The sequence below is a fragment of the Arachis stenosperma genome, chromosome 6 (assembly GCF_014773155.1).
Source record: "Arachis stenosperma cultivar V10309 chromosome 6, arast.V10309.gnm1.PFL2, whole genome shotgun sequence".
Taxonomy (NCBI): domain Eukaryota; kingdom Viridiplantae; phylum Streptophyta; class Magnoliopsida; order Fabales; family Fabaceae; genus Arachis; species Arachis stenosperma.
The window spans coordinates 5,990,349-6,051,296 of NC_080382.1; the positions used below are offsets into that span (position 1 = coordinate 5,990,349).

General features: G+C 30.4%; 2 protein-coding genes and 1 long non-coding RNA gene across 4 annotated transcripts in view; all 3 read right to left on the reverse strand.

Moving 5' to 3' along the window:
* LOC130933541 (uncharacterized) overlaps positions 1-75 on the reverse strand; it is a 1,204-nt gene extending 1,129 nt beyond the window's left edge. The window contains exon 1 of the mRNA XM_057863173.1: positions 1-75. This exon is cut by the window's left edge and continues 424 nt beyond it. Coding sequence (XP_057719156.1) covers positions 1-75 — 75 coding nt within the window.
* A 50,247-nt stretch (positions 76-50,322) lies between these two features.
* On the reverse strand, positions 50,323-50,950 carry LOC130933083 (uncharacterized). 2 transcript variants are annotated; one of them, XM_057862593.1, is made up of 2 exons: positions 50,858-50,950; positions 50,323-50,630 (listed from the first exon to the last, which is right to left on the reverse strand). In XM_057862593.1, the coding sequence occupies exons 1-2, from the start codon at positions 50,940-50,942 to the stop codon at positions 50,338-50,340; spliced, it is 378 nt and encodes a 125-aa protein (XP_057718576.1). In that variant the 5' UTR covers positions 50,943-50,950; the 3' UTR covers positions 50,323-50,337. The 2 variants fall into 2 exon arrangements, with proteins under 2 accessions (XP_057718576.1, XP_057718575.1); XM_057862592.1 differs by having other exon boundaries at positions 50,323-50,633.
* Positions 50,951-56,409: 5,459 nt separating this feature from the next.
* LOC130932796 (uncharacterized) lies at positions 56,410-60,631 on the reverse strand. Its single transcript, XR_009067531.1, has 3 exons — positions 60,561-60,631; positions 59,045-59,395; positions 56,410-56,497 (listed from the first exon to the last, which is right to left on the reverse strand). It is a non-coding gene; the product is annotated as an uncharacterized LOC130932796 (long non-coding RNA).
* Between the last annotated feature and the right edge of the window lie 317 nt (positions 60,632-60,948).

The window sequence follows — 60,948 nt, forward strand, 5'->3', positions numbered from 1 at the left end:
ATTTATCAAGTCATCGCCTTGGTATGCAGGCATAGTCTCAAAATGGACGATAGTTGATGGCTCCTTATGACACATGGCCTCAAACCATATCGGCAAAGCTTCGTACAATACTTTCCAACCTCCAAATATTTTTTCTACTGACTTTTACTTAGCTAACCATGCTTTTCGATAACTGACGGTGTAATTGAATTTGGATTGCACTTCTGCAATAACTGATTTTACCTTTAACGAGGGGTCAGCCTCAACCAATGGCTTTATTGCTTCTGCCATTGTGTTAGAATCCAGCTTTGAATGATCCTGAGATATGGTGGCTCTGGTACAGGTGTGACTACCATTATACCTCCTATTAACCCAACAATACTTTCTGCTGATCATGCTAACTCTGATAAGCCAATCACACCCCTCCCCATACTGTGTACACTTGGCATAAGATGTCAACGGCTCTGACTTATACACCCGATAGTCTACACTTCTTCGGATGGCATACTCTTTCATCGCCCTAATAACAGCTTCCCTTGAACCGAATTCCATCCCCACAGCAAATTCACCATCTGCAACAATAGGTACTTCTGCCACGACGGCAGCCATACAAAAATTTAATAACCGAAATTAAAGGTAAATTAACACTCAATATATTTATGGTCATATTATTAAACTCTACATCAGGTTAATATCTCAATCTTAACAAAAAAATAAATAAAATACATAAATACATAAATAAATATTGATTAACAAATAGTAATTAATATTTAACTACATCAATGACTAACCAAAAATTTTTATTGCCCTACATTTAACTACATAAACACCTGCACAAGTGCTAATTGAATATATTCTCACATGTCACTTAACTATTTTCTCCATCAATAACTAACAAAAAAATATTATGATCATATACTTAACTTATTCAACACATAAACAAATGCTAATTAAATATACTTTCACATGTAACTTAACTATTTGCTCCATCACTCATTATAATTTATTACGGAATTCTAATCCATCTTTCTAAAAATAGGCAATTACGTACCGACACTCATGTAATCTGGAAACTCCGGAGCATGCATGGCTTCCAAAACCAACACTCACATGAAAGATGGCTCCTCGAACGACACTTCATTTGCCAGTGCATTTGCCACGTCTGTCACATTTAGAGCCATGGTGCCATCACCTTAATCTTCATCTCCATTTAGATCCACAACTTCATAATTGCTTTCGAACTCTTCCTCACTGTCACTATTGTAATCTTCTCGTATAATATTTCGGTCGGCCTCAGATTGTTCGAATTCAATGTACAGCTCGATGAACGACACCTGGCCACGAGTTTCAATATACATTGAAAACATATCTTGCATACTCACTTCGTCGGTTATGTATTTGGTTTGATATTGAACGAATCCACCAAATACTGTGATCGGATATCTGTATAAAATACATGATATCTTCCTTGACATCGCCAAATCTATCTTCTCATATATGACACCTTTCAGCTCTTCAAATGAGATTGTGAAGGGAATAACAACATCTAATGGATTTTCACAAATAAATTTTACTCCTTCAGATGTTTCTAATAAAATCTGACTAAAATAATATACCTTTAAAAGAACTCTATCATCCATTTCCCTCAACAACCTAAACAAAAACAGAACCCTCACAACCAATTTATTTTGACCTCATAAGAAAGAAAAACGAACTAGGAAAAGTAGAAAAATGCAGACACGGTGTGAGGAAGAAGACGCTCTCTGCCTAATTTATGAGTTACACATTTTTATATACATATAACCTCACAGATCGGACCCTACAAGTTGTTCAAACTCGTTCAAAATAATCTTATAATAATCAAATCGGATCCTACGAATTGTTTTTCCAATTTATTAAAAAAAAATGGACGGTCCGAATTGCACCATCCAAAATTCAAATTTTCGCTCCTTGCAAATCGGACCATCCGATTTGCACAATATATTTTATTCTTCAACAATTCGGACCATCCGAGTTGCTCCTGCCTAATGTCACAAAAAGCTGCCCCATACTGTGGTTAAGCACTCCCAATACTCCATAATAGATGACTACACACTCATTAGTTCCATAACCATAAAAATCAGCCTTCCAAAACAATCCTTTCAAATAGTTTTATTCTTTTTCAAAATAAACTTAGAAAAATATTCCTAAGCTAAAAGAATATACTTTTTAGGTATGATTGCTAAGTGTGGTAACACAAATAATTTCAACTGCAATCTTATTTTATTCAACATTATAACCAATAAATTCTAAAATATTTTAAGAAACATGAACAAAACACTTAGATTTGCCAAAACTTTTTTTCTTCAAGTATTGTAAAGTATTAGAAGTTCACATTGGAATTTTATAAATGATCCATGTTAACCTTGTGATTGACCAAAACTTGTAAATTTGACTTCATAAATAACTTAGTTTGCATTGGCCGCAAATTCCAAAATGCTGTCTTCATAAGCATTTGCACAAATATTTCTAATTGTTTATGTGAAAAATTTTATATTAAATAGTAGTTCTCCCCTCTCTTCAAACAATACTAAGGCTTGGTTTGGCAAAACTTTTTGAAGAGGTGTTTGTACTTTTAAGCTCCTCATTTTATGTGTACTAAATAAAAAAAATTATGTGCTTGTACTTGCAGATTTTAAAAGATCGTGGTACTTTTGAAAGCAACTAAAGTGGAGCTTTTCAAAGTTGGTTTTTACTTTTCAAAATTTAAAAGTTTAATATAACCTCATATATTAACTAATTTTCAAATTTAACGTTTAAATTTATGTCCTTTATAGTATTTTTAAATTTTAAAAGCTATGTTACCAAAAGTAATTGTTGCTATATGTGTTTAGTAAAAGCGATTTTTAATTTGATTTACCAAACATAAATGCTATACTTTTTAAAAATCTATCTTTTAAAAGTTAGCTTTTATAAGCTACTTTTAAAAAGTAAAAGTTTTACCAAACTAAGCCTAACTCATTTTCTTCTTTATCATTAAAAAATAATCATAAAATATGGTACCTATAAATTAAATTAAATTAAACTAAATCTCGTATGGTCAAAAATAAATATGGGTTCATTTATTTTCAATTTTGTTTAAAAAATTATCTTTTTAAAAGTAATTTATAATTTATTTTTAAAATACTTAGAAAATTTTTATATATATAAATAATTAAATTTGAGATAAACAAACCAAAAATTTTAGGAATTAAAATTTATTAATTTAAAAATAATTATTTAAGAGATTTTTTTAGAATTTTTTAAAGATAGTTTTGAGATATTTTAAATTTTTGGAGAACTATTTTATATTTCATTTTAGGAATTTTTTTTTTGACTCGCACACATAAATATTTAACAATTAAGTGTACGAATTAACGTTTTATGTCAGCAATTATCATTAGTAAATAATAAAAAGAGACTGTATTATCTAATAGAAGTAAACACTAAAAACTGTTTTTTTTTTATTTTAAATTCTAAAAAATTAAAATGTCTAATTTTAAAAGTCTCAAAGATTAATTTAAGTAATTATTCTTTTTTATTCCAAATGCTTATTAATTATTAGGCTGTCATTTTCATCCTTTCTAGCCCTCATCTACCTAAAGAAATATTGAAATTCTTATCTTATTATCTCTTTTGATAAATTAGGGACTTAATAATATTCTCTTTAAGAATTATCCTTGATTTTAAGATTTTAATAATTATACTTTCGAATAAAATAATAAATAACGAAACCACCGAACATTTTCTCATCCTCATGTCTTATTTAAAGGGATGGTAACGGATTATTCCCATAAAACAGAAAGATGCCCTCACCTCGTCCCGTTCCTGTCCCGTCCCCATCACGCATAATAGGGACTATGTATCCGCCAAAAATTTGAATATCCACATATTTTATAAATTAACAATTTTAAGTACAGAATATTAAAAATTGAACAAATCTTAAATTCCCAAATAAAAATTCAATAATAATTGTCCAACCAAAAATAAAATTCAGAAAATTAACTGTTTTACATACAAAAAATTAAAAATTAAACAAATCATGAATTCCCAAATAAAAATTCAATAATAATTACAAAAATAAAGATACAAATTTAGAAGATTAATAATTTCAAATAATTTAAAACATTGAACAAATTCTAAATCCCAAGTGTTAAAAAAAACTCAAATAAAACTAATTAGAGAAAGAGACTTATTGATGCGGGGATGATGAGGCTTCGGGAGACAGCAACGATAAGCGGCGAAGAGACTGTTGGAGGCGACGATAATTGTGCTAGTGGTGATGACGATTCTGCTGGAGGCGACAACGACTAGGAAGACCAATTAGGAGGCTGCAATGATGATGAACGAGCATGGAATAGGAGGCGAAGACGATAAAGCAGCGACAATGAGTGGGAGGGCAGTGATTAGCAATGTGAATGAGGGAGGGAGGCGGTGACCAACGATGAGGCTTGTAAGCGGCGGAGACGCAGAGAATCTTGGAGTGGTTAGCGAGATGACGAGGTGGGAGGAAGACGGCAGCGACACTGTTGTTGGAGAAGAGAAGCAGCAGCTGAAGGTAGAGGAAGAAGTCGGTGACTAGGTGAAGATGAGGGTGAGGGAGAGAGTATCCACTCCCGTCACCCGCGACAGAAAAATGCTTCTCATATCTGTTTTTTGGCGGGTAAATTTTCGCGGATACCCCGCCGAGAGAAATTGTCATTCCTATCTATTTTTCTTATAGTCTCGACAACGATCCACAAAATTAAGTAAAGATAATGAAAAAGAATTCTAGAAAAATAAAAAATCAATACAAGAGAAACTAACACAACTAATTAGTTGATAAGAAACCATAAAAATAAGTTACAAATGAAACTTGAAATTGATGAAAATAACAAATTAACTAAATGGATAAGTGTGAAACCGGGGTGGCCATGGCTCAGTTTAGTCCGAAGACTCAGGCTTAGTTTGGTAAAACTTTTGCTTTTTAAAAGTAGCTTATGAAAGCTGTCTTTTAAAAGACAGTTTTTTAAAAGCTGCAGCACTTACGTTTGAAATTTGTATGTAATCCAATGTTAGTACTGAGTACGTCCATTACCCACCTATGTATATTGGCTCACCTTTACAGATCATAAAAAATGGGACACATATCTCAAATAAACTACTCTTATGATTATATATCTATATTTACATATGTATATACATGTTGTTATTATAATTTGGACTAATGCTCATGCAAAAAAAATTTTATGATTGGTTTTCATCAACCTCTTCCCGTTTCAAAGAACAGAAAAAAACAAACAAAGATAATAGATCTACTGAAAAAATACAAAATTAACGCAAAAAAAATAATATAAATAGATAGAAGTTCATACCTAATATGTGATAGAGATGTATTTGTGTTGAAATTTGTGAAGATTAGGTTGAAAAATAAAAAATATATGAAGATTGTGTTAGATTTTATGAAGGTTAGGAAGAGAAGTTAGAAATATATGAAGATTTTAATGGCAATATAATAGCGGGAAAATGAAAAAAATTTGGTAAGCATAAGCCAGCTTTGAAAAGCTCCCTCCTAGGTGCTTTCAAAAGCACCCCTAACTTTTAAAAGCCGCAAGCACAAGCACTTAAGCTTTTTAATTTACCAAACGCAAAATGACGTGCTTGTGCTTTTTAAAAGCACAAGCACCTCCTGAAAAAGTTTTACCAAACCCAGCCTCAGTCTAGATTCAATTAATTTGGATAAAAAAAATATAGTTTTATTTATATTCGGTCAACCTAAAATCAAATAATTTTACCTGATTAAATCGTGCTAAAATTTGGGTCATCCGATCCAATCAAGTTAAATTATAAATATGAATATATACTTTAATAGTTTGATTTATATTGACATATATTCATTTATTTTGATTATAAATAATTAAATTTTAATTCTAATATAGTATTAAAGTTATTTAATCCAATATTATTTGGTCATCCACTTACTAATATTTACGTTTTAGACAAATTTAAAAACTCGCCAAAATGAAGATGAAAACTTGTTCTCACAAATAAATAAAAACAGAAATAGAAGCATAAGTACTCATCCTATAGGAATTTGTTGAATCTCGCAAATATAACATTATTTAATTATCCTCATTTATATCTACACTTATTAATCATATTATGTTAGATTTTAATTATGTAATTACTTATTATTCACGAGGATTTTAATTATGATATTACGTCAAATTATGCTAAATTGTGTTGCATTATATTAGATTATATTAAATTTAATAGCGTTGAAATTTGTTAGATTATATTATTGTATTGGATTATGTTATTTTTTGTGTTATTTTTTGTTTAAATTTTTAAGAATAATATCCATAAATATTTACAAATATCCATTTTGTCTGCAAGAAATATTAAATAACAGAACTAAGTGAGGAAGAATGGAGCTTTTTTTTAATAGAAATAGAAATAGAAAAGACTATTCGCTTAACGAATACTTATTGTTATCTATACATTCCTACAAGGATTTTGTGAAAATACAAGTGATGGATGTTTTCTTTTTGACAAATTTTAAATATAATGTTTATATGTAATTGATGAAAATAAATTTTGGAAAGAAATAATAATATAATTTTTTTATAAATTTAACAAATAAATCTTAATATAAAACAAACATCATATATCATATATAATAATAATAATATAAATAACAGAGATAGCTAATTATTGGCTACTCCTAATTAATATAACTTGCACTGTTATTAGACTATTAATTAGTTCATTGTCTCCTAGGAATGTTTGTGGGGCATGAACAAGAGTTAGGATGTTTGCGTTAATTATTGGTCTGATTAATATAAGTTGCATGTTAGTAAAAAAAAAATATAAGTTGTATGTTCGTCTCCATGTTTCATCATGGAACTTTTGCCTAAAATTGCATACTTGGATGAGAAAACTTCCCATCAATTTTCAAAATAAAGTCTCAGTTATACTCTCATGGAAGTTTTCTGTTTTTGCAACCTAGTTTTATTCATTTATTAATTTATTTTATTACAATAGAACAATAAAAATCAGTAAAGTTCGATTTTTTTATTAGTTTAATATTAATAATAATTGATTATAGTAAGAGTACATAAAAAATACATAAACTTAATTATAATTTTTTTTTTTTGGATGATGCAACATGAACAAGAGCTAGGGTACTGCCTCTTTCTTTCAAAGTAAGTTCCACCTACCCATCCTTATCCTCCTTGTGAAAATCCTCATTAACACTCTCTCCCAATCTTCTATATCATCGACTGAATCATTAAATACTGTATCCCATTATTACAACCAATTGAATTATCATCATCCCGTCGATGCGTGTGATTTTTAAATTCTACATTTACGAAAGAGTAAATTCACTTTCAAATGTCAATGGAATGAGAACTTTGTGATTTTGTGAATGATATTTCAATTGGCCAAGTATTTCAGGAAACCAACTTGCACGGTCCTTACATTTCATGAACCTGACGAGAAAATTCTAATTGAGCATCAACAGTAAAACACAGAAGATTTGGTATAAATGTAATTAGTTAGAATTCAGTAAGTTACCCGTGTATATTGAAAAAAATAGAATAAATAGATTTTACTATACATACATACATGAGAATTTTATATTTGATTTGGATGAAAAAGAATTTATCTAGATTATTTTTTTATTATTTTAATATTAATGATAATTAATTATAGTAAGAGTACATAAAAAGTACATAAGGTTAACCACAAAATTTGTTTTCTTAAAATAAGAAGAATCAACCTTTCTTACTCTCTCAACTTTTACTCATCAAACTATTAAGATCACAACTTGAGATATTTTATATTATGCGATAAGTATTGAGAGCGACCAAGTTGTGAATCGAATTAAAAAATTATCAATTGCCAATGACGCCATTTTCTTTATTTTCCTTATTTTTCTTGACATTTTCTTTTTTCCTTTTTTACCCTTATTTTCTTTCGACATTTTCTTCTTCCCTTTCTTACCTCTTCCTTCAAACTAACTCATCCGATTGAGTTTGATGAAAGGCTATTTTACAAGATTTTTGGTGAACATAGTTGTTTTGATTAACGAGTTAGAAAGAAGAAGATCTAAATTTTTATTACCATGTGATTCATTGATTTTCAAAATAGCGGACATATTAAACAAATACTCGAGTGGTGGTTTTGATAACTAGAGCAATGTCAATCTCCTGCATCAACTCACAAATCTTTAATCTCAAATTTCGAAGAGCAACACAAGTTCGATTCAAAATCAATCAAACATTTATTTTAGTAGAGGTCCTGAAGCTACAATGACAAGACATGCTCTCATTGTAACAAGTAAGGCCATACAGAAAATGTGTGCTATAAAAAGTATGGTACTCCTCCTATTTTCACCAACGTTAGCAACATAACACCACAATCAATCACGTGATTACGGAGGAGTACGATGATATAATCAATGACAAATAATTTCAATTCAATTGTCTTCAAGAGAACACTGGAACATCAATGACAAACAAATATTCAAAGACAAAAGTGTGCTGCAACAACCTCATAATGCAAACCAAATTTTGACTAATTTCATTCAAATTTTGCAACATTTGGCATCTTAGATTAGGACACATATGCATGCATAAACTGATTTTATTGAAGAAATATTATCTTTTTATAGATTGTATTGCTTCAAAACTTTCTTGTGACTCATGTCATTTTGCAAAATAAAAAAAAATTATCTTTTGATCTTAGTACAACTGAAATAAAAGATTGTTTTGATTTGGTTCATATGGATATCTTGGGTCCTATTTCTATCCTTTCCAATGAAGGACATATGTATTTTTTAACTGTGGTGGATGATAAGAGCAGATTCACTTAGATTTATTTTATGAAAACCAAATTTGAGACATCAGAATTGTTTATTAATTTGTGAATTTTGTTCAGAGTACAATTTAAAAAATAAGTTTATGTGTATAAGGACTGACAATGGGATATAATTCACTCTAAAATTCTTTTTAGCATCAACCGCCATTTTACACACAAACTTTTTGTGTAGAAATAGCAGAGCAAAACATGATTTTAAGGTGAAAACAACATCATATTTTAAGTGTTAATAAAGCACTGTTATTTTAATTAGGAATTTTATATTGTTTTTGGCAATACGCTGTTACTCACGCTATTCACTTAATTAATAGGCTGTCCAACACTAAACTGGATAATGCTAGTCCTTATAAGCTTTTGTATAGTAACTTACCTAACTTTTCATATTTAAGAGTATTTGGTTATCTTGCATATGCCTCCACATTAACAAAATCAAGAACAAAATTAGACCCAAAAACCAGAAAAACAGCTTTCTCAGTTTTAAATTTGGAACAAAGGGTTTTCGACTTATTGATTTAAAATCAAAGAAAATTTTCATATCTAGAAATGTAACTTTCTATGAAACTCATTTTTCATTCTCACATTCCACTATCACGGACATTCCTGCGGCACACACTCGTGCACCACAATGCATTGATCTTTTTCAATATGATACACCATATACACATCATTTGCAATCACCCACACATACCACACTCACATATTCAAATGAATATTTCTCAAGTTTAATGCACTCACTAATTTTCTCACACACCATTGCACCCATTATCACACTACACACTAACAATGTACTTGCATCACAAAACTACGACATTACACATGACTGCATCACTAGAAAATCTGAAAGAGTCAAGAAACCGCCTGCTTATTTGAAGGACTACTATTGTATGATAACCCACGCAGCTCACTCTAGCAACTTTGCCAACTCTAACTCTTTATATCCTATCTCACAACACTTGTCATATGATAAAATAACCTCAAAATATAAGTCCCTTTCTCTAACCATCACCTCAAATCCGGAACCTAGTACTTATAAGGAAGCGACTGCACATGAATGTTGGAAAAATGCAAAACAAGCTGAATTGATAACTCTAGATCAGAACAAAACTTGGTGTCTCACTAAACTCCTAAAAGGCAAAAAGGTTGTGGGTTAAAAATGATTTTTTGGGTAAAATTCAATCCCGATGGCACCATAGAAAGGCATAAAATGAGGCTAGTTACAAAAGAATTTACTCAAGTGCAGGGAGTGGATTATGTTGACACTTTTGGTCCAGTTGTCAAAATGACTACTCTACGAGTAATGTTAGCACTAGCAGCGGCAAAGAAATGCCATTTGAAATAGCTGGATGTCAATACTATCTTCCTTCACAGAGATTTAGACGAGAAAGTTTATATGAGGATACCACTCAGTTTGGTTGTAAGTTTGGTTTGTAAATTGCGAAAGTCTCTATATGGGCTTAAGCAAGCAAACAAACAATGGAACATTAAGCACGCTCAGACTCTTGTTGATGATAGTTATAAGCAGTTTTTTATAATAATTTCTTCTTCATCAAGAAACAATCCAAAAGCTTCACTATCATCCTAGTATATGTTGATGACTTGGTTTTAACCAGGAATGACATTGGTAAAATCAATTTCATCAGGCAAATTTTGGATACAAATTCAAAATAAATGATCTTGGTGATCTCAAATACTTCTTGAGAATGGAAGTAGTACATTCTAACTCTGGTATTCACATTTATCAGCGGAAGTACGCCATAAACCTTCTCAAGTATTTTTGTTATCTAGATTGTAAGCCTTCCTCCGCTCCATTTGATTATAGACAGAAACTATCAAAGGAGTCAGATACCATTTTAACGAACAACACTACTTACAGACCGCTCATTGGCCGACTCCTTTACCTTACAAATACTAGACCTGATATCTCTCATGCTATGGGATATTTTTGAGTCCTTAAAAGCTACTTTTTGCGTACTCTGATATTTAAAAGGCAAATTTACAACTGGTCTATTCTTCTTCTCTACTTCTGATTTATATCTCACTTTGGATTTGTCGATGCTGACTGGGCTACCTGTGCCGATATTTCTCGCTCTGTTTCTAGTTATTGCTTCATGCTTGGAAACTTTCTTTATTTGCTGGAAGAGTAAGAAGCAAACCGCCGTTGCCAAGTCTTCTACAGAAGCTGAATATAGTTCTCTTACTGTTGCCACTTGTGAAGCTAGTTGGATATCTTTCTTAATGAATCTCATTGGTTTGTCGCTTCAAAAGTCCATCACTCTATTCTGTGATAACTAGCCATTCGCATTGCCAATAATCACATCTTTCATGAAAGAACCAAATATATTAAAGTGGACTGCCACATTGTTCGTGAAAACGTTTGTCTGATCTCATTCATTTTATGCCAGTTTTCTCCAAAGACTAACTTGCTGATTTTCTCATCAAAGTTCTGCTATTAGGTCTTTTTCTTACTAATGTTTCTAAGTTAGAATTGTTAGGTTTGTGGATGGTGTTACCTAGATTATTTTTTTATTAGTTTAATGTTGATGATAATTAACTATAGTAGAAGTATATAAGGTTAACCACAAAATATTTTTTTAATTTTCTATTTTTATTCATTTAAAATTTTTAAAATGAAAAGAACCAATTTTTCTCTCTTAACTTTCACTCTTTCTTTTGATTTATCAAACCATTACCATCACAGTTTGAATAGCTTAGGATATACAATTTTTTTCACAATCCAAAAAAATATCAGGAGATTCAAAAACCCCTTAACCAAAAGTGATAGAAGACTCGAATTTTAATATTTAGCAAAAAATATTATATTAAAAGTTTAATTTTCTTGAAATTCCAATATGATGAGCTAAAGATAAATCTCTTATTTTTCATGTGCAAAATTGCACATATTGATCACTTAAATAAAATATCATAAACATGAATAAAAAAATCAATTATGTTACGTTTATATAAAAAAAACAGTTACTAAATCAATGATTTATATAAAATACATTTTAAAATATAATATATATTACAAATAAATAAACAATATATATATTAATAATTGATTTTTTGTATGTATAATTGTATATAGTAATTTTAAAAAAATAGAAAAATAAAAACAAAAATTAAAATCAATCATTCAAACAACAAAACATATAGTCTATTTCAATTTTTGATAATTTAAGAAAACAAAATGTCAAATCGCCAAATAATAAATACATATAGGTGAATTAAGTTTGATTGGTTTAGTAGTTGACTCACTAGTTTGTTTAAATAAGTGTTGGAGATTTGAATCCTACTTTGTGCATGCATCAACCCATTGGCTAGTAAATGGAGCTCTGATCTACGACGGATAGCAATAGTTATTAATGTAAAAGCAGGATCATTATTGAGCATGTAGTTAGTAGGGATGTTCATGACCCGACCCGAAGACCCGGCCCAAAATATTTTTGAGTCCTTAAAAGCTACTTTTTGCGTACTCTGATATTTAAAAGGCAAATTTACAACTGGTCTATTCTTTTTCTCTACTTCTGATTTATATCTCACTCTGGATTTGTCGATGCTGACTGGGCTACCTGTGCCGATATTTCTCGCTCTGTTTCTAGTTATTGCTTCATGCTTGGAAACTTTCTTTATTTGCTGGAAGAGTAAGAAGCAAACCGCCGTTGCCAAGTCTTCTACAGAAGCTGAATATAGTTCTCTTACTGTTGCCACTTGTGAAGCTAGTTGGATATCTTTCTTAATGAATCTCATTGGTTTGTCGCTTCAAAAGTTCATCACTCTATTCTTTGATAACTAGCCATTCGCATTGCCAATAATCACATCTTTCATGAAAGAACCAAATATATTAAAGTGGACTGCCACATTGTTCGTGAAAACGTTTGTCTGATCTCATTCATTTTATACCAGTTTTTTCCAAAGACCAACTTGCTGATTTTCTTATCAAAGTTCTGCTATTAGGTCTTTTTCTTACTAATGTTTCTAAGTTAGAATTGTTAGGTTTGTGGATGGTGTTACCTAGATTATTTTTTTATTAGTTTAATGTTGATGATAATTAACTATAGTAGAAGTATATAAGGTTAACTACAAAATATTTTTTTAATTTTCTATTTTTATTCATTTAAAATTTTTAAAATGAAAAGAACCAATTTTTCTCTCTTAACTTTCACTCTTTCTTCTGATTTATCAAACCATTATCATCACAGTTTGAATAGCTTAGGATATACAATTTTTTTCACAATCCAAAAAAATATTAGGAGATTCAAAAATCCCTTAACCAAAAGTGATAGAAGACTCAAATTTTAATATTTAGCAAAAAATATTATATTGAAAGTTTAATTTTCTTGAAATTTCAATATGATGAGCTAAAGATAAATCTCTTATTTTTCATGTGCCAAAATTGCACATATTGATCACTTAAATAAAATATCATAAACATGAATAAAAAAATCAATTATGTTACGTTTATATAAAAAAAGCAGTTACTAAATCAATGATTTATATAAAATACATTTTAAAATATAATATATATTACAAATAAATTAAATAATATATATATTAATAATTGATTTTTTGTATGTATAATTGTATATAGTAATTTTAAAAAAATAGAAAAATAAAAACAAAAATTAAAATCAATAATTCAAACAACAAAACATATAGTCTATTTCAATTTTTGATAATTTAAGAAAACAAAATGGCAAATCGCCAAATAATAAATACATATAGGTGAATTAAGTTTGATTGGTTTAGTAGTTGACTCACTAGTTTGTTTAAATAAGTGTTGGAGATTTGAATCCTACTTTGTGCATGCATCAACCCATTGGCTAGTAAATGGAGCTCTGATCTACGACGGATAGCAGTAGTTATTAATGTAAAAGCAGGATCATTATTGAGCATGTAGTTAGTAGGGATGTTCATGACCCGACCCGAAGACCCGGCCCAGAATATTTAGGGGCTAATTTGGTGTGATTTCACCGGGTCTAGAGTCGGGTAAGGGTCTAAAAATGGACCCGGTCATTATTTCGGACCGGGTCCGGGTCAAGACGAACCCGGCTTCACACGGTCCATATGCATCCTTAGAAAACTAAAAAAGATATATATTGTTGGATTAAGAAATTAACTAATATCAATTAATGATGACAAACATTATTGGGTTAATCATTCAATTAGCTATTAATTGTGTTTGCTAAAGTGATGCAGGCCAAAGAAATAAAATAGTTACAGTAGCCTAAACAGATAGAAAAATAACCAAGTATCTCAGTGGGCTCTCAAACACTCAAAGTCCAAAAGAATATTGCAAAAATCAACTGGACTGAATTGAAACATATCCAATCCAAGCCCAAGTAGCATTCATCAAGTTGAAGCTTTCCAAATACACCTCACAAGTTTGCTTTGGTCAGAACCTCAGAGAAAAAAAGAGAGAAAGCTTTGTTCTTCCTCTTGCTCATTTCATCAAAAAAGAAAGAAAGAGAAAGGTTAAGCAAAAAGCAAATGTCTAATTGCCAAAATCAAGCCGTGTTAAGCTAAGTCAGAAGATAAATGTGATTTATTTCTATTTGCATGCATGTTAATTTTTTCACTCCTTCTCCAACTTTCTGTGATACCATTTTTGGTTAAATAAAGAAAGAAGTCTTTGATCTCTACTGCTGTAAATCAATGGTTTACAAAATTTCTTGGAGCCAAAGCACACTTTTAATGGTTCAGATCTGAGATTACCATTGAACAAATTTTTTATTGCTTCCCTGAGACCTTCGGTCAAGTAAGAGAGTCAGATTCAAAATTCCTAATTTAGGAATTAATTGAAAAGAGTGAAATGGTATGTTGGTAGCACACAACTCAAGGAGTTGACTTGGAAGAGAGCAACTCAGCAACATATAAGGAGATACAAAAGAAAATTGTTCACTTTTCTGAAGGAAAGGAGAGAGAACTAGGGTTTTGAAGTTCATGTTCTGAGAAGTGTTCTCTGAAAAAGTTCGCCTTTTTGGACAGTGCTTCCTAATCAAAGGAGCATTCTGCCAAAATGAGGAACTAAATCAGAGTCAAGTAAATCTGGTTCATCACATAGCGACAGATACTGTTGAAGCATCAATTTTCTTCATGTTTTATAGATTGTAATTTTATTTTCAATGTATATCTTTCTATAATTTCTTGAGAGGTAAGAGACAGAAAGAGAAAGCTTATGAAAAATCCAAAAAGTGATAAAAGACTGAGTGATACACTTGAGTGAAAAGCCTAGAGTATTTCAGATTTTTTTAGGTTATTTCTATTGTCTTGTATCTAGTACCTGTGAGGTACCCCTTTCTTAGTTGGGTAAGCACTAAGAGTAAAGAGTTAGGTATTAGCATAGCCAAGTCAAGTTAGGTTAGAACTTGAGAGTGAAATAATTGTGTCAATCCTGTAGAATTGGTGTATGTAATACTTTAACTATAGTGAAAATTTCATCACTGTTGTGGTGGAGACTGGATGTGGTTGCATTGCACAAGGCAACTAAACTACGATACATGATGGTGTCAGCTTCTCTCTTCCCTTCTCTGTTCTATTTTCTCATATTCATGAGACAAAATGAAATTGTGTCATAAATTTTCCGCTGCTGAGTTCAAACAGATTCAAACTGAAATCTTGTAAACAAAGGGGTATTCCATTAAAGTAAAAGAAGGTCATAGATTCAACCCCCTTCTCTAAGCCTTCTACAACCTTCAATTGGTAATCAGAGCCAAGGTTTCAAGAATCAAGCTTCACCACTTGGAGCAAAGATCCAATGGCGAACAACTTGGGCACAACCAGAGTTACTTACACTCTAACAGAAGGCCAGTCAAACAACAGGCCTCCCTTCTTCAACGGAAAGAACTTTACCTACTAGAAAGAGAGGATGCGGATCTTCATCCATTGATTACAACATATGGAAGATTGTTGTAAGCGGCCCTAAGATTCTAACAAAGACAAGTGCTGATGGAGTGGTGACTCCAAAAGAAGAAACTGAATGGAACGATGATTACAAAAAGAAAGTGGAGCTGAACGCGAAAGCCATCAACCTTCTTCACTGTGCTATCAGCTTTGAAGAGCAGCGAAAGGTGTCTAGATACAAGACAGCCAAAGAAATCTCAATGAAACTCCAGGTTACACACGAAGGCACTAAACAAGTCAAGGAAATGAGGATTGATATGCTGCGAAAAGAGTACGAGATGTTTAACATGAAAGATGGAGAAACTATTGATAAAATTTTTGAGAGATTCTCAACCATAATCAACAACCTTGATGTTATGGGTAAACCTACTCAGAAGAAACCCTAGTGAGAAAAATCCTTATAAGCCTCACAAAGGAATAGGAAACAATGACCAGTGTTCTAGCCGAAAGCAATAACCCAAGTCCCATAACCTATGATGAGCTGAGGGAGAAAATCCTTGCCTATGAAACCACAAACACAAACCAAGACTCAAAGAAAAATGGAATATCCCTTAAGTCAAGAGTTGAATCAAAAGAAAGCGTGTCTAGTGACAATTTTTTAGATAATGATGAACTTGTGTTTTTTGCTAGGAGACTTAGAAGGCTAATGAGGAACAAAGGTAAGTACAAAGGTTCAAGCTCAAAGGAGTACAAGAATGACATGAGTAAAGTAATTTGTCACTATTGCAAGGAGGCTGGGCATCTCAAGTACAACTGTCCGAAACTCAAAAAGGAGGATAAAGGAAAGAAAGAAAAGAAGAGAATGCTCATGGCATCTTAGGAGGATCTTGAGAGTGATTTGGAAGAGGAAGAAGATTCCAAATGTGAAGCTCAGATTTGTCACATGCCTGGTGAGGATCAACTCGATGAGGTAAATTATTATAACTTGTCCATAGATGATTTACATGTTATCATTGATGATGTCACCCTCAATTCTGAAAAATTATTGAATAGATATAATAAATGCAAATTTGAAAAAGAAATGCTTAAAGCTAAAAATGATTTTTTGAGAGAAAAGGTGAAGGAAACTGAATTTGCTTTGGATATTATAGAAGAAAACAGATTTCTAAAATCTGAACTTGAAAAAGTAAAAGGAAAGCACATTGTGGATCCTTCTCAAGAGTTTATTGCTGAAAATGAAAGATTAAATGAAATGATTAAATGATTGAATGGTGACTTAGCAAAATTTGCTCAAAGTTTTAGCAACTTGGATAAATTACTTGCAAGTCAAAGACCATTGTTTGAAAAATCTAGTTTAGGATATGTGACAAATGATGATGCCGTTTTTGATAGATCTCCTACAATATTTCTGACATCTTCATCGAAAACTAAGTCCAACATGAACAAATCTGTTTTGGAATATGTTCCTATATATGAAGAAAAATCTGGAAGTTCCTCTTCAAATGAAAATGCTTTGTCTTCAAGAACCGAAACTGTTTCTAACAAGTCGGGTCTAGGCTATGTTCCAACCAATGAGGTTACACTAAAAAAACTAACATTTAACAATAGAACCTCATCTTCAAAAAGTCAAAACATAGTCAAAAATTCTAGTTGAAATGCTTTTGCAAAGAGGAACAATCATAACAAAAATCATTTTGTCAAAAGAAATGCACCTCTTTCAAAAATCAGAAAATTTCAGTCCTTTAATCATTTTCAGCATCATAACTCTCTTCCATCTCAGCAACATGCATAAAAAAATTATTGTTTTAATTGTAAGAAATTCGATCACTCATATTCACAATGCTTCATTGAAAAAAGAATAGTAGGAAACCAAATTTGCAATGTTGTCTGTGATTTCAATGCACTTGGGCAACTAAGGTGGATTAACTTCAAAGGATCCAAATTAATTTGGATACCTAAGGTTACTTGAAGTTTTAATGCATATTTGCCTAGAATCCAAGAACAAAAAGAATATGTGGTACTTAGATAGTGGATGCTCAAGAGGCATGACTGGAAGGTCAACCTTCTTCGTCAAACTCAACAAGTATGATGGAGGTTTTGTGACCTTTAGAGATGATGGAAAAGATAAAATTGTGGCTGTTGGAAAAGTAGGTAATAATCATTCTACTTTCATTGATGATATTTTTTTGGTAAATGGCTTGAGGTATAATCTTTTGAGTATAAGTCAATTGTGTGATTTGGGCTATTTGGTGATTTTTAAAAGATTGGAATGCTGTGTTGTGAATGAAAAGACCAATGAAGTATTGTTTATTGCTAAGCATTGTAATAATGTGTATGGACTTATCCTTGATGAACTAAAGGATAAAAATGTAGCTTGTTTTCATTCTAAAGAATCTGAAAAGTGGTTATGGCACAAGAGATTGGGTCATGCAAGTATGTTTCAAATAAATAAACTTGTCAATAAAGGATTAGTAAGAGGTCTTCCTTTAATAAGGCTTGACAAAGACATCACTTGTGATACTTGCCAAATGGGAAAACAAATAAAGAGTTCATTTAAATCAAAGGAAGGCATCTCTAATAAAAGACCACTTAAATTGCTACATATTGATTATTTGGTCCAATAAGAACTCAAAGTTTAGGTGGTAAACATTATAGTTTAGTAATTGTGGATGACTACTCTAAGTTTGGTTGGGTTTTATTTCTTGCACACAAAAATGAAGCCTTTTCGGCCTTTGAAATTTTTAGCAAGAAAGTTCAAAATGAAAAGGATTTAAAGATCTCTTCTCTAAGAAGTGATCATGAAACTGAATTTGAAAACCAATTATTTGAATCATTGTGTGAGGAATTTGGAATATCTCACAACTTCTCTTATCCAATGACACCACAACAAAATGGTGTCGTGGAAAGAAGAAATAGAAGCATTCAAGAAATGACAAGAGCCATGCTTTGTGAGACTAATGTTTCAAAATTCCTTTGAGCTGGAGCAGTTAACACAGCTTGCCACATTTTGAATAGAACTATAATAAGGATATTTTTGAAAAAAACACCTTATGAACTTTGGAAAGGTCACCTACCAAATTTAAATTACTTGCATATCTTTGGATGCAAATGTTTTGTTCTAAATAACAAAGATAATTTGGGAAAATTTGATCCAAAGGCATATGAGTGTTTATTTGTAGGATATTCCACAACTAGTAAAGCATATAGAGTTTATCTCAAGATGCTAGAATAATTGAGGAGTCCATACATGTTACATTTTGTGATACTAACTTGGTTCAAAGTATTTTGAAGGATTGTGATGCAGGAAACCAGGCTCAAAAATATTACGAAAAGGGCCAAAATCATGAGAGTGAAAATTCTGAGCTAAATGAATCTGAAACTGTAGCTGCAGAAAATCCTGCATGAGACAATTCTATTTTGTCTCATGAATCTGGTGAAAATCGTGAAACCACTAGTTCATTGAATCCCTCAGTGGCCGAATCTACTTCTAAATCCACAAGACCTCGTGAATGGAGATTCTTCAAGAACTATCCTCAGGAGTTTGTCATTGGGGATGTCTCACAAGGTGTCAAAACTCGTTCCTCCACTAGAAAAGCAAATGAAGAAACAAACATTGCTTTTCTCTCTCAAATGGAGCCTCAAAACATCAAGGAAGCTCTTGATGACCCCTCTTGGGTAAAGGCAATGGAGGAAGAGCTTTATGATTTTGAAAAAAAACCAAGTTTGGACACTTGTTCCAAAGCCAAATGGAAAGAAAGTGATCGGTACCAAGTGAATATTTTAAAACAAGCTAGGAGAGGATGGTAGCATTGTAAGAAACAAAGCAAGGCTAGTGGCACATGGATATGACCAAGAAGAGGGAATAGATTTTGATGAATTCTTTGCCCATGTTACCCAAATGGAAGCCATAAGACTTCTTCTAGTTTATGCTACTTTTTGTGGTTTTAAATTATATCAAATGAAAGTGAAATGTGCGTTCTTGAATGGTGTGATAGATAGAAAAGTGTATGTGGCATAGCCACCTGGTTTTAAAAATAAGAAATTTCCTAACCATGTTTTCAAACTATTTAAAGCTCTCTATGGTTTAAGACAAGCTCCTAGAGCTTGGTATGAGAGACTTAGCTCTTTTCTTTTGAAAAATAGTTTTCAAAGAGGTACCACAGACACTACTTTATTTATCAAGAATTCTAATGATTCTTTTATTCTAGTCCAAATTTATGTTGATGACATTATTTTTGGATCAGCCAATGAATCCCTTTGTACTGAATTTGGAAAATTCATGACAAGTGAATTTGACATGAGTATGATGGGTGAACATAATTTTTTTCTTGGGCTTCAAATTAAGCAAATTGAAAATGATATTTTTATTCACCAAGAGAAGTATGCCAAGAAACTAGTTAAAAAATTTGGTATGGATAATGCCAAACTCATGGAAACTCCCATGCACCCTAATTCAAAATTAGAAAAGGGAGAAACTGAGAAAGATGTAGATGAGACTAGGTATAGAGGAATGATTGGCTCTCTTATGTACTTTGTAAAACCCGGTTAATTAACGACTAATTAACCCACAAATGAGAATTTATTCTAGAAAGTCTAAAATGTGATTTTTATGGCTAAATGTGATAGAGGAGATTGAGACGAGAATTTCGGTACCAATTTTATAGAATTCGGACCAAGATTGGACCGAACGGGCCAAACCGGGCCAACCGGATCCAAAGTGGGCCCTTGACCCAACATAACTAGACCAAAACCCTAGTTTTCAGCACTCTCTCTCCTCACAACACTCAAAAAACACGCTGAAATTGAAGAGAGGGGAGGAAGAACACTCTCTCAAGTTCTTTCTCTCACTTGATCTTCAAACCACCATAACTTTTGATCTAGAGCTCCGATTGCCGCTCTGTTTATGGCCACGCGTTCACCGCGGAGAGCTCTACAAAACCCATACAATTAATCTTGAGGTAAGCCACGTTTTGCTCTTCGAAATTCTAGCCTTGTTTTCGAGTTTTATGAGCAAAAATGTTGAGATTTTGGGCTCTTTGATGTTATAGGACCCAACTCTCTTGAAGGAGAAGGTTAATCTTGTCTCCTTGGACCTTGGGTGTGGTAAGCTTCTCAACCCTAGTGTAATTTGTTGTTCTATGATGTTTGGATTTTGAGATGTTGTGTATGGGTATGATGATTGTGGCTTAGGTTGTGTATGTGTGGATATTGGAGCTTGATTGGTGATTTTGGAAAGCTTAAAAAGGATTTTGGTGGTGGAAAATCTGTTCTTGGAGGTGTTGAGGCCTTGAGAGCTTGTGGATAAGTGATTTGGAAGTGCTCCGGTTGAGCTTGGGAAATCGGCTAAGGTATGGTTTCGGTTTTCCGTATCTAATATGTAATGTGGTAGAAAATACTTAGGCTAGAGGCCCTAAGATAGGCATTGAATGGTTAATGTTGTTGAATGGTTGATATATATGATGCGGTCATATATGTGATGATTATTATTGATGCCTTGGTGGTATGATGTATGAGAAATATGCATGTTGTGATATATGCTTGATAATTGGTTATGGTTGAATTGTGGGTTGAACCACGTTGATGGTGAGTATGATATTGATTATGTACAATGATGATTTATTGGAATTGGTGTTGTTGAAAATTGGCATGGGAAAGAGTATATGATATGTCAATGTATTTGAGTTTGAGCCACTTGGGTGAAGTGGGTTAAAATGATGAGATAGTGCTTTTGGTAATTTGTGGTAATGTGTCAATGTGTGAGTTGAGGAGACTTGGTGTGGAATTTGATATATTTTGATTGATTTCAAAAAAAAAGGGATGAAATTGGCATGTTTTGATAGATTTTGTAAAGAGTTGGAAATGGCTTGTTTTGAAAATGGCACTTTGTGGTTTTGTATGAAAAATATGGTTTTTGGGCATACTTTGACGGGACATAATTTGGACTACGGATCTCTGTTTTGTGCTAAATCTGTTTAGAAATGAAATTTGATCCGGGATGTCCATGCCGTTCGAAGAACGGGCGAAAAATGATTTGAAATGAGGAAGTTATGTCCGTCGGAAGATTGGGGGTTGAATCTGTGAATTCTGCAGCTTTTAACTTAGAAAAATTTTTAGCAGAATGACCCCTTGCGCGTGGGCGCACCTGGCGCGTACGCGCCGATATTCCAGAAAGCGCCATCCACGCGTGCGCGTGATGTGCGCGGGCGCGCCGATTGTGCTGCACCCAATGCTCAGCCATTTTCCAGAGAGTTATGCCAGAACTGTGCCAGTGTTGTGCTTGGGGCACGAGAACACCCACGCGTACGCGTGGTTGACGCGTGCGCGTCAATTGGCAAATCTTTAATCCACGCGTTAGCGTGCATGACGCTTGCGTGTCGATAAGTTTTTGAGGCTATCCACGCGTGCGCGTGGAGTGCGCGTACGCGTGGCCCTGTTTTCATCCCAAAGTTGATTCTTGAGTTTTAAAAGCCAAATTTCATACTTCTAAGCCTCCAATCTCACCACTTATATCTTAAATTATTATGATATGTCTAGCTATGAGAAGAAAGGCTAGTGAATGTGGTAACTTGCGAGTGAAGCAAGGGAAAAATGAATGATCATTGAGGATCAAGCATGATTATGTGAGATGCGGAGGATGGTGGTGGAAGTGCTTGTTATGCCATGGGCTGAAAGGCCGTATTTGTGAATGAGATGGCTGGTTATGGATTTAACCGTGATGCCAATGGGCTGGTTATGGATTTAACCGTGAGCCGGAAGGCTAGATTATTGCCGTGTTACGGCGGAGCCATGATTATGGCCATGTACAAATGCATATATGCTGTTGAATGAATTGTGAATGTTGCACTTCCACTGTTGGAGATGAGAGTTTCCCTGGGAGGAAGCAGTGGCTAGCCACCACGTGCTCCAGGTTGAGACTCGAAGCTCTTTTGACCCTATGTCATAAGTATGGCCGGGCACTGTGAAAGACCCGGATGAGCTCGCCCCCGTAAATATTCACCAGTGAGAGTGATGGATATAGATCATGATTATGATCAAGTTTATAACGAGTATAACTCGAGTTGGGGATGCGTGACAGAGGGACAGTCCAATGGTTAGCTACCAGGACTTGTCGGGTTGGCTCTATAACCGACAGATGATATCATCAGCCCCTAGGAACAGGCATTCATCATATGCACACTATATGAATTGTTTGAGATTGCCTATTTGACTGCATATTACTTGCTAATTGTCTAAATGTCTTACTTGTCCCTAATTGTATATCTCTTGTCTGATATAACTGTGTTTGCTACATTATACTCCTGCTGGTGGTTGGGAGGTTTGAAGGGATTGGAAAGGGAAGTATTAGTTAGACTGAAGTATCTTTAGTCAGATGCCCTTTATGGTTTAGCTTGTTTATAAGCTTTGATATTATCTGGAGGAAGTTCTAGGATTGCTTTCGGCTTTCCTCCATTATTATGTATTATATATGTGGAAGCTGTTACCATGCTGGGGACCTCTGGTTCTCACCCATGCGTATTTTGTGGTTTTCAGATGCAGGACGTAAGGTTTCCCGTTGAGGCATGCTGGAGACTTCTAGATTTGCGAAGATCGTTTGTTCTCGGGACTATGTTTTGGTTTATATATTTTGCTTAGATACTTTTATCTCCATTAAATAATACAAACTGTGATGACTCCTCTTATGGGAGATTTTGGAGAATAGGTTTCTGTATTTGTGTCCCTTTGGGTTTCCTTTGGGGTTTTCCTTATTTTATCACATGTATATATTGCTATGCTCGGACCGGTTATCTTCGCAGCCGGATTTTGAGCTTTGATATTCCTGTTTTTGACACTCCTTTGTATATATATAATCTCGCGTTGGTTATCCTTGTTCGTTACGTTATCGATCGGAGTGTTGCGATTTTTGTTTACCCATTTTTCTACAAAGGCTCCTAGTTGTAATCAATCATTCATACTACTATACGTACTAAATTTTTATTTTAGAGGTCGTAATACCTTGCCATCTCTAAATTATGACTTAAGCATAAGACTCTGTATGGTAGGGTGTTACATACTTAATTTCCTCTAGACCTGATATTGTGCAAAGTGTTGGAATGTGTTCAAGATTCCAATCAAAACCAAAAGAGTTACATCTTTCTACAGTTAAGAGGATCATTAGATATGTTCATGACACATCCAATTTTGGTTTATGGTATCCTAAAATTGATGATTTTTCTGCAGTTGGTTATTGTGATGCAAATTTTGCTGGAGATAGAGTTGATAGGAGGAGTACATCAGGCATTTGTTGCTTCCTTGGAAAGTCTCTGAACGTATGGTCAAGTAAGATGCAGTCCACAGTGGCTTTATCCATTGCAAAGGCTGAGTATACAACTACTTCTTCTTGCTGTTCTCAGCTTATTTGGTTGAAAACTCAACTTGCTGATTATAAATTAAATGCTAAAAATATTTTCTTGCTGTGTGATAATGAATGCCATTAATATTTCAAAAATCCTATTTTGCACTCTAGAACTAAACATATTGAAGTGAGATTTCACTCAATAAGAGAACATGTTCAAAAGGGGAATATTAGCATTCAATTTGTTAAATCAGAGGACCAATTAGCAGATATTTTTACCAAACCACTAGTTGAAGACATATTCTGCATGCTTAGGACTAAATTAGGGATTTTAAGTCATGATTCATTATTTGCGCATTGCTGATGTATTTGCTGAAGTTTTTGTCTCACAGGTTGGGATGAGACAATTCTGGACAAATGAAGAACCATCTTTCTGAACTTCATTTTTTGGGCTTTTATGCACGTGCGGAATCAGTTAGGCTAACCTTAAAATTTAGATTCTGTGTGATCCGATGTGTTTCCTTAAATTAAACCACCTCTGGGCCCAAATGAGTGTTACATTGTCCACATGTCATTTTATTTTGTCTTTTAGTAAAAATGTTTCATTTTTTTAATTTTAATTTATTTTACTTTTCAATATTTAAATAAAATCAAATAACTTTTTGTGATGTCAAGTCTTTTCTATGTCTAGTCATAGTGATACCAGCTGCATGGGTACAAGAAACTTCTATTTTTTGGCAGTTACTAAACCTCTCTCCTCATAAAGCCTTCCATTGATCCCTTTGCACACAAATCACACTTCATGACCTTCCATTCAAACTACAACCCTCACAGTTTTAGGTCTGCCATGAATAATGATTTTTATGAAGGAGTTATTAAGTACCGTATCCTGTGTCCCACTTATCTTGCTGATTTACCCAATCTGAAAAAGAAAGGTTTTTCTTTTGTTGAAAAGTTAAAATTTTTGGACTGGAATCATCTCTTTAACATCAAAAAGCCCGTGTACCTACTTTTAGTCAAAGAGTTTTATGCAAATATGACTTATCATGAGGACAGTGTTCATTCTTATGTCAAAGGATGAGACATTATGTTAAACAATGAAACTATTAGAGATTCCTTGAAATACACTGATGTTGAGGCTTGTGCATATACTTCAGGTAAGTGGGATAAAGGAGTTGGTATCTCTTTTAATGATGCTCTGGCTTATGTATGTGAACACGTTTCTCTGATTGATGGTATCACACCCACTCACAAGGCCTTGGGTTATAATCGGGCTCAGCTGCACCGTATAGTAAATCATATTATCCTTCCTCAGAGTGGTTCATACCAAAGGGTATCTTACACTGATACTCTTGTTTTGTATGCTATTCTCACAAAAACAGAAATCTCTTTTGCTTATTTAATGGTTAGATATATGTTTGATTATGTTTGAAGTGAGAAACACAAAGCTCTTCTTTATGGCATGTTCTTAACTTGTATTTTTGAACATTTTGGTGTTGTTTTGTCTAATGAGTCATATGAAAATAGACACTCATATCTAAAAGAAGGTGGTTCAGTGAAACAGCAGAGAAAGGGACCCACTCGCTCTGAAAGGGTGGTTCTAGATGATGATGATGATGATGAATCTATTCCTCAGGATTCTCTCCCACCTTCCACCGAGGGTATCTCAGTCTCAACTAGACAAAATCTGCTCTATTTGGAATTGTTAAGGACGTGATACAAGAATTTGTCTCCTAGTCAAATCATATGATTGCTATGAGCAAAGAACATAAGAAGCTAGCAAGCAAGCATGAGAACTTCCTCAGAAAATCAAGAGATAGAGTGGCTACTTTCATGTAGTCCATTGATAATCTCCAACAGGATGAAGATGCTGCCACTGATGCTGATGAAGAGGCTAATTCTGAGGAGGATGGTTCGGAGTGAAATTGTCTCATGATTGATGCTGCCTTGTGTTTACTTTTGTCTCATGAAAACTGTTGTTATTTACTTTTGAACTACTCTATGTTTTATTTTGGATGACTGTAATATTTTTAACTGCTGCTGCACTTAGTTAATTACCTAATTGTTTTTAGCCTTTGCACTAATACTTTGTTGCAGGCTTTAGCTCACTTTTGTTCCACCTTTGATGACAAAAAGGAGAGTAGTTGCATAGTTGTCTACTGTATAGTTGCATGTGAATATTTGCTGTTGTGACATTTTTTTGCGAATTGAACTTGAAAGCTTGATGCCACTATAAACACACTGTAATCATCATATTTGACCTCACCTCACAAGATTTATTGCTTGGTCATGCCTTTGTGAGTCTTAATGCTCTGCTTTGTTCAATTTTGAGCAGCTTTGTAATCTGTCAAAGTTTGGGCTGGACAATTGTGATTATTGTTTATATGTTTTGTTCAATCTTGAGATAGATATTTTGTTGTTTAATTTGCAAAATTCCTTGATGCAGGTTCACGAGAGGTTAAACTGTTTGAAAATCTTGTTGATTGCTTCATCCATGGTTAACATAGTGCATGTAGTATATTATTATGTTTCCTATGAGTACATGCAAACAGGAAAGAAGAAAAGAGCATAAATCTAAGGGGAGCTACTCTTGAAAAAGAAAGGGGGAGCAACACAAAAGCAAGTGACATCACTCAAAGGGAAGTTTCTTAACTTTATCCAAATTCAATTCCTTATGATCATTGTTACAATTATGTTTGTCATTAAGGGAGAGATTGTTGGGTTGAGAAATTAACTAATATCAATAATGATGACAAACATTATTGGGTTAATCATTCAACTAGTTGTTAATTGTGTTTGCTAAAGTGATGCAGGCCAAAAAAATAAAATAGTTGCAGCAGTCAAAATAGATAGAAAAATAACCAAGTCTCTCAATGGGCTCTCAAACACTCAAAGCCCAAAGAAATATTGCAAAAATCAGCTGGATTGAATGGAAACATATCCAATCCAAGCCCAATTAGCATTCATCAAGTTGAAGCATTCCCAATACACCTCACAAGTTTGCTTCGGTCAGAACCTCAGAGAAAAAGAGAGAGAAAGCTTTGTTATTCCTCTTGCTCATTTCATCAAAGAAGAAAAAAAAGAGAAAGGTTAAGTAAAAAGCAAATGTCTAATCGCCAAAATCAAGCCGTGTTAAGCTAAGTCAGAAGATAAAGGTGATTTATTTCCATTTGCATGCATATTAATTTCTTCACTCCTTCTCCAACTTTCTGCGATACCATTTTTGGTTAAATGAAGAAAGAAGTCTTTGATCTCTACTGCTATAAATCAATGGTTCACTGATGAGCGGATAATTTATACGCTTTTTGGCATTGTTTTTAGGTAGTTTTTAGTAAGTTCAAGCTACTTTTAGGGATGTTTTCATTAGTTTTTATGTTAAATTCACATTTCTGGACTTTACTATGAGTTTGTGTGTTTTTCTGTGATTTCAGGTAAATTCTGGCTGAAATTGAGGGATTTGAGCAAAACTCTGAAAGAGGCTGACAAAAGGACTGCTGATGCTATTGGAATCTGACCTCCCTACACTCAAAATGGATTTTCCGGAGCTACAGAACTCCAATTGGCGCGCTCTCAACGGCGTTGGAAAGTAGACATCCAGGGCTTTCCAGCAATATATAATAGTCAATACTTTATTCGGAAATTGACGACGTAACTTGGCGTTGAACGCCAAGTTCATGCTGCTGTCTGGAGTTAAACGCCAGAAAAACGTCATGATCCGGAGTTGAACGCCCAAAACACGTCATAACTCGGAGTTCAACTCCAAGAGAAGCCTCAGCTCGTGGATTAAACAAGCTCAGCCCAAACATACACCAAGTGGGCCCTGGAAGTGGATTTATGCATCAATTACTTACTCCTGTAAACCCTATGAGCTAGTTTATTATAAATAGAACATTTAACTAATGTATTTGACATCTTTTGACCACTTTAAGTCTCTATTCATTCGGTCACTTGATCATAGAGAGGGCTGGCCATTCGGCCATGCCTGAACCTTTTGCTTATGTATTTTCAACGGTGGAGTTTCTGCACACCATAGATTAAGGGTGTGGAGCTCTGCTGTACCTCAAAGATTAATGAAGTTCTACTTTCTTTTATTCAATTCCTCTTTTATTCTTATTCCAAGATATTCATTCGTACCCAAGAACATGATGAATGTGATGAGTTGGATAACCCTCATTATTATTCTCACTTATGAACGCGCGTGATTGACAACCACTTCCGTTCTACATGCAACAGAGCTTGAATGTATATCTCTTAGATTCCCCAACAGAATCTTCGTGGTATAAGCTAGATGGATGGCGGCATTTATGAGGATCCGGAAAGTCCAACCTTGTCTGTGGTGTTCCGAGTAGGATCCTGGGAGTCCGGAAAGTCTACCTTGTCTGTGGTGTCCGAGTAGGATTCCGGTAATGAATGACTGTGACGCGCTTCAAACCTGTAACCTGCTGGGCGTAGTGACAACGCAAAAGAATCAATGGATTCTATTCCAGTAGGGGAGGGAACCAACCGGTGATTGGCCGTACTGTGACAGAGTGCGTGAGCATTAGCTTTCACTGCGAGGATGGGATGTAGCCATCAACCATGGGTGATGCCTCCAGACTGGTTAGCTGTGCGAGTGACAGCCGCATAGGATATTTCTCCGAGAGGATGAAAGTAGCCACAGTTGATGGTGAACCCCTATACAAAGCTTGCCATGGAAAGGAGTAAGAAGGATTGGGTAGAAGGAATAGGAGAGCAGGCGTCCGAGAGCTCTACAACATCTTCATATACTTAACTGAAATTCCTACCAATGAATCTACATAAGTATTTCTATCCTTTTTATTATTTATTTTCTATTTTATTGGAATCTAATTAAATATCATGTTTAATTCGCCTGACTGAGATCTACAAGGTGACCATAGCTTGCTTCATACCAACAGTCTCTGTGGATTCGACCCTTACTCACGTAAGGTATTACTTGGACGACCCAGTACACTTGCTGGTTAGTTGAACGGAGTTGTGAAGAAAATAAACAGTGCCATAAGAGTATACATCCTGTATAAACAAAATAACAAGTGATCACAATTTCGTCCACCAAGTTTTTGGCGCCGTTGCCGGGGATTGTTCGAGTATGGACAACTGACGGTTCATCTTGTTGCTCAGATTAGGTAATTTTTATTTTATTAAAAAAAAAATTTTTCGAAAATCTTTTCAAAATCTTCTCCCTATTTTCGAAAATTATTCAAAAAATTTTTTAATATGCATTCTAGAGTTTCATAAAGCATGTTGAAGCCTGGCTGGTTGTAAAAGCCATGTCTAAATTCTTTTGGACCGAGGTTTCACTCATCCTTATAGAAGAGCTTCTTTGTCTTTCTCAGCAAATTGGCTACTGTATAGGATGTTTCAGTTAAAGCTTGGCTGGCCATTGGCCATGTCTAGTGTTTTGGACTGGAGCTTTCACAAAAGCTTGGCTGGCTATTAAGCCATGTCTAATTCCTGGACCGAAGCTTTAGACTAACATTGCATGATTCCTGGAATTCATATTAAAAATTTTGAATTTCTTATTTTATTTTCTCTATAATTTTTTCGAAAAATCAAATAAAATACAAAAAAATTAGAAAAATCATAAAAATAAAAAATATTTTGTGTTTCTTGTTTGAGTCTTTTGTCAAGTCATAAGTTTGGTGTCAATTGCATGTTCATCTTTTTCTTGCATAAAAATTTCGAAAAATTCATGCATTCATAGCATTCATCATGATCTTCAAGTTGTTCTTGATGAACTTTCTTGTTTGATCTTCATATTTTCTTGTTTTGTGTTGTATGGTGTTTTTCATATGCATTCTTGCATTCATAGAGTCTAAACATGAAAAATTTCTAAGTTTGGTGTCTTGCATGTTTTCTTTTCTTGAAAATTTTTCAAAAATATGTTCTTGATGTTCATCATGATCTTCAAAGTGTTCTTGGTGTTCATCTTGACATTCATAGTGTTCTTGCATGCATCATGTGTTTTGATCCAAAATTTTTCATGCATTGAGTATTTTTAGTGTTTTTCTCCCTCATCAAAAAAAAAAAAAAAATCAAAAATCAAAAATAAAAAAAAATATCTTATCTTTTTAAAATCTTTTTCAAAAATCATATCTTTTCCATTTTTTATCATTTTCGAAAATTTCAAAAAATCTTTTTCAAAATATTTTCAAAATCTTTTTCTTATCTTTACATCATATTTTCGAAAATTGCATCAAAAATTAATGTTTTGATTCAAAAATTTCAAGTTTGTTACTTTCTTGTTAAGAAAGATTCAAATTTTAAGTTCTAGAATCATATCTTGTGATTTCTTGTGAGTCAAGTCATTAATTGTGATTTTAAAATTCAAATCTTTTTCAAAACTAATTTCAATCTTATCTTTTCAAAACCATATCTTTTTAAATCATATCTTTTTAATCATATCTTTTATATCATATCTTTTTCAAAATTTTATCTTTTTCAAAAAAAAAAAAAAGATTTGATTTTAAAATATCTTTTCTAACTTCTTATCTTTTCAAAATTGATTTTAATATCTTTTTCAACTAACTAATTAACTTTTTGTTTGTTTCTTATCTTTTTCAAAACCACCTAACTACTTTTCCCTCTCTAATTTTCGAAAATACCTCCCTCTTTTTCAAAAATTCTTTTTAATTAATTAATTGTTTTAAATTTTAATTTTAATTTTCAAAAATTACTAACCCATTTTTCAAAATTATTTTCGAATTTCTCTCCACCTCATCTCTTTCTATTTCTTTTATTTTCTTCACCCCTCTTCATCTCCAATCACTGTTTCTATCCTCACCATTGTGATTGGATTCTCCACTTTTATTCCTTTCTTCTTCTACTAACAATAAGGAACCTCTTTACTGTGACATAGATGATTCCTCTTTCTTTTCTTGTTCTCTTCTTCCCTATATGAGCAGGAGCAAGGACAAGAACATTCTTATTGGAACAGATCCTGAACCTGAAAGGACTCTGAAGAGGAAGTCAAGAGAAACTAAAAATCAACAATTCAGAGAAACCTCAAAAAAAAAAAAAAGGGAAAGACAAAAAGCTTCCACCTCCAAGTCATGGGAGATGGAAAGACTAATATAAGCCATCATAGCTCAGTGGTAGAACATGTGGCTGCAAATCAAGAGATTCCTGAGATACCTCAGGGAATAAGTTGTCCTCCACACAAATATTGGAAACAACTAAGGGGAGGAACACCAAAATTACTAGGAATCATTCAAAAGAAGCAAGGAAGAGACATAGAGGAGCTCAAAAAAGCACCATTGGATCTTCAAGAAGGCGCCACCCTCACTCAGGTGGACTCATTCCTTGTTCTAAATTTTTTTTTCCTATTTTTCGTTTTTTTATATATGTTTATCTATTACATGATCATTAGTATGTAGTAACTATGCCTTAAAGATTATGAATAATTCCATGAATCCTTCACCTCTCTTAAAAGAAAAATGTTTTGATTCAAAAGAACAAGAAGTACATAAATTTCGAAAATAGCTCTTGAATTTAGTTTAATTATATTGATGTGGTGACAATACTTTTTGTTTTCTGAATGAATGCTTGAACAGTGCATATGTCTTTTGATCTTGTTGTTTATGAATGTTAAAATTGTTGGCTCTTGAAAGAATGATGAACAAAGAGAAATGTTATTGAGGATCTGAAAAATCATGAAATTAATTCTTGAAGCAAGAAAAAGCAGTGAAAAAGAAAGCTTGCGAAAAAAAATTTGAAAAAAAATGGCGAAAAGAAAAAAAAAAGAAGGAGCAGTAGAAAAAGCCAATAGCCCTTAAAACCAAAAGGCAAGGGTAAAAAGGATCCAAAGCAAAAGAGTATGCTTAAGAGCTCTGGACACCACTAACTGGGGACTCTAGCAAAGCTGAGTCACAATCTGAAAAGGTTCACCCAGTTATGTGTCTGTGGCATTTATGTATCCGGTGGTAATACTGGAAAACAAAATGCTTAGGGCCACGGCCAAAACTCAAAAGTAGCTATGTTCAAGAATCAACATGTTTAACTAAGAAAGTCAATAACACTATCCAAAATTCTAAGTTCCTAGAGAAGCCAATCATTCTAAACTTCAAAGGAAAAAGTGAGATGCCAAAACTGTTCAGAAGCAAAAAGCTACAAGTCCCGCTCATCTAATTATAATTAATATTCATTGATATTTCTGAATTTATAGTATATTCTCTTCTTTTTATCCTGTTTGATTTTCAGTTGCTTGGGGACAAGCAACAATTTAAGTTTGGTGTTGTGATGAGCGGATAATTTATACGCTTTTTGGCATTGTTTTTAGGTAGTTTTTAGTAAGTTCAAGCTACTTTTAGGGATGTTTTCATTAGTTTTTATGTTAAATTCACATTTCTGGACTTTACTATGAGTTTGTGTGTTTTTCTGTGATTTCAGGTAAATTCTGGCTGAAATTGAGGGATTTGAGCAAAACTCTGAAAGAGGCTGACAAAAGGACTGCTGATGCTGTTGGAATCTGACCTCCCTGCACTCAAAATGGATTTTCCGGAGCTACAGAACTCCAATTGGCGCGCTCTCAACGGCGTTGGAAAGTAGACATCCAGGGCTTTCCAGCAATATATAATAGTCCATACTTTATTCGGAAATTGACGACGTAACTTGGCGTTGAACGCCAAGTTCATGCTGCTGTCTGGAGTTAAACGCCAGAAAAACGTCATGATCCGGAGTTGAACGCCCAAAACACGTCATAACTCGGAGTTCAACTCCAAGAGAAGCCTCAGCTCGTGGATTGAACAAGCTCAGCCCAAACATACACCAAGTGGGCCCCGGAAGTGGATTTATGCATCAATTACTTACTCATGTAAACCCTAGGAGCTAGTTTATTATAAATAGAACATTTAACTAATGTATTTGACATCTTTTGACCACTTTAAGTCTCTATTCATTCGGTCACTTGATCATAGAGAGGGCTGGCCATTCGGCCATGCCTGAACCTTCTGCTTATGTATTTTCAACGGTGGAGTTTCTGCACACCATAGATTAAGGGTGTGGAGCTCTGCTGTACCTCAAAGATTAATGAAGTTCTACTTTCTTTTATTCAATTCCTCTTTTATTCTTATTCCAAGATATTCATTCGTACCCAAGAACATGATGAATGTGATGAGTTGGATAACCCTCATTATTATTCTCACTTATGAACGCGCGTGATTGACAACCACTTCCGTTCTACATGCAACAGAGCTTGAATGTATATCTCTTAGATTCCCCAACAGAATCTTCGTGGTATAAGCTAGATGGATGGCGGCATTTATGAGGATCCGGAAAGTCCAACCTTGTCTGTGGTGTTCCGAGTAGGATCCTGGGAGTCCGGAAAGTCTACCTTGTCTGTGGTGTCCGAGTAGGATTCCGGTAATGAATGACTGTGACGCGCTTCAAACCTGTAACCTGCTGGGCGTAGTGACAACGCAAAAGAATCAATGGATTCTATTCCAGTAGGGGAGGGAACCAACCGGTGATTGGCCGTACTGTGACAGAGTGCGTGAGCATTAGCTTTCACTGCGAGGATGGGATGTAGCCATCAACCATGGGTGATGCCTCCAGACTGGTTAGCTGTGCGAGTGACAGCCGCATAGGATATTTCCCCGAGAGGATGAAAGTAGCCACAGTTGATGGTGAACCCCTATACAAAGCTTGCCATGGAAAGGAGTAAGAAGGATTGGGTAGAAGGAATAGGAGAGCAGGCGTCCGAGAGCTCTACAGCATCTTCATATACTTAACTGAAATTCCTACCAATGAATCTACATAAGTATTTCTATCCTTTTTATTATTTATTTTCTATTTTATTGGAATCTAATTAAATATCATGTTTAATTCGCCTGACTGAGATCTACAAGGTGACCATAGCTTGCTTCATACCAACAGTCTCTGTGGATTCGACCCTTACTCACGTAAGGTATTACTTGGACGACCCAGTACACTTGCTGGTTAGTTGAACGGAGTTGTGAAGAAAATAAACAGTGCCATAAGAGTATACATCCTGTATAAACAAAATAACAAGTGATCACAATTTCGTCCACCATTCACAAAGTTTCTTGGAGCCAAAGCACACTTTTAATGGTTCAGATATGGGATTACCATTGAACAAATTTTTCATTGCTTCCCTGAGACCTTCGGTCAATTAAGAGGATCAGATTCAAAATTTCTAATTTAGGAATTTATTGAAAAGAGTGAAATGGTATGTTGGTAGCACACAGTTTGAGGAGTTGACTTGGAAGAGAGCAACTCAGCAACATACAAGGAGATACAAAAGAAAATTGTTCACTCTTCTGAAGGTAAGGAGAGAGAACCAGGGTTTTGAAGTTCATGTTCTGAGAAGTGTTCTCTAAAAAAGTTCATCAACTTTGACAGTGCTTCCTAATCAAAGGAGCATTCTGCGAGAATGAGAAACTAAATCAGAGTCAAGTAAATCTGGTTCATCACATAACAACAAAGGCTGTTGAAGCATCAATTTCCTTCATGTTTTACATATTGTAATTTTATTTTTAATGTATATCTTTTTGTAATTTATTGAGAGGTAAAAGGCAGAAAGAGAAAGCTTATGAAAAAGTCAAAGAGTGATAAAAGGCTGAGTAATACACTTGAGTGAAAAGCCTAAAGTATTTCAGATTTCTTTAGGTTGTTTCTATTGTTTTGTATCCAGTACCTGTGAGGTACCCTTTCTTAGTTGGGTAAGCACTAAGAATGAAGAGTTAGGTATTAGCATAGCCAAGAACTTGAAAGTGAAAGGATTATGTCAATTCTGTGGAATTGGTGTATGTAATACTTTAACTATAGTGAAAATTCCACCATGCTGCTGGGTTCAAACAGATTCAGACTGAAAGCTTGTAATCAAAGGGGTATTTTTTTAAAGTAAAAGAAGGTCATAGATTCAACCCCCTTTCTCTAAGTCTTCTACAACCTTCATATATGTTTTAAATTAATTTCAATATTATGTTATATTAATTATAAGCTTATTGTTTTATTTTTAATCACACTTGTTGAATTAAAAAATAGATCAAAGAAGCATAAAATTAGAATTTATAGACAAATTCAAGTTCAAATACGGATATCAATTTTTCGGTAACAAGTTTCTTCTTTATAAATAAGTGCATCATAAATAAATTTTTTTATAAATAAGTTTTTTTATAAATTTTTATTAAAGCTTTAAAGATCCGGTTTTTATTTGGTTTGGACTTAGTATATTTGTGGTCTGAAAATGTTTATGTTTCATCGGGTTTAGGGTCGGGTTAAGGTCTAAAAATTAGACTCGGTGTATATTTAGGATCAGGTTTAGGTCAGAACAAACTCGATTTTACCCGGCCTATAAACATCCCTAGTAGTTAGATTAAGTGTGATTAATTAAAAATTAAGTAAAATGAAAAATAAACTCCTAAAAATTTATCTTTTGAATAAATTAATTTTTTTTAAATACCAATAAAACCTTTTAAGACAACAAATGTAAATAAGTTAGTTCAGACATTTTACTCTAATTATAAGAGCTAATCTTAAAAATTTGTAAAAAATTAATATTTGTAAAATATAATTGGACGGGGTCTAAAGAAGACTCTATTATTAAAAGGCATGAGTAAAAAAGAGTTTTTACTTTTTTTTTTGGGTTAAAGTAGCATGTTTTTATTGTTTTCCTCTTTTGGCGCGTTAATGGTTAAAACCTATGAATAAGTTTCATTTATTTTGGTTGTGAAACTTATTAGAAAAATTGGTCTTAAATAAATTTTTAAAAAAATAATGTTTTTTAAAAATAACTTAAATCATCATTAAATATTAAAGTTAACCTTTTTTTTTAAAAAAAAAGGCAAATAAGGTGGTTTCCATCCAATTATAATTTTGTTTTTATGTTTGTGAATTAGTTTTTATAAAAATACTATATACACGTCAACAATCAATTATTATTATATATTTGTGTATAAATATATATTATTTAAGTTATTTTTAATAAATATTTTATATTTTAATATATATTTATAATGTAAGTGACTGATTTGAATAGTAAATTTTTTATGTACACCTGAAATAGTTATAACTTTGTAAATGAATTTATCTCGTTTTTAATGACAAAAATTTTAATGTTTAATAAATTATATTTAACAAAATTAGTTTAATCTAACTTGATTAATTTTAAAGTTTGGAAATTCAATTAATAATATTTATTATTTAACATTATTCAAAAATATATAATTTAAAATTATAATTTAGAATCAAACGCTATTTAATTTAAACTCAATATAACTATTATAATTAAATATGTGATCAAAATATCAACTAAAATTTAAAACGTTATGAAATAAAACAAAATATGAATTGAAGAAATGAATAAATAAATAAAAATTATTTTTTAAGAAAAATAAAATTTTAGTTTTACATCAAGAAGTTATGTTTAAATTAAATAAAACTTTAAAATCCTAAAATTTTTTTAAAATCCAATTAAATGGATTATAAAATTATAAATTTTAATATTTAAATTTAGAGTTATATTTATTAATTTTAAAGTAAAGTTTATTTAATTTTAAATTATAAATTAGTGTATCTTAAATAATATTAATTAATGAATTATTAATGTATTATATTAATAATAAAATTATACTAAACTACTTTGTTAAAATTATTTTTACTAGTTATAAAAATTTTGAAACTAAAAAAAAGTAGAAGCGAAGACACAATGCTTTACTCCAGAAAAGATAATTAAAATAAAGAGGACACTTCGATAAAGACACTAAAATTATCTTTTTTTTAAAGACGTTTATATGTATTATGATATTATTAGATATCTTTATTAAATTAGCTAATAATTTATTTTTTAATAAATCAGATTAAAATCAATTTATTATAGCAACAATAATAAATCCAATTATCCGCACTATAATTATTAGACCCGATTTGATCCGACCAATTTACACAATCTAAATTGAATTATGTTTAAATTTTTTGATAAAAAAATAAATATATCTCTGATTTTTATTTAAAAAAAAACATAATCCAGTGGGTTATGTAAATTAATCGGTTCAACCGAATCTGATAACAATTGGATTTATTATTATTGTTATATAAAAATCGGTTTTATTCTAATTTGTTAAAAAATTTAAAAATAATCGGTTTATTAATATGTCCAATAATAATGCGACAGATAAATATCTTTACAAAAAGACATTTTACGCGTCTCTATGGGAGCATTTTCCTTAAAATAAAACATTGTTATTGCCCTGCCTTTCAATATATAGTCATGTATAAACCCAGTCCAATTACATATTATATATAAATATTGTTTTTTTTATTTTTTAAATTAAAATTAATTAACCAACTTAATCTAACCACAAGTTTAATAATGATCTTATTTTTTTCAATAATAACTACTATTATATATAAATAATGATCTTATTTCTCACAAGACACTTGACACTTGCTAGATCATCAACACTTTTTAACAAATTGTTTGAGAGAAGTCCATACTTTTCTAACATTTGTTTTCCATACATGTAGAAAAAAAAAAAATTCTACACTGTAGAACTCGTTATATATGAAACCATCCAATGGTTAAGAACGGACATTGGTGGAGGTGTAGGTAGCGGCAACATAGGCGTAGAGTCAAATGGACAACCTAAACATTTTATTTAGTTGTGAGGAGGAGAATTAATGCGACGACGACGAGAAATAATAGAAGGAAGGGGAGGAGGAGGAGGATTAGTATGACGAGGACGACGAAGAGAAGGATTCATACGACGACGCTTAAGACGCCTTCCGCTAAGAAAATAACCAAGTGAATAAGTAGTATATTGATCCTTTTTAGCTTTAGGTAGCTCAGAAGGCATAGTCCATTGAAAATTCTTGAAATGATAACCACCATAACTACCTGTTGAATTTTCTAATTCATAAAATGTAATATTATGTACTGAAATGATTTTCTCTAATGGATAAATAAGAGAATAAGAAAAAAAGAAAGTTAAGATTGTAGCAATGTTTAAAAAAATTATACCTAATGTTAAAGAATAAAGTTGCTTCCAAAATAATTAAACATACAAGAGTATGAAAATGGAAATTTTATTATGGAGGAAGGATTAATAAATGAAGGGAGCATACATAATTGGATAATAATAATAATAATAATAATAATAATAATAATAATAATATGCATATGAAGTTAAAATTGTTTCGACTATCTTATAAGAAGTTATTGATTTTCATTGTTAATTTTACTTTTTTGAACTGATTATGAATATAAAATATATATTAAAATATAAATATATATTAAAAATAAATTAAATATTATATATTTATATATAAATATATAATGACTTATTTAATGGTTAAATTTGTATATGTACATAATATTTTTAATATATGTATGTGTTAATTAATTAAAAAAATGAAAATTATATCATGCAGGTGAAATTAAAGAAGCAAAGAGAAAACTCACCCTCGGGTAATTCATGAGTCAAGACATGAGAAGATAAGAGAGAAGCAAAAATAAGAAAAGAAAGATAGGCTTTTGAATTAGTCATCATATGACTACTCATATGCGTGCAACTAAAAAGAAAGAAGAGAATATATATATATATATATATATATATATAGAAAATAAAAAGAATAATGTAAAGGTGGCAATGGAAAAAAGTATAAATTATTTTATCTAACACCCTTCTTATATATATATATATATATATATATATATAGGTTGAGAATATTTAATAAAATAAAATTATAAATGGTAGCTACATACAAGGGATCATAATGCAAAGATGCATGCTCCCTTAACCAATATAAAAAGCCAAGAGTTAAGTATATACTAGAAGAATATATAATATTTTTTTTTCTTTTATCAATATTAGAATTTAGGAGAATATATAACACTAACAGTAAAGCTTTTGAATTATGTGCAAATCAGTTTATGACATAATAATTGAGAACTATTAGTAATTTCACATTGTGAAACTGAAATACTATCTAATTTGTAAACTTCTTTCTTTCAATCTTTTATGATTGTTACATTTATTTGAATATACATGAATGAAATTTACGCATTGTAAAAAAAAAAAAAGAATATTGTACAAAGCTTTTTGCAAGATATGAAAAAAAAATTTAAAATTTACATTTCTCTTCATATTATCTTCTTTAAAAAAGATTACCACCATAATTTTTTTATTAATTTTATTATCACTTTTTAACAATTTTTTTTAAATGAAATTCAATTCAATCCTTACATCGTTAATTAATATAATGGCTACTATGGTCCTCAAAGCATAAAAAATGTGAGAACTATTGAATGTCCTGAAATGCTACACGGCAATATATAATAACATTTTCTTTTATATTTCTTTTTTTTTAATTTAACATTGGCTTTTGAAAAATGAAAGCCACAAATTCACAATACTTATTGGCATGTGGTCCAATCTCAAATGAAGATATATTTTTTACGGCCTTTCTAATTTTTTTTATTAACACCTTTTTAAGGTTTGTATTGAAGATACTGTTGCTTTAAAAATAATATAAAAAAAAAGTTTATTGTGACAGTTTTTTAAGGTTTGTAGATTTTCTTTCGTTTTTTTCTTTAAATTTGACTTGCCCCGTTATCAAAACTATTCAAAGAGACTCGGTTCTGTGGCAGAAATTTAGTACTGACAACTTATTTGTTGGTTTATATAGCTACATCCCAGATTTGATTTCCAGTTATAATTAGATATGATAAAATTTGTATTGTGTGTGAGTGTGGTATGCGTGAGTGAAAAATATCTAAAATTAAGAGTTGTTTAATCCATCCATACAAAAAAAACTGACTCGGCCCTTTTATGTGAATTATTTTTTTATGCTCTATTTAATTTTTTTCATATTATCATCTCTTTTAACATAAATTGGTTATATAGAATCATAACGAAATAACTTTTTAAATTTTAAACTCTAATTTTTAAACCCTAAATCATAACAAAAGAAAAAATAGACCGAGGTGAACATTACTGTAGACAAACTTAACTCAATTATATTATAAATATATAATCCAATTCTAATCTTATTATCTATTATAGGTTTTTTAAGTTCGAATTTGGTTTATTTAAAAGTTTAAAAACTAACGAGCCTATTTAAAAAATATATTTCGCAAAATTATAATTTACAACAATAAACTAGTGACTCAGTTCTTTGACTGAATTAATTATTATTTCGATTCTAATAATTATGAATGAATATTAAGATTTTCACACATTAAGCCCATTATGATTCTATATATTTTTTCTTGGCTTATTTTCCCAGGCCATCTCTATTATATATAGATCTCTCCTCTCTTGTCATAGTCGCTTGGCTGGAGTTATTTTGAACTTATTTCCTTTTTGATTCGTTTATGCAAAAAAAAATTAATTTTATAGTGCTTAATTTGTCTAATTTATTTTTTTATGTAAAAAATTAAATATTTAAAATTTATTAAATATTATTTATTTATCTTTTCGATAAATTAGGTACCATATTAAAAACATCATAGCAATTATTATGTAAAAAATATTTACTATTATCAATTGTTTTCCCTTTTTTTTTCCACTAATGTTATCGATTTTGTTGGTTATTGTCATTACTTTACTTCTTTTTTCTTTTGAATGGCATTATCATTTGAGTCTATACTTTATCTAATATTTTTTTGTTTTCCACGACATTCTTGATCTGATAGATGATTAATTCGTAGCGAATCTCAACTCTATTTCAGGGTTTTTATTAGTGGATAATGAATTGTTGCATATACAAGTCAAAGTTTAAATTTCTAACACTTTCTTAAGTGGACGAATAAATTAATTACTTGATTAATCCAAATTAATTTATCTAATATTTTAATAAAAAGACGTCTTCATAGTCTCCTAGCTAAGCCAATGTTTAAATAATTTTTAAAATTTTAATTTTAATGTATTATCAATATAAAATAATTTTATACATGTATTCAATTACAATATCACGTCAATAAAATTTTTTTTTACAACGATCGCATGAATAATAATTCAAAAGAACGGATGTTATTCTATAAATGTATTAAAATTAAACTAAAAAATGTTTAAAATGTAACTCAAACATAAGCATAAAAGTGTATTGAACTATTGATTAACTTAGTAGTGCTACTAACAGAGCTTCTTTGATCGTTAGAGTAAAATGTTAATCCTAATAAAGAGAAAAAGATAAATCGATCCTTAATTTTTGGGTTTGTGAATATTTAAATCTTTAAAAATTTAAAAATACATTCAAATTTTAACTTTTTCAAAATCTGGACGCATTGATTTTTGGGTTTAATTTATTCCATTTTAAAAATTCTCTCACACGTGTGCATCTGTGTAACACCCTACCACACTGAACTTTACGCTTAAGCCATAAAATAGAGTTGGTGTGGTATTACGACCTCTAAAATAAAATGTATACATATAATAGCAGAAAGATTATAATATACTAGGAGTCTTGAAGAATAGATGAAATAAAAATCACGAAATAAAAACGCAATGCTCAGGAAACGAGTTAACTTGCGTGCTAAGAAAACTGTAACTATCAAGCATAAAGTAACAAAAGTAGGAATAGACGGCCAAAGATACAAAATATCAAGCTCCTAACTCAGCCTACGAAGTCAAGACTGGTCGAAGAATATATATACACATATAAATACATATCCAAAATCCCAAATTTACATAAACAAAATACTGTCTCTCCATAAGCCTCTAAGAGGATCAAAAGGAACAAGTCATGAAGAGAGAAAGCTAAGTACATATATATATATATATATATATAACTGCACAATCCTAAAAAGGCAACTCGATAACCACTTCGCTTCAAAAGCTCGGACGCCTAAGGAGGTGCTTTTCGACCTGCATCTGAAAAACAATAACATAGTATGGGGTGAGAACCAGAGGTTCTCAGTATGGTAAAGGCACCACACATATAAGATATAAGGTCTTGAAAATGCCAGATGCAATCCTAAAATACCGACACTCAGATTATAGAGCTTAAAGTATTAAATAGAAGTCATAAAATGTGGTTTACTAAGAGTATCTAAATCTAATTAAACTTAATCTTGAATCTAAGTCTTATTCCCTTTCCTCCATACTTCCATCTCCGACAACATTTCACAGACAAATAAGTAGATAAAAGCAAATACAAGAAGGTTACAAGTACTGCAAGTAGCAAATATACATTTAACATAGCAAATGCACTTATGCACACTCAGTTAAAGCACAAGCAAGTAGTTCAAGTAATATGTACATGATGTATGCTTGTCCTATGGCTGATGAGTCTCATCTGTCGGTTATCAAACCAACCCGACAAGTCCGGTTTGCTAAACCATTGGACTATCCCTCGACGTGCATTCCCATGAGTCTATACATAGCTTTTTCTCATATATATATATCAAATCGCTCAATGGGGGTATCATTCCCGAGAATTTATAAGTGCCCGGTCACTCTTACGTCGTAGGGTCAACAAAGTATCGGGTTTTCAACCTGGTACACGTGGTGGCAAGTCATGGTACTTTACCCAGAGAATCTCGTATCTCAGATCATTTAATTAATCAAGCCAAGTATCATACATGATCATCTGTAACATTTCATAATCAATTCATCACTTTTCAGCTTTACTTCGTCTCCAAGTTATCCTTGTTTCCTAACTTCATCTGATTATCAGGTTTAATACTATTATTTATGACTAAAGGAATGAAAATATAGGTTTAAAAGTTTGAAATAGGGTTTTAAAACTCAAAAACCATGTTTGCTGGAACAGGGGCCATGCGTACGCATGGCTCACGCGTACGCGTGGCTCACGCTTGCGCATGAAAGTGTAAAAAATGCAGCTTGTGCGCGTCCCCTAGTCATGCGTACGCGTAAATGAATACTTCATGTCACGCATACGCGTAGGTCATGCGTACGCGTGGACATGCGTGCTGGTCCATTACTCGCACGCGTAGGGCTACTCCTGCATGCATAGTTTAAAATTCCATGCCACGTGTACGTGTGGGCCACACGCGTCCACACGTACGCGTGGATGTACGTTTTTCCAAAAAAAAAAATAGATCAACCAGAAAGCTGCATAATCATGGAGTGTCTAGCTGCATAATTACATATTTCACACTAAAACTTTCGACGTGCATAACTTAATCGTTTTAAATCGTTTTCCTTCCGTTCTTTGAACGGCTGACGGAGGAAAAATTTCGGTAAAGATTTTTACAAAAATATTGCATTGCAAGTATAATTCTAAACCGACAATTAAACCTCAATCAATATTTAAATTGTTTGTCACTTAAGCAAACCTAATAAAATTAACCGAAATATTTAAATATCGGGTCGTCAAGGAATTGCAGGGAAGTGTAGTTTATTATTGGTTATGAGATTGTATCTTTTTGGGTTTTGAGTTTAATAAGCAAGGAATGTAAATAACAAGGAAATAAAATAACAACTAAGAAAAGTTTCAACAAGGATTGAGAATTGGAATTCCTATCATTATTATCATCATCAATTGTAATGGTAATTGCCTTTTGCTTTCACTTAGTTAACCTCTAACAATGAAGGAAAATCAAGTGGTTAAAATCAACTTAAGTTCACAAGTTCTAATCAAAGATTAGATTTAGTGAAGTTTAAGCCAACTAGCAATTTTCAATCACCAATCAATAAATGACTTTTGATAACTTAAGAGTCTCTAAATAATCAATCAAAGTCAAGAACATACAAATTTATTTTAAAATCCAACCAAACATTTTATCAAACATTTGGAAGGTATAAAATAAGAACATAGAACACTAATGAAAGAATATAAAATCTAAGACTAACAATTGCAAAGGAATAACAATAGCAAAGTAACTGAGCAATAAGAAACATGAAACATAAATTGCATTAATATGGATTAAAGAAAAAAAAGAGGAATTCATACACTAAATTGGCAACATAAAGGAATCAACAAGAGAAGTAGATAAACAAAAGTAATAGAACAACTAAAAGTAGAAGAAACCTAAATTAAAGCAAGGTAGAGATATGAATTTGAGAAGAAATAAACCTAAAAACCATAAAACCTAGAGAGAGGAGAGACTAAAAAACTACATCTAAAACCTAAAATTGTATGAATGAAAGTGTATAATGAATCCCCCACTCTGCAGTCTCTAATATATGTTTTCGGGCTTGGAACTGGGCCAAAACCAGCTCAGAAATCACCCCAGCATTTTCTGATATCTGCAGCACGTGATGCAAGATCACGCATACGCATCGCTGCGCAAATTCCTGGTCACGTGTACACGTTGGCCACGCGTATGCGTTGCTGCCTGCTGCACTGGTCACGCTGATCCTGCGACGCGCACGTATGGGCGATGCGTGCGAGTCACCTAACTGCAAGGCAACTATTGTAAATTGCATATCATTTTGAAGCCCCAGATGTTAGCTTTCCAACGCAACTAGAACCGCCTCATTCGGACCTCTGCAGCTCAAGTTATGATCGATTTAGTACGAAGAGGTCAGGATTGACAGCTTAACAATTCCTTCAATTTCTTGTGTTCCTTCCACTTTTGCATGCTTCCTTTCCATCCTCTAAGCCATTCCTGCCCTATAAACCCTGGAAACACTTAACAAACATATCACGGCATCAAGTGGTAATAAGAGAGGATTAAAATTAACAAATTTAAGGCCAAAGAAGCATGTTTTCAATCGTAGAATAAAATTAGGAAGGAAAATATAAAACATGTGAATTCTATGAATAAGTGTGAGAATAATGGATAAAATCCACTCAATTCAGTACAAAATAAACTGTAAAATAGCGGTTTATCAACGACATAAATTTTATGAACCCAATTTTCATTTAAAACAAGTTGAAATCAATTTGAGATTCCAAAAGTTAAGTTATAACTCGTCGAAGTTCGGCCCAAAACCAAATTTTGCAATTCTCCCTAAACCTCATTTTCATTCAAAAGTTCTATTCTATTCACTTCCAAACCTATCAATTCAACACAATTTACCCTCCTTCATAACCATAGCAATCACCACAATAATCATATTTCAAATCATCAACAAATTCATCAAATCACCACTAACCATCAAGCATCATCAACCATAAATTTATATCCTCAAATCTTTACTTAACAAACTATTCAATTCACTAATTAGTTAACAAGATACTAAGCAATAATTATATACACATACATTTTAATTTATCCTGTGATATAGTTATAATTTTTATGTACACCTAATATAGTTATAATTTTTTATATGAATTTATCTCGTTTTTTATGACAAAAATTTTAATGTTTAATAAATTATATTTAACAAAGTTAGTTTAATCTAACTTGATTAATTTTAAAGTTTGGAAATTCAATTAATAATATTTATTATTTAACATTATTAAAAACTATAAAATTTAGAATCAAACGCGCGCTATTTAATTTAAACTCAATATAAATATTAGAATTAAATATGTGATCAAAATATCAACTAAAATTTAAAACGTTATGAACTAAAACAAAATATGAATTGAAGAAATGAATAAATAAATAAATAAATTTTTTTAAGAAAAATAAAATTTTATTTTTACATCAAGAAGTTATGTTTAAATTAAATAAAACTCTAAAATCCTAAAAAATTTTTAAAATCCAATTAAATGGATCATAAAATTATAAATTTTGATATTTATATTTAAAGTTATATTTATTAATTTAAAGTAAAGTTTATTTACTTTTAAATTATAAATTAGTGTATATTAAATAATATTAATTAATGAATTATTAATGTATTATATTAATAATAAAATTAATTAGATTAAACTAAATTACTTTGTTAAAATTATTTTTACCAGTTATAAAAATTTCGAGACTAAAAAAAGTAGAAGCGAAAGACATAATAATGCTTTAGCCTAGAAAAGATAATTAAAATAAAACATTGTTATTGCCCTGCCTTTTAATAGTATATAATCATGTTTAGGTCCAGTCCAATTACATATTATATATAAATATTGTTTTTTATTTTTTAAATTAAAAATAATTAACCAAATTAATCTAACCACAAGCTTAATAATGATCTTATTTTTCCAGTAATAACTATTGTTATATATTATATGTCTTTGTAAATGACAGAATTTATTTTTCTCATAAGACACTTGGTACTTACTGGATCATCAACATTTTTTAATAAATTGTCCAAGAAAAATCCATATTTTTGTGATATTTGCTTTTTATACATGTAAAAAAAAATATATAATTCTACACTGTAGAACTCGTCATATATGAAACCATCCAATGATTAAGATCGGATATTGGTGGAGGTGTAGGTAGCGGCGGCATGGGCGTAGGATCAAGTGGACGCCCTAAAAACATTTTATTTAGTGGTGGAAGAGGAGGAGGATTAATACGACGACGACGAGGAGAATGAGAAGGAGGAGGAGGAGAATTAATACGACGACGCTTAGGACGCTTTTCACCGAGAAAATAACCAAATGAATAAGTAGTATATTCATCCTTTTTAGCTTTAGGTAACTCGGAAGGCATAATCCATTGAAAATCCTTAGAATGGTAATCGCCATAACTACCTGTTGAATTTTCTAATTCATAAAATGTAATATTATGTACTGAAATTATTTTCTCTAATGGATAAACAAGACAATAAGAAAAAAAGAAAGTTAAGATTGTAGCAATGTTTAAAAAAATTATACCTAATGTTAAAGAATAAAGTTGCTTCCAAAATAATTAAACATACAAGAGAATGAAAATGGAAATTTTATTATGCAGGAAGGATTAATGAAGGGAGCATATATACATAATTGGATAATAATAATAATAATAATAATAATAATAATAATAATAATAATAATATGCATATGAAGTTAAAATCGTTTCAATTATCCTATAAGAAGTTATTGATTTTCCTTATTATTCATTTTTTAATTGCTAATTAAATTTTTAATTAAAAATTATTTTGTTCGATACAAGGGACCAATTTAGATTACCAATACCCTATATTATTATAAATAAAAGTATTTTTTGATAAATATATAATATCATTTCCAATCATGAGCAAATTGAGAAAGTATTATGCGGATGAGAAGGAAATAAAACTATATATACTATGAAGGAATATTAACATATAATTTTATTTTTTGAACCAATATAAATATAAAATATATATTAAAATATAAAATATATATTAAAAATAAATTAAATATTATATATATTTATACATAAATATAATGACGGATTTAATGGTTAAATTTGTATGTATACATAATATTTTTAATATATGTATGTGCTAATTAATTAAAAAATAAAAATTAAATCATGTAGGTGAAATTAAAGAAATAAAGAGAAAACTCACTCTCGGATAATTCATGAGTCAAGACATGAGAAGATAAGAGAGAAACAAAAATAAGAAAAGAAAAATAGGCTTTTGAATTAATCATCATATGACTACTCATTAGCATGCAGGTGCAACTAAAAAGAATGAAGAGAATATATATATATATATAGAAAATAAAAAGAATAATGTAAAGGAGGCAATGGAAAAAAGTATAAATTATTTTATCTAACGCCCTTCTTATATATATATATATATAGGTTAAGAATATTTAATAAAATAAAATTATAAATGGTAGCTACATACAAGGGATCATAATGCAAAGATGCATGCTCCCTTAACCAATATAAAAAGCCAAGAGTTAAGTATATATACTAAAAGAATATATAATATTTTTTTCTTTTATTAGTATTAGAATTTAGAAAAATATATAACTGTAACAATAAAGCTTTTGAATTGTGTGGAAATCAAAATCAGTCTATGACATAATAATTGAGAACAATTAGTAATTTCACATTGTGATATCTAATTTGTAAACTTCTTTCTTTCAATCTTTTATGATTGTTACATTTATTTTGATACATAAATGGAATTTATGCATTGTAATAATAAAAAAAAAAGAATATTGTACAAAGCTTTTTGAAAGATATGAAAAAAAAAATTTAAAATTTACATTTCTCTTCATATTATCTTCTTTAAAAAAGATTACCACCATAATTTTTTTATTAATTTTATTATCACTTTTTAACATTTTTTAAAATGAAATTCAATTCAATCCTTGCATCGTTAATTAATATAATGCTTATACTATGGTCGTCAAAGCATAAAAAATGTGAGCACTGTTGGATGTCTTGAAATGCTACACGGCAATATATAATAACATTTTCTTTTATATTTTATTTTTTTTTATTTGACATTGGCTTTTGAAAAATGAAAGCCACAAATTCACAATACTTATTGGCATGGTCCAACCTCCAATGAATATATATTTTTTACGGCCTTTCTAATTTTTTTTATTAGCACTTTTTTAGGGTTTGTATTGAAGATTAAAAAAAAAAGTTTATTGTGGCAGTTTTCTAAGATTTGTATATTGGATTTTCTTTCGTTTTTTTCTTTAAATTTGACTTGCCCCCCTTATCAAAACTATTCAAAGAGACTCGGCTTTGTGGCAGAAATTTTGTACCGATGCCTTATTAGTTACATCTCAGGTTTGATTCCCAGTTATAATTGGATATAATAAAATTATGTTTAAGATTAAAAATTATCTAATTCATCGATAAAAAAAATTGACTCGATTATTTTATGTGAATTATTTTTTTATGCTCTATTTTATTTTTTTTATATTATCATCTCTTTTAACATAAATTGGTTATATGATCGTAACGAAATGATTTTTTAAATTCTAAACTCTAAATTTTAAATCCTAAATCATAACAAGAATGAAAATAGACCGAGTCAAACTGTGAACATTATTGTAGATAAACTTAACTCAATCATATTATAATAAATATATAACCCAATCCTAATTTTATTATCTATTATAGTTTTTTTAGATTTGAGTTCATCTTATTTGAAAGTTCCAAAACTAACGAGCCTATTTCAAAAATATATTTCGTAAAATTCTAATTCATAATAATAAACTAGTGACTCAGTTCTTTGACTGAATTAATTATTAGTTCGATTCTAATAACTATAAATGAATATTAAGATTTTCACACATTAAACCCATCATGATTCTATATATTTAATTTTTTCTTGGCTTATTTTTCCAGGCCATCTCTATTATATATAGATCTCTCCTCTCTTGCCATAGTCGCTTGGCTGGAGTTATTTTAAACCTATTTTCTTTTTGATTCGTTTATGCAAAAAAAAAAAGCTAATTTTATGATATTTAATTTGTTTAACTTTTTTTATGTAAAAATTAAATGTTCAAAATTTATTAAATATTATTCATTTATCTTTTTGATAAATTAGGCACCATATTAAAAGTAAAGTAGCAATTATCATACAAAAAATCTTTACTATTATCGATTGTTTTCTCTATTTTTTTCTTTTTTTTTTGTTAGTGTTATCGATTTTGCTAGTTGTTGTCGTTATTTTACCACTTTTCTCTCTTAAACGGCATTATCATTCGAGTCTTTCACAACATTCTCGATTTGATAGATGATTAATTCGTAGCGAATCTCAACTCTATTTAAGGTTTGTTACTGGATAATAAATTATTGCATACACAAGTCAAAGTTTAAATTTCTAACATTTTCTTAAGTGGACGAATAAGTTAATTACTTTATTAACCCAAATTTGTTTATCTAATATTTTAATAAGAAGACGTCTTCAGCAGTCTCCTAACTAAAACAATGTTTAAATAATTTTTAAAAAATTAATTTTAATATACTATCAATATAAAATAATTTTATACATGTATTTAATTACAATATCACGTCAATAAAAAAAAATTTTTTACAATGATCACATAAATATATAAATTCAAAAGAACGAATGTTATTCTATAAATGTATTAAAATTAAACTAAAAAATGTTTAAAATGTAACTCAAACATAAGCATAAAAGTGTATTGAACTATTGATTAACTTAGTAGTGCTACTAAACAAAACATATTTGATCGTTCGAGTAAAATGTTAATTATAATAAAGAGAAAAAGATAAATTGATCCCTAATTTTTGGATCAGCGAATATTTAAATCTTTTAGAATTTAAAAATACATTTAAGTTTCTAACTTTTTCAAAATCTGGACACATTGATCTCTGGATTTAATTTATCCCATTTTAAAAACTCTTTTATATGTACATCCGTATCAACTAGGTCAATATAACAGGAGTCATGTTTAATTTTTTCGTTAAGTTTGACAGACTCAAGTGAATATGAAAGATCTATATGTCCAAATTATAAAAAAAAATCAGATATGTATTTTTAAATTTTTAAAAATTTAAATGTTTACGAATCAAAAAGTCAATGATCTATTTATCCATTTTTCGCTAATAAATAAGTGGACGCATCTTACTGATGATGATGAGAAGGCATAGACGGAGGCCTTGGCAGAGGTGGCAAAGCCTTGGGTTGAGGTATCCATGGAAATAATGGATCTATCTCTGGAAGTGGACGGGGACGGAGGCGGTGTCGGCGGATGGCATTCGGAGCACGATCGCGACGCCGACGGCGGGGAGGAGGAGGAGGAGCATGAGCATGATTTGCGCTAGGATAATATCTAAGTGAATGAGTAGTATTATTGCAATTCGTTTTAACTTTAGGAATCCGCCACTGAAAGTCATAGGAGCCAGCACTTATTGAACCTTCTAATTCATCAAACACCATATTATTATGTGTTCCAATTTTTTTCTCTAATAGATAAAATAAAAATAAAGAAGAAAAAGTGTTAAGATTGTAGCTGTGGTTAAAACTAAACTTTTTAATTAATTTTTAAAAAATAAAGTTTTTTCCAAGATAAGAAAAAAAGGCATATGATCATGAAAAATATATATGATTTATTAGGAGAATTTAGAAAGTAGAGTAAACTAACCTTCGGACTGTTCATCACTAAAGACTAGACAAGATAAGAGAAAAGCAAGAAAAACTAAAGAAAAATGAGCGTTTGGGTTAGTCATATGCTCAATCATTGGCCAGGCAAATTAGAAAAGAAGAAAAAGAAAACAAAAATTAAAGATACAAAAGAAAAAATTGTATGAAATGTAGTGATCGGATACCCTTATATATATAAAATAATAACAATATAAATGCATGGTAGCTACATTAAAGGGATCATAATGCAAAGATGCATACTTTCTTGGCCAATATAAAAAGCCAAGAGTTAAGTGTATATAAGAAATTTATTAGGTTAATTTCCTTATCATTGATATTACGTAAAAAAAAAAAAGTTACTCGGCTATTAGTTTTAGTCGTTAACTCAATTTTTTTAGTTTAGTATTTTAATAATAAATTTTAATTTATATTTTTAAATATTAATGACTAATTAATAACAAAAAAAATACATTTTAATAATCTTCTAACATTTTTTTTACATGAAAATATATAGCAGGTGAAGTTTTAGTGGAAAGTGATTGTTTTATTGAACCTAGTTATGAGAAATGATTAATCATGTATTAATATTTTTATTTTGGTGATGCTATACATGTATAAGCGTTTTTATAAACAATTTTAATTAAATTGACGCTAGTCCAACGAGAAAAGAAAGGCGCACATACGTTATCACTTTTCCTTTTTCATGTTTTCTGCCGTATATAAATTTTAGTTACAGAATAAAAAAATTTATTGATATAACACAAAAGTTTTGTATATAACACAAACTTATCGATAAAGATAGTATAAAAATTTTTGTATATAATACATAAATTTTAACTGTAAGTGTATTTTGTTAGTTGAGTAAGTTAATATTATTGGTATGTGGTTTTTCAAAATTTTTTGTACTGCACATTAAAATTTGAAAAAATTCATGATTCAATGGGTTAAAATTCATGATAATAATTCAATAATAATAAACTTGATAATTAGATACTCTATTAGTATAATACAGAGTATTATCTATTTATAAGTAATGACTAAGTCACAAAATAATATAATTAATATCTTATTATTAACAAGAGTATTAATCAATATCAATATAATTAATATTTAAATATTTTAATATTCTCTAATAAAAGCAGTAACTAATAAAAAATTTATGAAAATTAAGATGCAGACGAAACCACTGAAACTTAAATGTAAATTAAACCATCGAAACGCATGGGTATTTTGCGGCGGTTCTGGGGCATATATTGTGGCGATTTTTAACCGCCGCCAAAAATGTTGTGGCGGTTAAACCAAACACGGAAAGATGGCCATGGGCAAACGGTTAGCGACAGTTTTAACTAACCGCTGGAATAATTGCTGCGTAATAAAAATAGTTTTGTGGCGGTTACAAACCCCCGCTAAATGGCAGGAAATTGAAAACGGCATTCATTTTGCGGCGGATGAAAACCGCCGCTAAATGCCAGAAAAATACAATATGCATATTTTGCGGCAGTTAGAAATCGACGCCAAATTCATGATTTCCATTAAAATTCTAGCTTTTTTATTATTTTGCCTCTTTTAAAATAGTATGTTTATTCAACTTTATTTTATTAGTTACCGATTAATTTAAAGAACTTCAAACCAAATAAAACAATCAAATAACATAACAAATCAAATTATATATATGCAAACATAACTTATATAAAGAGATTGTCATGAGTGCTTGATTCAATATAAAGTAAAATTTCATAATTTGAAGAAAATAAACATAAAGTATTAAACTAACTTAAATTCAATAGTATCTAATAACATTGATTAAAAGTAATTATTTTTGTTGGGGTCATAATCGCTAGATAAAATTACTGAAATTGATACAAATAAAATTGTCCGAAAAGAGGTGAATTGTTAGAACGGAATACAAATAAAAATGTCAAAATATAGAACAAACTATTAAAATATAATGAATATAAAAAAATGCAAATATGAAACTGTATGAAAATATGATAAAAATAAAATTGCAAAAATTTGATGCACAAACAAAAGTTTAACAAAAATGTAAATAATACTCTTACGAAAGAAGTTTAAGCATAAGAAAAACTTAAAAAGTTTAAGGAGCGAAGATACCATTTTAATGCCATATTATTAGTATTTAGGATAATAACTCAAAAATAATAAATTTGATAATCATGCCTACTAATATGCCGTAATAACACAATATTATTCCTTAAAAAATTACCATAATACAATCCTTAAAAAATTCAATAAAAAATTAACGTAATGTAACACAATCAAAAGTTTTAAACACAATTTAATATAATTCATACAAACATTAAATACTAAACATGGTAACTTATAACTTTTATATAATAAACAAATGTATTTTAGTAAATTTTCACTTCGTCGAAAATTTGCGGATTCTCATAGTGTAGGTACCTCTATCCCTATCTTAGTTTTTATTTATTCGTGAAAGCGAGTTTCTGTTTCTATAGAATTTTTGCAGGTTCCTATTTAAGGTTTGTTTTGGTGAATTTTTAAGAAAAGAATTTTTTTTAATTTATTTTTTTTAGAAAATCTTATAAAAAATAAAAATAATTTTATGTAATTTAGATATTTTATACAAAAAAAATTTTTATTTATCAATTATGTTTAGGTATAATAATATAAAAGTACTTTTTTATTTATTTATTAATTGAAAACATCTTTTTTTTTTAAGAAAAAAGATCTTTTAAAAAAAGATGTAAATTACAACTTCTCAAAAAAAAGTTTTTTTATTTTTTTAGTACTTTTACTTTTAGTACTAAAAATTTATCAAAGACGCTAAAAAATAAAAAAGATATTTTTTCATTGAAAAAGATCTTTTTTATTAAAATAATGGCACTCAAATAAGTACTAACCATCACGAATAATTCCAATGAATACCCACTTCTACAAGTATTTTTGTCATTTCTAATTTTTTTACTTGTGTTTGCAACTTTAAAAAATTAATAGCACTTTTGAAAATAAATACGAAGATAATACCCTTTAAAGATTTAACTTATATTTATCAAAATTAAAAATTTTAGGTTGATGAGTTTGGAAAACTCTAAATTAAATTAATGATAACTAAATATTATTAATATAATTAATTACAAAATTATTAATTTGATTTTGTTTCATATGTGTTAATTAAATAATTTTGCTGTGCAGATTTTGCTATTGGGCCAAAAAATAGCAAGCCCAAGATGTTGAAAGAGAATCAACATTAGTTATAAAAATGTTAAATATTGTGCCTGAATTGTTATTACTCTTGTTGGGCCAAATTTAATTATTAGCCCAAATCAACTTTAAAGAAAAGATCCACTGGCTTGGTTCGAAATCAAAGAAAAAGAAAATGGGGCACAATATTTTTCTTTACTCATTTAACATAATCCATTTTCTTTAAACTACTGCATGCTTTCAATGGATCCCACATCCTTTATTTGGTGGAATTCAAATTTTTATTAAGAGGAATTAATGTAGACTTTGGAACCATAAAAGAGAAAGAGAAATTGATTTGATGGCAACTTAATGATGATCCACGCCACTCAAAGCAAGAGGGAAGTAAAATTAATTCATTTTAATTCATTTGTTCAAATCCATTGAATGCTTTTCTTTCTACTCTATCTTCTCTCTCAAACTTTTGGTCACTTTTCTGTCAGAAAGAAAAATAAAAAAACAAACTATCAGAAAAAGAAGTGAAGAAGCTAGAAGCAAGCAAAGAACCATTGTGATGATGGCATCAAGAAAAAAAAATCTGAGGTATAGAGTGACTAAGATCTTTACCACAAAAGGTAAGATGTGGTGAAGTAAGCTTAAGCCTTACATAACCAAAAATGGAAGAAGATCAATTCGGTCAGAAGAAGAAAATTCTTGGAGGCATGGCTCGTCTCTGCTTTTGATCAACCACCACAGCAGGTAGCTACAGTAGCTACGTGATGGAAGAGGCAGAAGTTAGAGCAGATGGAGATATCATCATCAAGAACGCATCAAGGGCTAGGAATCCTTCTTGGAGTGCGAGTCAAGATGGAAGGCTCGGATTGATGAAGTTTGGTGACAAGGGAAGACACATAGGTAATTGCATGTTGGGTTTTACATTCAGTTATCTCTACTCTCTCTTTGGCCGAACCGGTTTTTGCATGAAGAATAAGAAGATTAGCTTGGACCAAGAGTTTCAACCGTGGAGGCTTCCCCTTTTATAAATAAGGGAGAACAGGCAGGGCTTGAAGCAAGGAAAAGAGTGAAAGCACAGTGTTCTCATAGCTACCTAAGCTAACAGAAGTTCTTCTCCTTCAATGTTTTTCATTTTGTAATTTTCTGTTTAATTTTGTCTGTTTTGAGTCTCATGAAAAAAGGCAAACAGTGAGGTTTGTAAGAAAAAACCAATTAAAAGAAAAAGTTATAAATGTCCTTAGAGGTCCTTTGTACATCTATGTTGTGTTTCATAATTCTGTGGGAATCCCCTTGCAAGTTAGGTTAGCACTTAGCAGTTGAAAGCTTGGTGGGTTACCAAGTCAAGTTCAGGATTAGGTTAGATTCTGGACTTGTCCCAGATAGAAAGGGTAGTTCCTAGGAAGAATTGGTGTATGTAATCATGATTATTGTGAAATTTCATCATTGTTGTGATGGAGACTGGATGTAGGCTGCATTGCACGTAGCAGCTAAACCAGGATATATCTTGGTGTAATTTTCTCTCTCTTCTACTCCATTTCTGTTTCTACTGCATAGGAGACAAAACTGAAAAATATCTCGTGGCTGGTTACGAGACAAAAAGAAAAAGTCTCTTGACTAGGCATGAGACAAAAACAAGAAATATCTCCTCAAACATTCTAAAAGGCAGCAAGTGTTATTAAGCGAAAAAGGGGCTAAGATTCAACCCCCCTTCTCTTAGCCACTGATAAATCATCAATTGGTATCAGAACTTGGTCTCAAAGTGATCAAGCTTTGCAGCTTGGAGAAAAGATCCAGATGGCAGAGAACAGTGGCTCAAACCTGGTGTCCTCAAAGAGATCAAGATTTGTAGTATTGGGGGTATATTTGACGCAAATCGAAAACTTTTGAGACAAAATTAAAACAAAATAAAACTTAGGAATATTTTTGAAATTTTTGCTAAATTTTAAGAACAAAAAATATACTTTACCTAAAATTTTAATATAACTTATATATTAACAACTATCTAAATTTTCCTTATATTTATGCCAATTATAATTTTTTTAAATTTTAAGTTATTTTTTTATCAAATATAATAATTATTGGCTTGTTATTTATGTTTATTAAAAAATTATATTTAATTTAATATAATTTACTAAACATAAAAATACTACAATTTTTATATTATCTTTTAAAAGTTGATGTTGATAAATTATTTTTAAAAAGTACAAATTTTACAAATTTGAATAAATGGAAACATCTTTTCACAAAATTTTTATTGGATATATTTGATGCTAAAAAAAAGTTATGTTGGACATTATTTCATGAAATAATCGTTCAGCAATTATTATAGAATGAAATAGTTACAAATGTAATATATATAGAGCATTTAAACCTATACTATACTCGTGATTAATATATATTGATATAGAGAATAATATGCATCCAATGATCCAATCATCAAATTCTGAAGGTCCTTCATAGTTCCCTGTATATTCATCAATTAATTATCATAGTTAGAATATACTCAAATTTACATATTTTATGAAAACATTAGATTAAAAGTTTAATTTTCTTGACAACTCATCAAAATATTCTAAACATGGGACGGACATGTTCAAATAATTAAAATTAGTGAATCAAACTTGGCACGTTAGTTTTTCAATGGGTAAGGTTAGAGAGATAATAATATAAAGAATAAAGTATCGTTTTTGTTCCCAACGTTTGGGGTAAGTCCTATTTGTATCCTTAACGTTTAAATCGTTCTATTTGTATCCCTAACGTTTATAAAAGTGATTCAATGTTATCCTACTATCAATTATACTAACAAATCAGATTATATTTTTCAATTATTCTTACTTGGATGTATTCATTCTCAATTAGGTTTCACTTGAATGTGTTCGATTTTAATATTATACCCATTATTTGTATTTAGATTCAATTATGTCCCTAGAAAAGTGAATCATGTAAATGTTGTAGGAATTAGTTTCAACTTTTGATGAGCTATTTTTCGGAGTGGAAAGCGTTCATGATGTGTAATTGACGGCAGGATAACATTCAGTGACAGACCCAGAAAATTTTAAGAGTGAGGGCAAAAATATATATCTTAAAATAACTTTCGTCGAACATTATTAATTATATTAAAAATATAATAGAGATATAAAATTTAAAAAGAGTTAGTGAATACTTTCATTCTTAAAATACTATTTATTATATATAATTTATAAAAAAATGTTTTTATTTCTAAAATTTAAACTTAAAATATTTTAATTAAATTATAAATAATTTTTCATCATAACTAATTTTATTTTTGTGTACTTTTATATACATTTAATAATAAAAGATTGAACCGACACATTAGCGCCTATTAATACACTAATATTTATAATTTGAAACTATAATTATATGTAAATACCATAAAAAAAACCTATATATGAAAAATAAGTTTATATCAAATAATGAAAACTTAATTTACAATTATTTTTCTCTCTTTCTTTTTGAAATAATTAATTTTTTATATATTTTTTAATTTAATTTTTATATACTGTTAGATTAAAAAATTTATACATCTATTTAATTATGTATTGTAATTTAAAAATATCTTTTACATTCATCATCGCATAAATAATTATCTAAAAGAATAAATATAATCAAATAATTATGTAAAAAATATACATATTTTAATATATTAAAATTAACTTTCATACTTTTAAATAATTGTTCTACTACTCATTATAATTTTTAAATATTAATTACCTCACATTGAATTGGGAAGTTTATTTTTTATAATATTTATAACATAAGATACTTTTTAATCTAAAATAGTTATTATAAGCAAGATTATTTAAAAGACAAAATTAAAAAATATTATATAATTTTAAAATAAAGAATATTAATTAATAGATAAATATTATTTTTTCTTATCTCAACTAATTTTTAAGACAAAAAAAATTGATAATTTTATTTATATTTAAAAAAATAGATATTTAGTTTAGTAATTAACGAGTTGATTGAATTTAAAAAATTATATTATCACTGTTTATTAATTTTTTTATTGAGTTAATTTATTTATTTATTTTTAATTTTGATATTAAATCAAATTTAACAAAATAAATATTGTTATACGTTAAATTTAATAAAAAATATTTTTAATATAAATCTCAAAATAAAATTTTATAAATTTTTGTGGGACAAAACTAAATTACATTAAAATAAATATATTAATTTATATAATTTTTTTACACCTAGTGGGGGCAAGTGCCCCCCTAGGTCCGTCCCTGATAACATTGAATCACTTTTACAAACGTTAGGGATACAAATAGGACGATTTAAACATTAGAGACACAGATAGAATTTATCCCAAACGTTGGAGACAAAAACGATACTTTACTCTATTGCATTTAATATTATTCAATTATTGTAACATTAGTTAAAAAATAAATAAAATAAACAGTAATTAAAAATGTAAAAAAAATTAGACTATTTTAGACTGATTTTTTTTGTTTCTTAAATATTTTTGTAATATATTCTGAAAAGAACAATGAGATATATATGTCTGCAAATTAATAAGTATAGTTAGTAGTGATTAAATAAGTGTTAATAGAAATAATATATTAAAAAAGGACTGAATTAGTCATGCGTTACAAATTTTTGAAATTTTGAAATAAAACTTTTATAAATTATTTAAGATACCAAACCACAAATTCAAAATTATTTTAAATCACTATTTTTGTTTTTTGATAATGATATCAAGAATATTGTTCAATTTTAATTTCCTTACATCATTGAATAGAAATTCAAAAATTAAAGCATATATAGAGCCTATTTTAATTAAGATGATATATAACCTACTTTTATGATATAAACTCAGGTGCAGTCGACTTCACGTGAAGTTGATAGTTGAGAGCCATTAAATAAAAATTTAGTTAAATTAGTCAAATTATCAAACGACTCTCAACTATCAATTTCACATAAAGTCGACTGCACTTGAGTTTCCACCATTGATATACCTAATAAATATGTTGAAGCAACTTACCTAGCTAAGGGTAAGAGGGAGGTCTGGGCAAAGGTGGCAAGGCCCTGGGTTCAGGTACAAATGGAAAATCTTTTTCATTAATTTTATTCGGATTTGGACCATGGAATCGACGCCAACGCCGAGGAGGCGTTGGTGGAAGCGTTGGTGGAGGCGGAGGAGGACATGCCTTCTTTGGACAAGGCCGAGAACGTCGTGGCCAAGACGGAGGTAGAGGCGGAGACGGAGGCGAACGAACACGACGGGCACTAGGATGATAAAAAAAGCCACAAGGAGTATCCCTTTCACCAAAGTTACTTGATGTTGAACCTTCTAACTCACCAAACACCACATTATTTGTGGGAACTATTTTCTCTGTTATTATATATTTTTTTTAGAATAAGAAAGTGTTAATATTCTACACCAATATTTAGAATATTTAAATTGAAGTTAACAAATACATTTGTCCCAAATGATGAAAAGGCATCGAAGTTGAATGGCAATTTTGTTATGAACTAGGGAATTGCCAGTGAAATTAGCCATACTTGGATTAAATGTGAAATTAAAATCATATTTCAATTCTTTATTATTATTATTATTATTATTATTATTATTATTATTATTATTATTATTATTAATTGTGATAAATCCAATTTCAGACTTGTATATATATATTGGCAATTTTATGGTAATGTGTATTTATAGTTTTGTATGATAAGATCACTTATATTCACAATATAAATATTTGTGTATAATTATATAGCATGCACTATTTTTTTTTTAAAGCGAAAGTAATTGCATTAATTTAAAGGTATGCCGCTAAATTACATTAATTTAGGAAAGGGATACAAAGTTCAATATGAAATTAAAGAAATTGCAGTGAAATTCTTCCAAATAAAGTTATAAGTGGCTACACTAATAACTAATAAACTAAAAAATTAAAGAAAAATACATTAAAAAATTAAAAAACTTGTCTTTTATTCATTTCTTGACAAATTTTTCTTGCTGATAACAAAAATGATATAATGTCAAAATAATCAGTTTTTACTTATGATAAAATTATTTTATTAAAGTGCTATTTCTTGATAAAAAATTTTCTAATTTAAATAATATATAGTTTAAATATATATATATATATATATATATATATATATATATATCCCATTTCGATGATATTTACCGAACCAATACATGTCCACCTTATTTTTTGATCAAGTCAGAAACAAAAGAAAAGCAAAAAATATGAAATGTGCTAACGAAATATGAAAATTATATCATTTGCTGTGTATAATATATAGAAATTAAGAGAAATGTGATCTACTATACTTTTTTTAGTAAAATGTTTTTTGTTATATATATTTATTAAAAATATTTTTTACTATTTCAAAGACTTGAATAAAATTTTTTTTAATTAAATTATAAGATATTTATTATTTTAATTAATCTCACATATTTATTCTTATTACACACATTTAAAAAAAATATTCATATATAATACATGTTAATATAGATGGATAATAGCGGTGAAAAGAAAACTAACCTTGGGATAATTCATCACCAAAGACTTGGAAAGATAAGAGAAAACTAAAAAAAGCAAAAGATAAATAAGCTTTTGAGTTGTATATGATCACTGTGCTCATCATCGGAAACTCAAATAAAAAAATTAAAAAACAAATGAAGAAGAAGAAGAATATTTTTTTTTAAATAATATAGTGATCTAACAGAAATGCAGCTAAATACAAGGGATCATTATATAATGCAAAGATGCATACGAACTTGGCCAATATAAAAAGCCAAGAGTTAAGTATATATTACAAGAATACTATTTAAAATTTATAATAGGAAGAATATTCGGTTACCATTAATTATTCATTAGCCTTCAAATATATAATTAATTAATTAATGCCTATAGCTCGGAATATATGAAG

Coding starts and splice junctions, on each gene's coding strand:
- LOC130933083 (XM_057862592.1), bottom strand. CDS start 50,942: ATGACTAACCCAAACGCTCATTTTTCTTTAGTTTTTCTTGCTTTTCTC. Junction 50,634..50,857: donor TAGTGATGAACAGTCCGAAG/GTTAGTTTACTC, acceptor TTGATGAATTAG/AAGGTTCAATAAGTGCTGGC.